The sequence below is a fragment of the Ammospiza caudacuta genome, chromosome 22 (assembly GCF_027887145.1).
Source record: "Ammospiza caudacuta isolate bAmmCau1 chromosome 22, bAmmCau1.pri, whole genome shotgun sequence".
Taxonomy (NCBI): Eukaryota; Metazoa; Chordata; class Aves; order Passeriformes; family Passerellidae; genus Ammospiza; species Ammospiza caudacuta.
In genome coordinates, this window is record NC_080614.1 from 2,028,437 (window position 1) to 2,100,009 (window position 71,573).

The 71,573-nt window shown below is 47.9% G+C and overlaps 1 protein-coding gene across 1 annotated transcript; it reads left to right on the top strand.

The window, feature by feature from the left end:
- The first annotated feature begins 18,956 nt into the window (after window positions 1-18,956).
- Window positions 18,957-25,210, top strand: LOC131567060 (thrombopoietin receptor-like). The gene is made up of 9 exons (XM_058818529.1): window positions 18,957-19,010; window positions 22,751-22,907; window positions 23,070-23,199; window positions 23,457-23,629; window positions 23,730-23,875; window positions 24,018-24,196; window positions 24,258-24,431; window positions 24,550-24,641; window positions 24,723-25,210. The coding sequence occupies exons 1-9, from the start codon at window positions 18,957-18,959 to the stop codon at window positions 25,208-25,210; spliced, it is 1,593 nt and encodes a 530-aa protein (XP_058674512.1).
- Window positions 25,211-71,573: the final 46,363 nt, after the last annotated feature.

The following is a 71,573-nucleotide window of genomic DNA, read 5'->3' on the forward strand; positions in this document are numbered from 1 at the left end:
CTCCATACATCTACTGGTTTGGGAACTGACTGGCAGGACCATGAAACATTCTTGAATGTTTCAGGCATTTTGGTTACTGGTATTATTCCCCAGGGAATTGGTTCACCTGCAGCCTGTGGTAAGGGCAGGCAAGCTGTTATTTTAGTCACATTCTGCATGATTCCAAAATCTCTGATTAATCCTACCACTAAGTTTTCCTGCTCAGCATTGCGTTCTATTGTATCATTAACCTCTCGTCTACTCCTTCTACCGTGTCTCTGTAAGGATAACATCATTCTGTCATGCCTCCACCATGCATTTCCTATTCTAGGATTAGTGACACTCGACCACCCACAACCTTTGCCTTCCTTCTCCCACCAACTGGTCCCGTCCTCTATTCTGTCCCAGGTCAGTTCCCTATTTTGCTTCTACCATTTGACCCAAAGGTTCCTTTGATATCTTGATCTTACTAGGAAGGAACAATTTATTCTGAGAGGTGGCCCATCTCACATGTCCACTGCCATTGATACTGGATTAATCTTTATGTTTTCAGCACGATCCCCTGTCCATGGCAAAACCCTCATACTCACTCTTTTGTAATCAAAACTATCCCGTATTTTGACCAAGCATGTATATTCTCCCGTATCGTTTGTGGTTACCTTGGTAAGATTCAGTACCGTGTTTCCTTGTTGTTTGTCCTGATCCCAACCGACTCCTATCTTGCCTCGGCTTCTTTCAGCCCCCCGTTGCCATATTGCAATAACTTCACCGGCCTCAACTTTCTGGCTGTCAAAGATAACACAAGTTAATTGAACATCCATCCCTTCCATGACTGTAACCTTTGTTTCTTCAACCTGTACTAGAGTAGACCCTTGAACGGGTAATAGTCTCATGATCACTAGCAGTAATATAATTAAGAAGGCGGCTTTGCGCGGAAGATCATCCGGGTTGGAGACACTATCTGGGTTTCCCACTGGAACGGTGCCTTCTTTACCCTGGTGTAATGGATCCAAGCATCCATCCCCTGGACCTTCACCGCCGTGTAGGTCGTCATCATCACCTGGTGGGGTCCGCTCCATGATTCCCGTAGCGGATCCCTGATCCACTTCTTGACGTACACCTGGTCCCCAGGCTGGATGTCGTGGACAGAATTCTCCAGCGTGAGCGGTCTATTTCACTGTAACGTATTTCTTAAAGAATTCTATTAAGTGACATAACATACTCTGCAATCGCCTGGTCCCCACTCACATGTACCTCCCCTTTTAATACAGTTGCATGATATGGTTTGCCATATAATATCTCATATGGACTTACGCCTACCTTTTCCCTTGGTTTAATTCGAATCCTGAGTAGGGCCAAAGGCAAAGCTTGAGGCCAGTGCAGTTTAGCTTCCTGGCAAATCTTTTTGATTTGTCCTTTCAGGGTTTGATTCATCCTTTCCACCTGCCCACTAGACTGAGGTCTCCAGGGGGTATGCAAATTCCAGGTTATATCTAACATTCGTGCTAATTCCTGCACTACCCCGGCTATAAAATGCGGACCCCTATCTGATGACAATCCTAAAGGTACTCCAAATCTTGGTATTATTTCTTTTAACAAGGTTTTTACCACCTCCTTAGCCTGATTAGTTCTACATGGAAAAGCTTCCGGCCACCCTGAGAATGTACATACGTACACTAACAAGTATCTGTATCCCTGTGCCCTAGGCAATTCAGAAAAATCAACTTGCCAGTAATCTCCTGGTTGTGGCCCGACTTGCAACTTTCCCATTTGTATTTGTCTCCTAACTACTGGATTATTTTTCAAACATACCGGGCACATTGCATTAACTCTTTTTGCCATTGTTAACATCTGATTAGAGATTATCTCATTCTTCAAAAATTTTACCAATACCTCTGCCCCCCAATGACATTTATTATGTTCTGATTCCAAAATAAATTTCATTATGCGGGTAGGTACCACTATTTGTCCCATTGGTGTAACGTACCACCCAAGTTGATTCTTCTGTGCCCCTAGCAAGTTTATTAGTTTTCCATCTTCTATTGAATATTTGGGCTCCTGATTCAGGTGTGGGGTAGCCGGATTTGTTCTTACCGGTACCAATGCCATTTGAGTCCATACTTCCCGTGCCACTTGCGTGCTGTAACATCAGCAAATCGATTTCCTCTGTAAACGTCTCCTTCCGCAGTCTGATGTCCTCTAACATGCATTATTGCAACTGCTTTGGGACTGTGTATCGCATCCAGTAGCTGTAGCACTTCTTCCCGGTGCTTGATGTTGGTTCCCTGTGAATTCAAAAGCCCCCTTTCCTTCCATAATGCCCCATGTACATGAACCACACCAAAGGCATATTTAGAATCTGTCCAGATATTAACCCTTTTGTCCTTGCTCAAATACAGGGCTCTGGTGAGTCCAATTACCTCTGCCTTCTGGGCCGAAGTTCCAGGTAACAAAGCCCTTGCCTCTATTACCTGATCCAATGTTACCACTGCATACCCGGCATAGCGAGTCCCATTCTCGACAAAACTGGATCCATCAGTGTATAGTTCCCATTCAGGTTCTTCCAATGGTTCATCCTTTAGGTCGGGTCTGCGAATCCAGTTGTTTAGAGAAGTATCCCACTGGCCTCTTCCAGGATCCCACCTTCTGGGTGAGGACCCCCAATGCCAGTTTTTGCCTCTCATTCACGTACAACTGGAATTCCTTGGTCAGGTCAGGGAGTCCTAGGGCTGGGGCCTCCTTTAGTGCCTGCTTCAATTCCTGGAAGGCCTTCTTTTGCTGTGTCGTCCACTCCAACCGATGCTGCTTCAAGGCCTCATATAGTGGCTTGGCTAGGAGACCGAAATTCATGATCCACAGTCGACACCATCCCACCATTCCTAGACAAGATCTCAATTCCTGATGGTTACGAGGCAAAGGAATAGCACATATTGCCTCTATTCGGTTTACTCCCAAATGTCTCTGCCCTTGTGTGATCTCACAACCGAGGTAAATAACGCTATTTTTGACCAATTGAGCTTTTTCCTTAGAAACCTGATACCCTGCTTGGCCAAGCATGTTGAGTAATTTAATTGTTAATTCCACGCACATTTCCCTTTCCTTAGTAGCCAGAAAAATGTCGTCCACGTACTGCAGGACTACATACAAGGATGGGGATATTGTTACCTGGGTTATCTTCCATTCCTCCAGCTCCTTGGCCAGTTGGTTTCCAAAAATAGTAGGGGAGCATTTAAATCCCTGTGGGAGTCTCGTCCACATAAGCTGCTTCTTTCTCCCAAAATCAGGACTCTCCCACTCAAAGGCAAAATATTTCCTACTCTCTACTGCCAGTGGGATGCAGAAGAAGGCATCTTTAAGGTCAATCACTGAGAACCATTTAAACTCCTCCGATACAGATGTTAACAAGGTATAAGGACTAGCAACAACTGGATGTATGTCTTTCACTATTTCATTAATAGCCCTTAAGTCCTGTACCAAACGGTACTTACCATTAGGTTTCTTTACTGGAAAAATTGGAGTATTATACTCCAATTCACATTCCTGTAATATTCCTTGAGCCAAAAATTGTTTAATTAACGGGGCTACTCCCCTCCTTGCCTCAAGCTTCAAGGGGTATTGCTTTATCCTCACTGGTCGGGCCCCTTCCTTTAGCTCCACCTTTACTGGCTGCGCAGCTTTAGATTTTCCGGGGACCCCTGACTCCCATACCCAGGGTACTACAGCCTGCTCAATTTCTTCTGGAATAGGAGAGGCATCCACTTCCTTGATTACAAAAATGCCTGCTATTTGTTCCTCAGGTATTTCCAATTTCACCCTTCCCCCTTCAAATATTATTTTCGCATTAAGTCGGGACAACAGGTCTCTGCCAAGAAGGGGTGTGGGGCAGTTTGGCATATACAAAAATTGGTGATCTAATTCCTTCCCCCCAAACCTAAGATTTAAAGGTTGTAAAAATGGTTGTTCCTCTAGCTTCCCTGTTGCCCCCACCACCTGTACCGTTGTGTCACTCAAAGGTCCCAATTGTCTATTGAGTACAGAATAAGTAGCTCCAGTGTCTACCATAAATTCTTGATCCTTTCCATCTATTTCTAAAACTACCCTTAAATCCTTTTCTAGTCAGCTTTGATTCTGATAGTTTCCCAAAACTAGTGCTTGAGCGACTTCTGCTGGTCCTCCTGTGAATCCTCCCACAGGAGCATTCCCCATTGGACCTGTCCTTAATCCCATGTTTCCCATGCCCATACCTCCTCTAACCGGGCATTCATTTTTCCAGTGTCCCAATTGTCGGCAAAACGCACACTGGTTTGGATCCAACCTCCCCATGTTAGGTGCAAACCCAAATCCTCCCCGACCTCTTGGCAACCCCCCTCTGTCCACGATTAGTTCCTCCCCGACCTCGACCCCTAATGGGTCTTCCTCCTGCCCCTGTCTGTTGCATTACAGCCAGAATACTAGCTTGTTGTCTTTTTGCAGTTTCTTTTTCCCTGTTGTTGTATACCTTCCACGCTACCTCCAGCATTTTATCCAAACTTCTAGTATCCTCTCCTTCCAGCTTTAGTAACTTTTTCCTAATATCCTCTTGTGATTGCCCCCATAAACAACAAGGCCAATTGAAGTTTTCCTGATTGATCCTCTACATCTAAATTAGTAAACTTCCGAGCCATGTCTTTTAATCGTTCTAAAAAGGCAGACGGAGACTCATTCTTGTCCTGCTTGACCGAATACAACTTAGACCAGTTCATAGTCTTAGGTATTCCTGTCCTAATTCCTTCCACCAACAATTCCTGATATCGTTTTACAGCCCTTATTCCTCCCGTAGAGTTTGGGTCCCACTTAGGTTCCTCACTTGGTACCAATTCATCAACTGTCTCATTTAGTTGTCTCAACCGAATCTCCTCACGAGCCTTTTCTCTAGTGGCTCTAATAACCATTTCCTTTTCCGTGGAATCCATTATAGTATCTAATAATACCTGTAAATCATTCCAGTCCGGATTCTGAGTCTTTATTACCATTTTAACCACCCTTGCCACCCTTTCAGGATCCTCCCGATAACTCCCCGCTGATTGCTTCCATATTACCAAATCCCCGGGGGAGAAAGGCACCTTTATAAGTATCCTTTCTCCCTGTGGTCCCACAGCTTCCCTTAATGGCGCAATTAACTGTGGCCCCTTCTGCCCCTTCCTTCCCTTGTGAGTCCGCCCTGCTAACGGAGTTCCTTTAACACTCTCATTCTTTTCTAAATCACCACCATCACTATCACTCTCACTAGATCCCGTTTTTATAGCTATATCCGCAGAGGGAGCAGGGGGCACATTAGGAGCAACCGGAACCCTCGGAGGTGCTATACAATAAGACAAATCTTCCTTGACTGAAGGATACAAATTACGCTCCTTTCTTTCTTTACATCCCACACACTCCCTTTCATCATTCACTTCTAAAACAAAAATACCGCATTCCTTTTGCCATTCCTCTTTCCGATATAAAACGAAAAACAAATCCAAATATGGTATTTCATCCCATTTCTCATTTCTCCTTAAAAATTGCATCAAAGATTCCATTATCCCCAATTCCAGTGTACCATTCACCGGCCATCCCACTTCCCCAATCTCATATTCAGGCCACCAATGATTACAATAATCTATCATTTTGCTTTTATCCAATTCTTGATAATACCCCTCACTTTTCCACCGTTTCAATATACAACCTAATGGTGTATTTCCAGGTATTTTACCATTGGCTTGCACTAAGGTTTTAAAAGTTTTAAAAGACATCATATGACAACCTTTAATTCCACTATTAATCCCAATAAACCAATATACCTTAAACCAATATACCTTCTCGCCGTCCTTCCCTAAAACAAACAGGAGGTGAGTTCCGGTCCTGCGTCCTTAGACGTCTTATGGCCGGAGCCTAGGCTTTTTTACCAACCACCAAATCCAAATCCAATTATCACCTTTTTCCAATATAAAGCACCTTCGGGCTCACCTTGGCAATTGTCCAACAGGCGCGGGGTGTCGGGTACGACCGATTACTCCCCGAGAAGTGCTCGGTGCCGGCTTGGAGTGGATCGGGACGCGAACCGCCCCAGCAGCCCTTGGAGTCCTGCCGCGGTCGCCAGAAAACTGTTGCCCGATTGATAGATGACACAAAACTCGGATAAGTTTTGTGGGTGCTTTATTAAGGGCCCGGGGAACTGGGGGACTCACGTCCCAAAATCCGAGCCCCCAAATTCACGTGTGGGTGCTTCCCTCTTATACATGCGGTTCATAACAAAGTCTCCAAGAAACAGTTTCCCCGTTCCCCTTGCCTGGTCACAGACCCCTTGTGATACATTCCTTGGTTCACAAACAAGATCATTAATCCTCTGCTTATCTTATTCTAAGAGCATTGTATGCTGCCTCCAGACACGTTAGCATTCTTACTTTCCGGCACTAGTTTAATTATTTATTAAATCCCTAAGACTACCTGCTAGGTTACACACACAAAACTCAACACACTTTTCAACGGCTACAAAACTACTTTTTAACAAACCAGTTCACACACAACTCACTATAATTAAATATTTTGCTAAATTTCATTTCTTTTCCAACATTTCCCCCCTTTTGAGCATCCTTCAGTCCTGCTGCAAGGATGCTCAATCAACAGTAACATCTTCATAACGAGGTGGGGAGTGTTCCTCATTCTGCCGCCCGCGGGTCATCGCCTTCAGCAACCGGAGAGATCGCCTCTTTTCCTTTTCGATCACACCTAAGAGGCATCTATATACAATCCACATAGTCACTAGAAATACTAAAAACATTAGTACATATTGTATAGCAGACGTAATCCAGCCAGACAGGTGAAGCCCCAAAGAATCAAATACTGCTCCTATCCAATTATGCTGTGCTTCCTTTTCAATTTCCTTGGTTTTTGTTTCCAGTTCTGCCAGTTGAGAAATATCTTTCTCAACTTCAAGTGTAACATTTGGAATGTGTACACAGCAATGATCTATTCTCCTACTCAGGTAACCACAAACTCCATGCTCTTTTAACAGTAGCAAATCCAATGCCATTCTGTTTTGTAGGGTCATTCTTGATGTAGCTTGCAATTGCAAATTTAGATCTTTAAATCCCTTCTTAGTAGCTGCTGCCAACCTTTCTGTCTGTCCTAACAAATTGTTGAGCATTTCCCTGTTTCGATATGTCGCTACCGGAGGGAATAATGACTCCAATATCCATCCAAATTGCACTCCTGAGCCAGGTTCATGCCACTGCTCCTCTAGGGATTCTTCCCTCTTTCTGAGTCCTTTCCTTTGGATCAATCTATTCTGTTTCCAGTATGGACACAATGTGGGAACCCCTAGGGTGATTTGTGTTACTGATCCATCTAGAGGTAAATGTGTGGTCCACTGTCCGTGTCCCAACACCCAGACTAAATTTCCAGGGCTATGCACAGTAGTAGATCTGCAATCTATAGGTCCATCCATGGACTCTCTGCTAACCGTGTGATCATACCCCCTACACTCGCATCCCCACTTTAATGCCATTTTCACCGGTACCAATCCAATTCGGTCTTCCGGTGTATCACATGTAAAAACCTCAGTACAATTCCAATCCTCTTTCTGCGGTCTGAACTCTGGGGAAGATGTAGACGTGAGAAGGGCCCTATAATGTGACTGATTCTTTACTCCTGACCATTGGATGCACCATTGTACTTCCCCAAGGTAATTATAGTGTTCCAAAACACTAGGTCCCCATAATGTCTTCCAACTATTCCAGGTGTCAAAATTCTGTGTGACATTCTGACAACTCATCTCATTTCGTTGGGATTTCATTCTTATTCGTGCCGTATTGCATGGCTCATCTATTGGGGTTGCAATTAAACACCTCCTGGTATTTTGAATCCAACCATAATGATTGGATTTCTTTTCACATTCCTCTCTAGTCATAGCCCGAATGGTCATACACAAATCTCTCCATACATCTACTGGTTTGGGAACTGACTGGCAGGACCATGAAACATTCTTGAATGTTTCAGGCATTTTGGTTACTGGTATTATTCCCCAGGGAATTGGTTCACCTGCAGCCTGTGGTAAGGGCAGGCAAGCTGTTATTTTAGTCACATTCTGCATGATCCCAAAATCTCTGATTAATCCTACCACTAAGTTTTCCTGCTCAGCATTGCGTTCTATTGTATCATTAACCTCTCGTCTACTCCTTCTACCGTGTCTCTGTAAGGATAACATCATTCTGTCATGCCTCCACCATGCATTTCCTATTCTAGGATTAGTGACACTCGACCACCCACAACCTTTGCCTTCCTTCTCCCACCAACTGGTCCCGTCCTCTATTCTGTCCCAGGTCAGTTCCCTATTTTGCTTCTACCATTTGACCCAAAGGTTCCTTTGATATCTTGATCTTACTAGGAAGGAACAATTTATTCTGAGAGGTGGCCCATCTCACATGTCCACTGCCATTGATACTGGATTAATCTTTATGTTTTCAGCACGATCCCCTGTCCATGGCAAAACCCTCATACTCACTCTTTTGTAATCAAAACTATCCCGTATTTTGACCAAGCATGTATATTCTCCCGTATCGTTTGTGGTTACCTTGGTAAGATTCAGTACCGTGTTTCCTTGTTGTTTGTCCTGATCCCAACCGACTCCTATCTTGCCTCGGCTTCTTTCAGCCCCCCGTTGCCATATTGCAATAACTTCACCGGCCTCAACTTTCTGGCTGTCAAAGATAACACAAGTTAATTGAACATCCATCCCTTCCATGACTGTAACCTTTGTTTCTTCAACCTGTACTAGAGTAGACCCTTGAACGGGTAATAGTCTCATGATCACTAGCAGTAATATAATTAAGAAGGCGGCTTTGCGCGGAAGATCATCCGGGTTGGAGACACTATCTGGGTTTCCCACTGGAACGGTGCCTTCTTTACCCTGGTGTAATGGATCCAAGCATCCATCCCCTGGACCTTCACCGCCGTGTAGGTCGTCATCATCACCTGGTGGGGTCCGCTCCATGATTCCCGTAGCGGATCCCTGATCCACTTCTTGACGTACACCTGGTCCCCAGGCTGGATGTCGTGGACAGAATTCTCCAGCGTGAGCGGTCTATTTCACTGTAACGTATTTCTTAAAGAATTCTATTAAGTGACATAACATACTCTGCAATCGCCTGGTCCCCACTCACATGTACCTCCCCTTTTAATACAGTTGCATGATATGGTTTGCCATATAATATCTCATATGGACTTACGCCTACCTTTTCCCTTGGTTTAATTCGAATCCTGAGTAGGGCCAAAGGCAAAGCTTGAGGCCAGTGCAGTTTAGCTTCCTGGCAAATCTTTTTGATTTGTCCTTTCAGGGTTTGATTCATCCTTTCCACCTGCCCACTAGACTGAGGTCTCCAGGGGGTATGCAAATTCCAGGTTATATCTAACATTCGTGCTAATTCCTGCACTACCCCGGCTATAAAATGCGGACCCCTATCTGATGACAATCCTAAAGGTACTCCAAATCTTGGTATTATTTCTTTTAACAAGGTTTTTACCACCTCCTTAGCCTGATTAGTTCTACATGGAAAAGCTTCCGGCCACCCTGAGAATGTACATACGTACACTAACAAGTATCTGTATCCCTGTGCCCTAGGCAATTCAGAAAAATCAACTTGCCAGTAATCTCCTGGTTGTGGCCCGACTTGCAACTTTCCCATTTGTATTTGTCTCCTAACTACTGGATTATTTTTCAAACATACCGGGCACATTGCATTAACTCTTTTTGCCATTGTTAACATCTGATTAGAGATTATCTCATTCTTCAAAAATTTTACCAATACCTCTGCCCCCCAATGACATTTATTATGTTCTGATTCCAAAATAAATTTCATTATGCGGGTAGGTACCACTATTTGTCCCATTGGTGTAACGTACCACCCAAGTTGATTCTTCTGTGCCCCTAGCAAGTTTATTAGTTTTCCATCTTCTATTGAATATTTGGGCTCCTGATTCAGGTGTGGGGTAGCCGGATTTGTTCTTACCGGTACCAATGCCATTTGAGTCCATACTTCCCGTGCCACTTGCGTGCTGTAACATCAGCAAATCGATTTCCTCTGTAAACGTCTCCTTCCGCAGTCTGATGTCCTCTAACATGCATTATTGCAACTGCTTTGGGACTGTGTATCGCATCCAGTAGCTGTAGCACTTCTTCCCGGTGCTTGATGTTGGTTCCCTGTGAATTCAAAAGCCCCCTTTCCTTCCATAATGCCCCATGTACATGAACCACACCAAAGGCATATTTAGAATCTGTCCAGATATTAACCCTTTTGTCCTTGCTCAAATACAGGGCTCTGGTGAGTCCAATTACCTCTGCCTTCTGGGCCGAAGTTCCAGGTAACAAAGCCCTTGCCTCTATTACCTGATCCAATGTTACCACTGCATACCCGGCATAGCGAGTCCCATTCTCGACAAAACTGGATCCATCAGTGTATAGTTCCCATTCAGGTTCTTCCAATGGTTCATCCTTTAGGTCGGGTCTGCGAATCCAGTTGTTTAGAGAAGTATCCCACTGGCCTCTTCCAGGATCCCACCTTCTGGGTGAGGACCCCCAATGCCAGTTTTTGCCTCTCATTCACGTACAACTGGAATTCCTTGGTCAGGTCAGGGAGTCCTAGGGCTGGGGCCTCCTTTAGTGCCTGCTTCAATTCCTGGAAGGCCTTCTTTTGCTGTGTCGTCCACTCCAACCGATGCTGCTTCAAGGCCTCATATAGTGGCTTGGCTAGGAGACCGAAATTCATGATCCACAGTCGACACCATCCCACCATTCCTAGACAAGATCTCAATTCCTGATGGTTACGAGGCAAAGGAATAGCACATATTGCCTCTATTCGGTTTACTCCCAAATGTCTCTGCCCTTGTGTGATCTCACAACCGAGGTAAATAACGCTATTTTTGACCAATTGAGCTTTTTCCTTAGAAACCTGATACCCTGCTTGGCCAAGCATGTTGAGTAATTTAATTGTTAATTCCACGCACATTTCCCTTTCCTTAGTAGCCAGAAAAATGTCGTCCACGTACTGCAGGACTACATACAAGGATGGGGATATTGTTACCTGGGTTATCTTCCATTCCTCCAGCTCCTTGGCCAGTTGGTTTCCAAAAATAGTAGGGGAGCATTTAAATCCCTGTGGGAGTCTCGTCCACATAAGCTGCTTCTTTCTCCCAAAATCAGGACTCTCCCACTCAAAGGCAAAATATTTCCTACTCTCTACTGCCAGTGGGATGCAGAAGAAGGCATCTTTAAGGTCAATCACTGAGAACCATTTAAACTCCTCCGATACAGATGTTAACAAGGTATAAGGACTAGCAACAACTGGATGTATGTCTTTCACTATTTCATTAATAGCCCTTAAGTCCTGTACCAAACGGTACTTACCATTAGGTTTCTTTACTGGAAAAATTGGAGTATTATACTCCAATTCACATTCCTGTAATATTCCTTGAGCCAAAAATTGTTTAATTAACGGGGCTACTCCCCTCCTTGCCTCAAGCTTCAAGGGGTATTGCTTTATCCTCACTGGTCGGGCCCCTTCCTTTAGCTCCACCTTTACTGGCTGCGCAGCTTTAGATTTTCCGGGGACCCCTGACTCCCATACCCAGGGTACTACAGCCTGCTCAATTTCTTCTGGAATAGGAGAGGCATCCACTTCCTTGATTACAAAAATGCCTGCTATTTGTTCCTCAGGTATTTCCAATTTCACCCTTCCCCCTTCAAATATTATTTTCGCATTAAGTCGGGACAACAGGTCTCTGCCAAGAAGGGGTGTGGGGCAGTTTGGCATATACAAAAATTGGTGATCTAATTCCTTCCCCCCAAACCTAAGATTTAAAGGTTGTAAAAATGGTTGTTCCTCTAGCTTCCCTGTTGCCCCCACCACCTGTACCGTTGTGTCACTCAAAGGTCCCAATTGTCTATTGAGTACAGAATAAGTAGCTCCAGTGTCTACCATAAATTCTTGATCCTTTCCATCTATTTCTAAAACTACCCTTAAATCCTTTTCTAGTCAGCTTTGATTCTGATAGTTTCCCAAAACTAGTGCTTGAGCGACTTCTGCTGGTCCTCCTGTGAATCCTCCCACAGGAGCATTCCCCATTGGACCTGTCCTTAATCCCATGTTTCCCATGCCCATACCTCCTCTAACCGGGCATTCATTTTTCCAGTGTCCCAATTGTCGGCAAAACGCACACTGGTTTGGATCCAACCTCCCCATGTTAGGTGCAAACCCAAATCCTCCCCGACCTCTTGGCAACCCCCCTCTGTCCACGATTAGTTCCTCCCCGACCTCGACCCCTAATGGGTCTTCCTCCTGCCCCTGTCTGTTGCATTACAGCCAGAATACTAGCTTGTTGTCTTTTTGCAGTTTCTTTTTCCCTGTTGTTGTATACCTTCCACGCTACCTCCAGCATTTTATCCAAACTTCTAGTATCCTCTCCTTCCAGCTTTAGTAACTTTTTCCTAATATCCTCTTGTGATTGCCCCCATAAACAACAAGGCCAATTGAAGTTTTCCTGATTGATCCTCTACATCTAAATTAGTAAACTTCCGAGCCATGTCTTTTAATCGTTCTAAAAAGGCAGACGGAGACTCATTCTTGTCCTGCTTGACCGAATACAACTTAGACCAGTTCATAGTCTTAGGTATTCCTGTCCTAATTCCTTCCACCAACAATTCCTGATATCGTTTTACAGCCCTTATTCCTCCCGTAGAGTTTGGGTCCCACTTAGGTTCCTCACTTGGTACCAATTCATCAACTGTCTCATTTAGTTGTCTCAACCGAATCTCCTCACGAGCCTTTTCTCTAGTGGCTCTAATAACCATTTCCTTTTCCGTGGAATCCATTATAGTATCTAATAATACCTGTAAATCATTCCAGTCCGGATTCTGAGTCTTTATTACCATTTTAACCACCCTTGCCACCCTTTCAGGATCCTCCCGATAACTCCCCGCTGATTGCTTCCATATTACCAAATCCCCGGGGGAGAAAGGCACCTTTATAAGTATCCTTTCTCCCTGTGGTCCCACAGCTTCCCTTAATGGCGCAATTAACTGTGGCCCCTTCTGCCCCTTCCTTCCCTTGTGAGTCCGCCCTGCTAACGGAGTTCCTTTAACACTCTCATTCTTTTCTAAATCACCACCATCACTATCACTCTCACTAGATCCCGTTTTTATAGCTATATCCGCAGAGGGAGCAGGGGGCACATTAGGAGCAACCGGAACCCTCGGAGGTGCTATACAATAAGACAAATCTTCCTTGACTGAAGGATACAAATTACGCTCCTTTCTTTCTTTACATCCCACACACTCCCTTTCATCATTCACTTCTAAAACAAAAATACCGCATTCCTTTTGCCATTCCTCTTTCCGATATAAAACGAAAAACAAATCCAAATATGGTATTTCATCCCATTTCTCATTTCTCCTTAAAAATTGCATCAAAGATTCCATTATCCCCAATTCCAGTGTACCATTCACCGGCCATCCCACTTCCCCAATCTCATATTCAGGCCACCAATGATTACAATAATCTATCATTTTGCTTTTATCCAATTCTTGATAATACCCCTCACTTTTCCACCGTTTCAATATACAACCTAATGGTGTATTTCCAGGTATTTTACCATTGGCTTGCACTAAGGTTTTAAAAGTTTTAAAAGACATCATATGACAACCTTTAATTCCACTATTAATCCCAATAAACCAATATACCTTAAACCAATATACCTTCTCGCCGTCCTTCCCTAAAACAAACAGGAGGTGAGTTCCGGTCCTGCGTCCTTAGACGTCTTATGGCCGGAGCCTAGGCTTTTTTACCAACCACCAAATCCAAATCCAATTATCACCTTTTTCCAATATAAAGCACCTTCGGGCTCACCTTGGCAATTGTCCAACAGGCGCGGGGTGTCGGGTACGACCGATTACTCCCCGAGAAGTGCTCGGTGCCGGCTTGGAGTGGATCGGGACGCGAACCGCCCCAGCAGCCCTTGGAGTCCTGCCGCGGTCGCCAGAAAACTGTTGCCCGATTGATAGATGACACAAAACTCGGATAAGTTTTGTGGGTGCTTTATTAAGGGCCCGGGGAACTGGGGGACTCACGTCCCAAAATCCGAGCCCCCAAATTCACGTGTGGGTGCTTCCCTCTTATACATGCGGTTCATAACAAAGTCTCCAAGAAACAGTTTCCCCGTTCCCCTTGCCTGGTCACAGACCCCTTGTGATACATTCCTTGGTTCACAAACAAGATCATTAATCCTCTGCTTATCTTATTCTAAGAGCATTGTATGCTGCCTCCAGACACGTTAGCATTCTTACTTTCCGGCACTAGTTTAATTATTTATTAAATCCCTAAGACTACCTGCTAGGTTACACACACAAAACTCAACACACTTTTCAACGGCTACAAAACTACTTTTTAACAAACCAGTTCACACACAACTCACTATAATTAAATATTTTGCTAAATTTCATTTCTTTTCCAACATTTCCCCCCTTTTGAGCATCCTTCAGTCCTGCTGCAAGGATGCTCAATCAACAGTAACATCTTCATAACGAGGTGGGGAGTGTTCCTCATTCTGCCGCCCGCGGGTCATCGCCTTCAGCAACCGGAGAGATCGCCTCTTTTCCTTTTCGATCACACCTAAGAGGCATCTATATACAATCCACATAGTCACTAGAAATACTAAAAACATTAGTACATATTGTATAGCAGACGTAATCCAGCCAGACAGGTGAAGCCCCAAAGAATCAAATACTGCTCCTATCCAATTATGCTGTGCTTCCTTTTCAATTTCCTTGGTTTTTGTTTCCAGTTCTGCCAGTTGAGAAATATCTTTCTCAACTTCAAGTGTAACATTTGGAATGTGTACACAGCAATGATCTATTCTCCTACTCAGGTAACCACAAACTCCATGCTCTTTTAACAGTAGCAAATCCAATGCCATTCTGTTTTGTAGGGTCATTCTTGATGTAGCTTGCAATTGCAAATTTAGATCTTTAAATCCCTTCTTAGTAGCTGCTGCCAACCTTTCTGTCTGTCCTAACAAATTGTTGAGCATTTCCCTGTTTCGATATGTCGCTACCGGAGGGAATAATGACTCCAATATCCATCCAAATTGCACTCCTGAGCCAGGTTCATGCCACTGCTCCTCTAGGGATTCTTCCCTCTTTCTGAGTCCTTTCCTTTGGATCAATCTATTCTGTTTCCAGTATGGACACAATGTGGGAACCCCTAGGGTGATTTGTGTTACTGATCCATCTAGAGGTAAATGTGTGGTCCACTGTCCGTGTCCCAACACCCAGACTAAATTTCCAGGGCTATGCACAGTAGTAGATCTGCAATCTATAGGTCCATCCATGGACTCTCTGCTAACCGTGTGATCATACCCCCTACACTCGCATCCCCACTTTAATGCCATTTTCACCGGTACCAATCCAATTCGGTCTTCCGGTGTATCACATGTAAAAACCTCAGTACAATTCCAATCCTCTTTCTGCGGTCTGAACTCTGGGGAAGATGTAGACGTGAGAAGGGCCCTATAATGTGACTGATTCTTTACTCCTGACCATTGGATGCACCATTGTACTTCCCCAAGGTAATTATAGTGTTCCAAAACACTAGGTCCCCATAATGTCTTCCAACTATTCCAGGTGTCAAAATTCTGTGTGACATTCTGACAACTCATCTCATTTCGTTGGGATTTCGTTCTTATTCGTGCCGTATTGCATGGCTCATCTATTGGGGTTGCAATTAAACACCTCCTGGTATTTTGAATCCAACCATAATGATTGGATTTCTTTTCACATTCCTCTCTAGTCATAGCCCGAATGGTCATACACAAATCTCTCCATACATCTACTGGTTTGGGAACTGACTGGCAGGACCATGAAACATTCTTGAATGTTTCAGGCATTTTGGTTACTGGTATTATTCCCCAGGGAATTGGTTCACCTGCAGCCTGTGGTAAGGGCAGGCAAGCTGTTATTTTAGTCACATTCTGCATGATCCCAAAATCTCTGATTAATCCTACCACTAAGTTTTCCTGCTCAGCATTGCGTTCTATTGTATCATTAACCTCTCGTCTACTCCTTCTACCGTGTCTCTGTAAGGATAACATCATTCTGTCATGCCTCCACCATGCATTTCCTATTCTAGGATTAGTGACACTCGACCACCCACAACCTTTGCCTTCCTTCTCCCACCAACTGGTCCCGTCCTCTATTCTGTCCCAGGTCAGTTCCCTATTTTGCTTCTACCATTTGACCCAAAGGTTCCTTTGATATCTTGATCTTACTAGGAAGGAACAATTTATTCTGAGAGGTGGCCCATCTCACATGTCCACTGCCATTGATACTGGATTAATCTTTATGTTTTCAGCACGATCCCCTGTCCATGGCAAAACCCTCATACTCACTCTTTTGTAATCAAAACTATCCCGTATTTTGACCAAGCATGTATATTCTCCCGTATCGTTTGTGGTTACCTTGGTAAGATTCAGTACCGTGTTTCCTTGTTGTTTGTCCTGATCCCAACCGACTCCTATCTTGCCTCGGCTTCTTTCAGCCCCCCGTTGCCATATTGCAATAACTTCACCGGCCTCAACTTTCTGGCTGTCAAAGATAACACAAGTTAATTGAACATCCATCCCTTCCATGACTGTAACCTTTGTTTCTTCAACCTGTACTAGAGTAGACCCTTGAACGGGTAATAGTCTCATGATCACTAGCAGTAATATAATTAAGAAGGCGGCTTTGCGCGGAAGATCATCCGGGTTGGAGACACTATCTGGGTTTCCCACTGGAACGGTGCCTTCTTTACCCTGGTGTAATGGATCCAAGCATCCATCCCCTGGACCTTCACCGCCGTGTAGGTCGTCATCATCACCTGGTGGGGTCCGCTCCATGATTCCCGTAGCGGATCCCTGATCCACTTCTTGACGTACACCTGGTCCCCAGGCTGGATGTCGTGGACAGAATTCTCCAGCGTGAGCGGTCTATTTCACTGTAACGTATTTCTTAAAGAATTCTATTAAGTGACATAACATACTCTGCAATCGCCTGGTCCCCACTCACATGTACCTCCCCTTTTAATACAGTTGCATGATATGGTTTGCCATATAATATCTCATATGGACTTACGCCTACCTTTTCCCTTGGTTTAATTCGAATCCTGAGTAGGGCCAAAGGCAAAGCTTGAGGCCAGTGCAGTTTAGCTTCCTGGCAAATCTTTTTGATTTGTCCTTTCAGGGTTTGATTCATCCTTTCCACCTGCCCACTAGACTGAGGTCTCCAGGGGGTATGCAAATTCCAGGTTATATCTAACATTCGTGCTAATTCCTGCACTACCCCGGCTATAAAATGCGGACCCCTATCTGATGACAATCCTAAAGGTACTCCAAATCTTGGTATTATTTCTTTTAACAAGGTTTTTACCACCTCCTTAGCCTGATTAGTTCTACATGGAAAAGCTTCCGGCCACCCTGAGAATGTACATACGTACACTAACAAGTATCTGTATCCCTGTGCCCTAGGCAATTCAGAAAAATCAACTTGCCAGTAATCTCCTGGTTGTGGCCCGACTTGCAACTTTCCCATTTGTATTTGTCTCCTAACTACTGGATTATTTTTCAAACATACCGGGCACATTGCATTAACTCTTTTTGCCATTGTTAACATCTGATTAGAGATTATCTCATTCTTCAAAAATTTTACCAATACCTCTGCCCCCCAATGACATTTATTATGTTCTGATTCCAAAATAAATTTCATTATGCGGGTAGGTACCACTATTTGTCCCATTGGTGTAACGTACCACCCAAGTTGATTCTTCTGTGCCCCTAGCAAGTTTATTAGTTTTCCATCTTCTATTGAATATTTGGGCTCCTGATTCAGGTGTGGGGTAGCCGGATTTGTTCTTACCGGTACCAATGCCATTTGAGTCCATACTTCCCGTGCCACTTGCGTGCTGTAACATCAGCAAATCGATTTCCTCTGTAAACGTCTCCTTCCGCAGTCTGATGTCCTCTAACATGCATTATTGCAACTGCTTTGGGACTGTGTATCGCATCCAGTAGCTGTAGCACTTCTTCCCGGTGCTTGATGTTGGTTCCCTGTGAATTCAAAAGCCCCCTTTCCTTCCATAATGCCCCATGTACATGAACCACACCAAAGGCATATTTAGAATCTGTCCAGATATTAACCCTTTTGTCCTTGCTCAAATACAGGGCTCTGGTGAGTCCAATTACCTCTGCCTTCTGGGCCGAAGTTCCAGGTAACAAAGCCCTTGCCTCTATTACCTGATCCAATGTTACCACTGCATACCCGGCATAGCGAGTCCCATTCTCGACAAAACTGGATCCATCAGTGTATAGTTCCCATTCAGGTTCTTCCAATGGTTCATCCTTTAGGTCGGGTCTGCGAATCCAGTTGTTTAGAGAAGTATCCCACTGGCCTCTTCCAGGATCCCACCTTCTGGGTGAGGACCCCCAATGCCAGTTTTTGCCTCTCATTCACGTACAACTGGAATTCCTTGGTCAGGTCAGGGAGTCCTAGGGCTGGGGCCTCCTTTAGTGCCTGCTTCAATTCCTGGAAGGCCTTCTTTTGCTGTGTCGTCCACTCCAACCGATGCTGCTTCAAGGCCTCATATAGTGGCTTGGCTAGGAGACCGAAATTCATGATCCACAGTCGACACCATCCCACCATTCCTAGACAAGATCTCAATTCCTGATGGTTACGAGGCAAAGGAATAGCACATATTGCCTCTATTCGGTTTACTCCCAAATGTCTCTGCCCTTGTGTGATCTCACAACCGAGGTAAATAACGCTATTTTTGACCAATTGAGCTTTTTCCTTAGAAACCTGATACCCTGCTTGGCCAAGCATGTTGAGTAATTTAATTGTTAATTCCACGCACATTTCCCTTTCCTTAGTAGCCAGAAAAATGTCGTCCACGTACTGCAGGACTACATACAAGGATGGGGATATTGTTACCTGGGTTATCTTCCATTCCTCCAGCTCCTTGGCCAGTTGGTTTCCAAAAATAGTAGGGGAGCATTTAAATCCCTGTGGGAGTCTCGTCCACATAAGCTGCTTCTTTCTCCCAAAATCAGGACTCTCCCACTCAAAGGCAAAATATTTCCTACTCTCTACTGCCAGTGGGATGCAGAAGAAGGCATCTTTAAGGTCAATCACTGAGAACCATTTAAACTCCTCCGATACAGATGTTAACAAGGTATAAGGACTAGCAACAACTGGATGTATGTCTTTCACTATTTCATTAATAGCCCTTAAGTCCTGTACCAAACGGTACTTACCATTAGGTTTCTTTACTGGAAAAATTGGAGTATTATACTCCGATTCACATTCCTGTAATATTCCTTGAGCCAAAAATTGTTTAATTAACGGGGCTACTCCCCTCCTTGCCTCAAGCTTCAAGGGGTATTGCTCTATCCTCACTGGTCGGGCCCCTTCCTTTAGCTCCACCTTTACTGGCTGCGCAGCTTTAGATTTTCCGGGGACCCCTGACTCCCATACCCAGGGTACTACAGCCTGCTCAATTTCTTCTGGAATAGGAGAGGCATCCACTTCCTTGATTACAAAAATGCCTGCTATTTGTTCCTCAGGTATTTCCAATTTCACCCTTCCCCCTTCAAATATTATTTTCGCATTAAGTCGGGACAACAGGTCTCTGCCAAGAAGGGGTGTGGGGCAGTTTGGCATATACAAAAATTGGTGATCTAATTCCTTCCCCCCAAACCTAAGATTTAAAGGTTGTAAAAATGGTTGTTCCTCTAGCTTCCCTGTTGCCCCCACCACCTGTACCGTTGTGTCACTCAAAGGTCCCAATTGTCTATTGAGTACAGAATAAGTAGCTCCAGTGTCTACCATAAATTCTTGATCCTTTCCATCTATTTCTAAAACTACCCTTAAATCCTTTTCTAGTCAGCTTTGATTCTGATAGTTTCCCAAAACTAGTGCTTGAGCGACTTCTGCTGGTCCTCCTGTGAATCCTCCCACAGGAGCATTCCCCATTGGACCTGTCCTTAATCCCATGTTTCCCATGCCCATACCTCCTCTAACCGGGCATTCATTTTTCCAGTGTCCCAATTGTCGGCAAAACGCACACTGGTTTGGATCCAACCTCCCCATGTTAGGTGCAAACCCAAATCCTCCCCGACCTCTTGGCAACCCCCCTCTGTCCACGATTAGTTCCTCCCCGACCTCGACCCCTAATGGGTCTTCCTCCTGCCCCTGTCTGTTGCATTACAGCCAGAATACTAGCTTGTTGTCTTTTTGCAGTTTCTTTTTCCCTGTTGTTGTATACCTTCCACGCTACCTCCAGCATTTTATCCAAACTTCTAGTATCCTCTCCTTCCAGCTTTAGTAACTTTTTCCTAATATCCTCTTGTGATTGCCCCCATAAACAACAAGGCCAATTGAAGTTTTCCTGATTGATCCTCTACATCTAAATTAGTAAACTTCCGAGCCATGTCTTTTAATCGTTCTAAAAAGGCAGACGGAGACTCATTCTTGTCCTGCTTGACCGAATACAACTTAGACCAGTTCATAGTCTTAGGTATTCCTGTCCTAATTCCTTCCACCAACAATTCCTGATATCGTTTTACAGCCCTTATTCCTCCCGTAGAGTTTGGGTCCCACTTAGGTTCCTCACTTGGTACCAATTCATCAACTGTCTCATTTAGTTGTCTCAACCGAATCTCCTCACGAGCCTTTTCTCTAGTGGCTCTAATAACCATTTCCTTTTCCGTGGAATCCATTATAGTATCTAATAATACCTGTAAATCATTCCAGTCCGGATTCTGAGTCTTTATTATCATTTTAACCACCCTTGCCACCCTTTCAGGATCCTCCCGATAACTCCCCGCTGATTGCTTCCATATTACCAAATCCCCGGGGGAGAAAGGCACCTTTATAAGTATCCTTTCTCCCTGTGGTCCCACAGCTTCCCTTAACGGCGCAATTAACTGTGGCCCCTTCTGCCCCTTCCTTCCCTTGTGAGTCCGCCCTGCTAACGGAGTTCCTTTAACACTCTCATTCTTTTCTAAATCACCACCATCACTATCACTCTCACTAGATCCCGTTTTTATAGCTATATCCGCAGAGGGAGCAGGGGGCACATTAGGAGCAACCGGAACCCTCGGAGGTGCTATACAATAAGACAAATCTTCCTTGACTGAAGGATACAAATTACGCTCCTTTCTTTCTTTACATCCCACACACTCCCTTTCATCATTCACTTCTAAAACAAAAATACCGCATTCCTTTTGCCATTCCTCTTTCCGATATAAAACGAAAAACAAATCCAAATATGGTATTTCATCCCATTTCTCATTTCTCCTTAAAAATTGCATCAAAGATTCCATTATCCCCAATTCCAGTGTACCATTCACCGGCCATCCCACTTCCCCAATCTCATATTCAGGCCACCAATGATTACAATAATCTATCATTTTGCTTTTATCCAATTCTTGATAATACCCCTCACTTTTCCACCGTTTCAATATACAACCTAATGGTGTATTTCCAGGTATTTTACCATTGGCTTGCACTAAGGTTTTAAAAGTTTTAAAAGACATCATATGACAACCTTTAATTCCACTATTAATCCCAATAAACCAATATACCTTAAACCAATATACCTTCTCGCCGTCCTTCCCTAAAACAAACAGGAGGTGAGTTCCGGCCCTGCGTCCTTAGACGTCTTATGGCCGGAGCCTAGGCTTTTTTACCAACCACCAAATCCAAATCCAATTATCACCTTTTTCCAATATAAAGCACCTTCGGGCTCACCTTGGCAATTGTCCAACAGGCGCGGGGTGTCGGGTACGACCGATTACTCCCCGAGAAGTGCTCGGTGCCGGCTTGGAGTGGATCGGGACGCGAACCGCCCCAGCAGCCCTTGGAGTCCTGCCGCGGTCGCCAGAAAACTGTTGCCCGATTGATAGATGACACAAAACTCGGATAAGTTTTGTGGGTGCTTTATTAAGGGCCCGGGGAACTGGGGGACTCACGTCCCAAAATCCGAGCCCCCAAATTCACGTGTGGGCGCTTCCCTCTTATACATGCGGTTCATAACAAAGTCTCCAAGAAACAGTTTCCCCGTTCCCCTTGCCTGGTCACAGACCCCTTGTGATACATTCCTTGGTTCACAAACAAGATCATTAATCCTCTGCTTATCTTATTCTAAGAGCATTGTATGCTGCCTCCAGACACGTTAGCATTCTTACTTTCCTGCACTAGTTTAATTATTTATTAAATCCCTAAGACTACCTGCTAGGTTACACACACAAAACTCAACACACTTTTCAACGGCTACAAAACTACTTTTTAACAAACCAGTTCACACACAACTCACTTTAATTAAATATTTTGCTAAATTTCATTTCTTTTCCAGCACAAGCACATACCTACTCTACACACCGTGTATGAAGTATAGGGGACAATTCAGAACAATGTTCTCACCTCGCTGGTAACTGCCAAGCAAACCTGACGGAGGCTTCAAAGCAGGACCTCTGAATGGGACCCAGCCAGGTGTTGGATGGTGAAGAGTCCCTTCTCGTTCAGCTCCCTGAAAGGCAGAAGATTGATTTTTCTCTCCACCAAGGCAGCACCCTCTGAAATGAGCAGCACTGGGACAGGTCCTTGGAGGTGTCAGGGATGGGCAGGGGCCTTTGGAGCCTGCAGTTGCTCCTCAGCTTGGCCCCTCTCCTGCAGAGGCTGGTCCAGGCCAACACTTGGGTGGTGCTCCGGGGCCTGGAGCCAGGGGTGAGGCACCACATCCAGCTGTGCAGCAAGCCCGACGGTACCTCCATGGACGGCGTCTGGGGGCCCTGGTCACAGGCTCTGGCTGCAGAGACCCCCCACTCCTCCGGTGAGCAGCCATCCCCTCTGCAGGGTGCTGGCAGCAACAGCAGGGAGGCACCCACGCCTGGGGCTGCTGGGGTGGGGGTCCTGTTGTAGCAAGGTGTAACTCCCAAGTTTTGGGGGGCCAAGGGGAAGCAGCCCCCTCCCTGTCCTGGCTCTCCCTGCCCAGGAGACATCGGGCTGTGCTGCAGAACCCCTTACCTGCGGCACGAGCGCTGCGAGTGGAGCTGGGACCCTGCAGAGCCCCACAGCTCCCACCAGCTCCTCTACCGGCCACCTCTGAGCGGGGCTGGCACAAGGTAAGGGGCATGGCAGGCAGGTGGCACCCATGCAGGCACATCCCAGAGACCACTGGTCCTGCTGTGTCCCAATATCCCACACTGGGCCCCTTGCCCATGCCCTGCTCTGTCCTGCCCTTCCACCACCAATCTCATACCCCCTCACCACATTGCACCTCCAACTACAAGCAGCAGTAGCTTTCCTGGGGAAGAGCAGGAGGAATGCTGGCTGTGGGTTTGCTTTGGTGAGACTGACTGGCTCCCCACTCCTCCCACAGGGAAGATGCATGGCAACAGTGCGAGGAGGTAAGCAGGGGGGCACAGGGCACCTATGCCTGCACTTTCCAGCCCAAGGCTGGCAGTGCCATCTCTGTCCTGGTGAATGTCACCAGGACCCACATGCTGCCCACACTCAGCTACTTCAAGGAGCCCTTTTGGCTGCACCAGGCTGGTGAGTCCCAGTGCCACCGCAGCCCCTGCTTGGCTCACAGGGGACACAGTGTCCCATGTCCCGTTTCACAGGAGCGACGAATGCCTATCCCCAACACCAGCAATGCTCACAGATGCCCCACAGCTTGTGCAGGCAACAGTGTCGCAGGGCCGGCTGAGCGTGCAGCGGCTGCCGCCCCTGGAGCTGCCTGCAGAGCAGCTGGACTACCAGGTCCGCTATGCCATGGAGAAAAGCCATGACTGGAAGGCAAGGCCTGCCCAGGGAAGCCCGAGCAGCGCTGCCCTCCTCCGCTGCTGACATACGGCAGGCGCGGGGTCGGGCCAAGCGGGACCCGCCCCTTGGTGCCAGCCCACAGCAGCCATGCCTCCGGCTCGGCTCTGCCCCGCAGGTCCTGCAGGTTCCGCGAGCAGCGAGGAAAGAGGTCCTGGACCTGCGGCCAGGCTCCCGCTACCCCGCGCAGGTGCGGGCCCAACCCAGCGGGCCGTGGTACCGGGGCAGCTGGAGCGCCGGGACCAAACCCGTTGTGGTTGATGCCGTGGCCGATGCGGGTAAGGGGCAGGGCTGGAGGCTGCGGCCGCAGAAGCCTCACGGCTGAGGGCAAGAGGCAGACAGTGCTGGAAATGGGGAGGGGGGCACGGGGCAGGGGGCTGCGAGGGGCTCAGAGATGGTGGCTCTGGGAAAGGCTACAGTTCCGGCATTCCTCCGCCGATGCAGGCTGGCTCAGCCCCAGTGTTACGGTGGTGCCGCTGCTCTTCTCAGCAGCGCTCCTGGGGCTGTGTTGCACCTTCCCCTCCCTCTACAGGTAAGGGCTGTGCCGGGGGCAGGCGGGGGGGACCAGCACCAAGCCTGGGCACCTTGCATGGGGCATTAGGGCACCTCAAGTCTGAGGGTAAATTCGATGCCCCTTCCTGCGTACCCAGCAACATGAAGCCGAAACTCCGGCCGCCCATTCCTGAGCTGCACCGTGCTCTGGGCAGCTTCCTCCAGGAAAGCAGCAAGCACGGCCAGGCCAGTGGGTGGGCAGGGCGACTCAGCTGCTCCCGGGGGCAGCTAAAATGGCAGCCCCTACCCCGTCCACTCCATGTCGCCCCAGGCCATGCCTTCGAAAAGCAGCCGCCAGAGGAGACCGTCCTGCCCTGCCTGCTGGAGGTGCTGCCCGGCCCGCCGCCGGAGCACTCTGGGGGCCGCCTGTCCAGCACCGACATGGCCAACCAGTCCTACCTGCTCATGGGCGGCTGGGAGCCGCTGGGAGCCGCGGGCAGCCACGACCGCCACCACCCCGCCATAAACTCCTGTTCCCCCCGAGCCCCCGCCTGGTCCCTCCTGTGGCGCCGCGCCCCCGGCGCGGATCGCCCCGCCTTAGCAAGAATGCCCCGCCCTGGTCCCGCCTCCGGGTACGCCCCCTCACTTCACGCGCGGAGCGCTCCGCCCCGTCCCGCGGCTCAGCCAATCGCGTTGCGTCGCGCGGCCGTCGCCGGGCAGTGCGCGGCCGTTGGGTGTGAAGCGGCCCAGCGGGGCCCCGTCCGCCCGCCGTTTGAAATGCTGCGGGGCGGGCGAGCGGCGGCGGCGCCGCGGAGGTGAGCGTGCCACAGGGCCGGAGAGGCGGCCTGCAGGCGCAGTCCCGAGCGGGGAGGCTGTGGTGAGGCGGGCAGGGGAAGGGAGAATGTCGCTTATCGGCGGGAGCCCCAAAGAGCGGCTGGAAGAGGTGCCGGCTGATCAAGGACCCCCGAGGAGCGGAGGGAGGGAGGGCGTATCGGCTGACGGAGTGTCCCGAGGAGCGGCTGGGGAGAGTGGGGGTGTGCGTTGGCGGGCAGGAGCGGCCGCAGCGCTTGCACGGTCCGGTGGGGGGAGGCCGGCGGGGCTGTCGGAGCAGGCTCAGCCCGGCCGCTGGGCACGGCTAACTCCGCCCGCCCGCAGGACCACGGCGCAGTTCCTGTTGGAGGCGGACCTGCACGGGCTGCTGAAGCTGGACACGCTGATCCCGACCGCGCCGCCTGCGCCATGGCAGCGCAAGGCCAAGGAGAGCGGCCCCGGGCCCAGCCCCGTCGGCGTGTGGCCCGTGAAGCCGGGCAATCGCTCCCACAGCTCCAGCAAGACGCCGTCCACGACAGCCGGTGAGCGCCGGCCACCGGCGGCAGAGGTTGAGTGCGGGAGCCTCGCCCAGGCTGCTTGTCCGTAGCCATGGGGCTCTGGGCTCCCTGCCACGCTGCCCTACCGGCTGCTGCTCAGGCAGGAGGAGGTGGGCTGTGCTCCTGACAGCCACCCACCTCCTTGCCAGCATGAGGGGCAGAGCTCTGAGCACTGGGGCTGGCGAGCTGCTGTTCGCCCAGCTGAGCCTTGCTGGCACAGCTGTATGCTAGGACGAGTGTGGGCAGGACTGTCAGCTGACAGCTTTACATCCTGTGAGCGCTTTTGTATCTTCCCCTTATCTCTGGACTCTGGCATTGTTGCACTAGACCCAAGGAGTTGCACCACACTGTCCCTAACCAACTTGGTGGCAGGGAGGAAAATATAAGTTAGTTGTGACTGTGTGGCGTGAGACCTCAGAGTCCTACTTGTCTGGTGGGTGTGATGTGGAAGAGTGTTGGGTTTGCTCCCGTGAAAGCTCTAATGCAGGCTTTTAAATAGCTGTAAGACAATCTTTTCATATGTGAATGCAGGTAAATCTGGAGCCAAAATTCAAAGCTACCCCACAAAGGCCGGGGGGGATCGCTACATTCCCAAACGCAGCACCATGCAGATGGAGATGGCAAATTTCCTCCTAAGCAAAGAGAATGACCCTGCTGAGGATTCCCCTACCAAGAAGGTGAGCATGTTGCTAAGTTACAATTGCTTCAACAACCGCTACTCCTTCCTGCCCCTTTACAGAGCAGTGAACAAGAGGTTCTATCAAGTGGGCAGACGGGACTGACAAGTCCCAGCCATCACTACTTGCAGCTCTGGGCTTCAGGAGCCTAGGATGAGACTGAAGCTGTAGAGACTGCCATGCACTCGAAGCCTATGCTGCTTCTGGTAGCAAAATTTGGCTTTTGACTAATGAGGCTTTAAAATGTAGCAGGCAACACAAACACAAAGCTGTGAGCCTATGCAAAGTGAAACTGCTGGTGGTAGCTATTCTAGGACAATGTCTCCACAGGGAACACTTCTGGAATGTTTTACACTGTCTTCTGAAATCTGTTTGTGAAGCATTTGGTCGCTTTGTGGCTGTGGCTTTTCCCACTGGCAATGACACTGAATTTGCCATTGTGTGAAAATGTGAGCAGGACGATGTATGACAGTCTGAGGAAAAAGTGCTTTGACCTGCCTCTGTGTGACTGACCCTTGCAGCACAGGCAAACATCTTCAGATTCTAAGAGAAGGGGACTTAGGTGTCTGTTTAAATTGCAGTGTGGGAATTGTTTTAAATGCATTGCACTGAGGGTGATTTGTCTCTGTAGGAGCAACAGAAAGCCTGGGCAGTGAATCTGAATGGTTTTGATGTAGAAGAGGCAAAAATCCTCCACCTCAGAGGAAAACCACAGAATGCTCCAGAAGGTGTGATACAGGCTCTGTGTGAGCTGAATCAGCAGGGGAGATCAGGTCTGGGGAACAGCAACACAGAGGCTCTGTGTGTGGTCACAGGAGAAATCAACTGGTTTCTGAGAGCTGTACAGGCTGGAGTCTCCTTTCTCAAGGTTCCTGAGGTCGAGGGAGGGCATACCAGTTACAGTGAATTTATTTAGGAGAGTTGCTATGACTGCCAGTTGGTCACCTGTTACAGGGCTTGCAAGGGTCTTCAGGGTGGCGAGAGAGACGAGAATCTTGACCTCATGTTCAGAAGGCTGGATTTATAATTTTATGATATATATTACATTATTACTATACTAAAAGAAATAGAAGGAAAGTTCTCAGAAGCTAGCTAAGCTAAGAATAGAGAAAGAATGAATAAACAAAGGGCTGTGTCTCAGCAGAGAGCGAGACCTAGCTCTGCCTTGAGTGGTCAGTAAATCCAAACATCCACCCGAGACCAATCACACATCCACCTGTTGCATTCCCCAGCAGCAGATAACCATTGTTTACCTTTTGTTGCTGAGGCCACAGCTTCTCAGAAGGGGAAAAATCCTAAAGAAAGGATTTTTATGAAAAGATGTCAGTGAACGTTCACCTATACTGCAGGTTCCAAACCTTCATGAAGTCTGTAAGAGCATCAAACCCTCTTCTGTGCACTTTCTAGCTTAAACTGCAACTAAATATATTGGGATTCAAAAACCCAAGTGTTTGTCAAATTTGTTTCCATGAATGAGGAAATTGTAGCTCACCCCTGTTCAGCAGTTCATACTGCCAGTGATTTTAGTGCACTGCAGGCTTGTGAGTGTTTCTCTTAGGACTTCATTTTCACTCCAAGGGATTCCTAGTTGGGTGAGCAGCTGGGAGGAAACTAACTCAGGTTAACAAATCTGTTCCCCTGCACACAGGCTGTCAGAATAAGCTGAAAGTGCTCTACAGTCAGAAAATGGCACCTGGATCCAGCAGGAAGAATAGCAGAAATATTCCCTCAAAGCCAGAACGGGTCTTGGATGCACCAGAGATGTTCAACGACTACTGTAAGTCGGCTACAGGGTTGAGTGCTGGGCATCCAGAACATTCTGCACTGGATTGCTGTTCCTAGGACAGTGTAACTGGGCTATCTGTATTATTTGGTGTACCCAGGCTAGCACAGACCCCTTCTGGAGTGTCCCTGTGTGGCCTTAGCGGGACAGTGGTCTAGGGCACAGTGTAGATGCCTTGGAGCAGGGTACCTGGCCCCAGCAGCTGGGCATAGTGACACTCAGAAGGCTGCCCCTCACCTGCACGTGTGTGTGTGCACATGTGCACCCACACCTGCTGCAGCAGCACGGGTGAAGGGCAGGGCTCTCTAGCCAAGCATGGTGTGACCTGCATTGCTCTTTCAAATTGTAGAACTGAATCTCATAGACTGGAGCTCCCAGAACTTCCTGGCAGTGGCTCTGGACAGCACTGCTACACAGCGCTCTCATACCAGGACCTCAGTGCTGCCTCACCTGAGGATTTAGAGCTGCCTCCCGGCCTTTCCAGGCTAAGTGCAGGTGCTCAGGACTCTGAGGTTTCCTAGCTTCCACTAGGGAGAAGGTGTTTGCTTCATCTGGACTTCTTGGGGTTTCACTGGAGGAGCCAGGCACAGGGAAATTTCATCTCCACTGTGAGCTCTTCATTCTGCTTGTTCCCATGAAGCTCAAATGCCAACCTGAGCTCATCATTCCTCTGGCTCCCGTAGACCATCACAGCCCTTCCATGGCCTCTCCAGACAGGAGCAGCTGCACATCTTCAGAGCAGCAGTTGCCAGCCCGCATCCCATCAGGGAGGGAAAGAGTTTCTACCCTTGCTTTCCAAGCAGGTTCTGGTTAATGACCCTTTAAAGTGTTTTCCTGCAATGCTCTATCATGGGTAGATCTCAAGTGAGAGTCAGGTAGAAAGGGTCAAGTCGCCTAGGAAGGGGGACCTTGAGAACAGAAAGATTCTCTGCCTGCTTTTCCTGGCCTTGCTGCAGATTTGGAGAGTGTTCTGGGCATTTTGCAGACAGCCTCTCTGTAGGGGTACAAGGGCAAGGTGGAAGATATTGCCTAACAAGTGGTCAGTGTTAGGTGCACTCTCCCCTTTCTTTGAATGAAGCCAAACTAGGACTCTGATAGGATATTGCAGATGTTTAAGACTGTCTGCCCTGCAAATCAAGCCGTGCCATTTGACGCTGGCAGGGGCTATGTAGAAATCCCGAGCGGGCCGGGGCTGCTGAGGAACGCGCCTCGAGCTGTTTGTTTTCCAGCATCACTCTCATTACGTGGTTATGACAATGGGAAGATGCCAGCAGCTCACATCCCAGGCAGCAGACCAGGAACTTAATGTTAAAACTTACTTTAAAAGTTTTTTGACCAATCACACAAAGCAAAAGCATATTGACAGTAGTTCTATCCAATCACTATAAGCACAGGTACCTTTGGTTAAAACAGTGCTTGTTTATTTTGAAGACAATACCTACCAGTAAGCCTTAAAACACAATGCAGTGAGCTGCATTATTAAGCTTCAACCTTCCCAATATCTTGCTAGATAAACTTTTCTGTAGCTTGGAGATTTATTCTAGACCAGCGTTAATACACAGACCATTGTTCTATTTGTCCTTGCTTTTCTGCAGTTTAAATAATTTTTCTGCTGACCTATCTGATGGCTGCTGCTTGGCTCTAATCACAGTTCTGCTGTATCTGAGACCTGCCTTTTGCAGCTTTCCCAAAACTCTCTAATTTTGTGGATTCCCTCAGAGGACTCAGTGTCAGAGCCTCTGGAGAAGCGTGGAGGGCAGGGCTCAGGCAGGCTGTGCCAGTGCAGGATTTGAACTCAAGGCACCAGGAAGCACCAAGGCTGCAGACAGGAACTCAAGCCTTCTCATCTCCCTCCCTGCCAGAGGCAGGCTCAGAGCAGCCATCTCACCCCTCTCTAAACCAGTGGGGGCTCTGTCCTTACCAGGCTCCTCGGGCTCCTGGGGATTGTTCCCACAGCTCTCGGTGCCAGGCAAAGCTCCCTCTGCTGCAGCTCTGTCCACAGGCTCCCCTCCTGAGGACTCAGGGGCAACATTAATATTCCCCTTGAAAGAGAAACAGAAAGGAAGAAACCCTTCTCACCACTTAGACAAAACACCTGGTCCAACAACTCCATGGCTCACACACTTAATCCCTTGTTCCTAACAAGAACTCTGGGCCCCAAAGCCCTTCAACAGTCAGAAAAAATTGACTTCTCAAACACAGTCCAAAAGCTGTCAAAGCTGACAGTGACAGTGTTGAACATGGGGGTGACACTGAACACATGGAATGGCTGCTAAGGAAATCAATTGCTGCTCTGTTCTGTAAGGTTGCATGTCTGACAGCACTAACATCAGTCCTCATGTCACTAATTGCAATGGAAGGAGCACTGTCTTCTTTCTTCAGCCAACACCCCAATCGGTGTCATGGTTTCAATGCCTCACCCAAGGCAAGTTGATGTAGAAATAAATTCAATCTACCTCATTTTGCAGGGCCTCAGGGTCTGAAATTGCTATTACAGTTTTCTTTATAATGATGGGCAAATCTTTTTTCTCTGTGTTTTCTCTTGATGGCTTTTTTAACGTTAGGTGCTATCACAGTGAGTTGTCTGATGCTACATGGGCCACCTTTAATTTTTGAGGGAATGTCCTGCCAGGCTCTGTCTCCACAAATGAGCCAATATTCTGTTGCTAATTGATGTGGGGACTCATCTAGGTCATCTACTCGTCAGCAGTTTCACCCTTAGGGGGCACTGGGGTACTGCAATTGCACCACAAACTGGAGTATCTGTCCTCAGGATGATGGGGAGTAACATTCAACTGTGGATCTCCCTGGTACTGAAACTCAGAACAAAATTCCATCACCAATGAACCAAGAATTCCAATTCTTGAGGTTCAGAAAGTGCTTTAAGAAGATCAGGGGCCCAGTGATGTCAGCTGGTTATGGGATTGGTCTCGTTGGCAGCCTCACACCAATATTTGTCACGATTGGGTATTGGCTGCTCCTTGGCTGGCACAGGCACACCAACCAGACGGGTTGCAAAGGATTTGTCTGGGCTGAAATGGGTCAAACACACGGTGTCTGAGCCTGCTGACTTGGCTAAAGCAAGGCAAACCTTCGTTTTTGGTTGATCTACAGGCATGTATGCATGCAAAAGCAAGCAAGCAAAACCAACAAGTGCCAGTATATCATTTGATCAAGCTCCATGTTCCTGTTCAGCTGTTTTTTGGCAAAAGCTTCCCCATCTATTTCAGTTCTCAAGCAAATCTTTTAGCGCTTGTTCAGGGACTGGCCAACTATAGGGCACTAAACTGTCCCTCTAACCTTCAATTTTTACAAATTTGGATATCTTAGAATTCTTTGGAACACAATGGACACCACGCTTTTGCTGAAAGAGCTCTATGATACAAACCATTTTCCCAGTCCAAAAATCAACATCAAACTCCAGAATTGTAGCTTTCACAGGTTGAACGGGGAACGTCTGGCATGCACCGTAGCTTCTCCGTGCGGCTCACGTCTGCGTGCTCATTTCCCTGCTGGTGGAATTGTCGGTGTGCTCTTGTGTATGAGACGGTTTCACATCCTTCACCAGGACCCACTTAGGTCCGGCACCTGTGCAAATACAAGCATACCCTTTGCCCCAAGTGATTAGTGGAAATGGTCCTTCAGTTTGTCCTAACTCAAGGTTTCTGATCAAAACTGAAGGATTTTCTTTCAATTTTTCCTGTGTGCTGTTTGAAAAGTGCCTAAAAATTGGAGGATTAGTTCCTGCAAATGAGCTATTAAAAACATAAAGACATAGAAAGCTTTGCTCAACCTCATCTGGGGTGTTGCTTGGGCCACTCCCCATTTTCTTGTTGTAGAATGGTTTTAGAGTGTGGTGCGTCCTTTCAACAATTGCCTGACCTGTGTAGGAATAGGGAATTCCAAAATGTGGCGAACACTCAAGTCCATCAAAAATGTGGCCAATTTTTGAGCTGTGTATATGGGACCATTTGTCAGTTTTCATCTGGTGGGGGATCAGTTTGGCGAGCTCTGGGCCCAGTGACACTGACAAGGACAAAAGCAAAAGACGAGAGGCGCTCTCTCTTCCCGGGACCAAAGTCCCACAGCTTTAATGGAGAACAGCTCCAGGAGAGAAAGGGAGTGTCCAGGAAAGGAAAGAGGATGTCCAGGGGAGGCAAGAGAGTGTCCTCCTCGTGGCAGGAGACTGTAAATGCTCGGAGAGGGGGGCAGTAGAAAGGAACTGCCATAGTTCAGCATAATAAATCACCACACTGTAGTTTTCTGCATAAATTGCTGCACTTGTTGAAAACAAAATCCTGAAATCTCCCCAAACACAACCGTGCAGTCCCAAATGACCACAGTGTGGGAGAAAAACCACTCAACCCCCCTGTATACCCAAGCACCAGGTGTCACAGGGAGTACCAATCCCTGCAACTAGAAAGTCCACACACACAGGCTCACCGGGAAGGGAATATCTCTTTATGAGGGGACAGAGAGCTCACTCTTCTCAACACAACACACACCATACACCACATCGGCATCCACCCACATCATCTTCCTCAAACATTCACACACTGAAAATACAACCACAACTACAACACAAAGGAAAAACAGCAGCAATAAAACAGGATTTGCTCAATTCACCCCCAGAATTCCTAGCAGGTCCTTATTGACACAGCAAATCCTTTCTGCCATCAGCCAGACCCAAGCCCAAACTGCACAGGCGTACGTCATGCACAGGACATCTCTGTGTGACTTGTGAACAGCCCTTCCCCTGCATACGCCTTACGGGTTACTTTATACAGAGTTAAAGGTTCCTTTCTCCACAGTGCCAGCAGTCTTGTCTGTCCCCCTCGAGGAGCAGCCGAGAGCGGAGGTGCCTCCAGGAAAGGAATGTCCTGGCAGCGCCCAGAGACGTCCAGAGCCCGGATGTTCTTGCTGGAGCAGGGAAGCGTTCCTGCCGCGGTCAGCAAATGAGGTGTGGAATAGAACTCCCCACAGTTAAAGGTAGGAGGTGGTGTGTTAATTACAGCCAGGCACACGAGGAGTTGTCTCCTAAAGACATGCGTGAAGAACCACTGGCTCTCTCTCTCATCTCTACTCATCTAAAATATCTTACACATTCATATAAATCCCAAAAAACCTAACACATATTCATTAGATAACACTGCCTACCCTCCTTTGAATTAAAATGTATTATAAATTGAGTCCAAAGTTCCTTCACATTTCTGCAGTCTTTCACTTCAAATGGGTTGGTGGGTTTTAAAGTAGGGAATGGTCTCCTTCTGATGAAGGCCAAGACGTCTTCCTCAATTTGACCTCTTTCCTTATGATGTGTTGGCAGGCTTTCACACCCCTTGGCTATAGTTGTAGTTTCGGGGCCCAGGTGCAGGCTACGGTCCTCTTCTTTGTCACAAAGAAATCCGCATCCCATCCCGCTTCTTTAAACATAGTAAAGACAGGCAAGTGACATATTACCCTAGCCTTAACTACCTTATCTGATAAAAATTAATTATCCCTTCTTATTTCTACTCTTCTTGCTATACTCTTTCCCCCTAACTAAATCTTGCTAAAATTTTAAATCTTCCAGTTCTTTTAAATCCTGGATTCATGGCCTCATCTCACACACCAGCCATGTGTGAGCCGATGCTGTAACTGGGAAATTCCACTCCTGAGCAGGAGATCCCAGGCCTGGTTCTGAGCTGGAAGGGTGAGAAGGATGAGATGCACGTGGTTTTGCTCCAGGGGATGTCCTGAAAGTGCACTGCCCACCTGCCCCTGCTGCCGAGCACCACGCTCCACCTCCTTCTCCTGCTCAGCAGATTTTTAGGAATGCAGGGCTTGGTATGTATTATTTGCTACTGCAACAAATAGAAAGAATTTGCTTTGCAAGCCCAGTTTTGTCCTGGCTTATTTTCTGCATGGGTCTCCTCCTGAACCTGGGGCAATGACCAGTAGGGACCTACAGGACACTCCTGTTCTCTTGTCAGTAAATTCGGAGAAGTGATTTAAGTATCAAGAAGTCAATAAGTATCAATCAATAAATGAAATCATTTGGGGGAATATTTAGCCTGTGAGTTTCAGCAAAGTATTGAATATGTCTTAGATCCATGGATACAAACTAGTAAGTGAGATTGCTGGGTGTGCACGTGTTAGGGAAGTGATTCCCCACACACCCAGTGCTGAGATCAAGGATTGCCTCTCTTCTAACCCTGAGCTGGCAGCAGGAATTGGGCCTTGCTTGGTAACGTTCATTTTGAAGACTTCTGTTGAGCAGGTAAGAATGGTGAAAATGTAATCTTTTCCAGTTGTTTTCCTTTGGTTTACCTGTTTGAGGGTTAAAATTGTGTGCTGCAGGTGTGCTGGGTGTGTGCAGAGCAGTGCAGCCCCAGAAACCCCTTGGCTTGCCCACAGGTTGTCATGCCTTGTTGCCAGGTGTGCCCAGCTGTGGCAGGAGAAGGAGCCCGCAGCGCAGTGGGCACCGTGCCCTGCCCAGCCGGGGCTCTCTGGCACAGAGCAGCAGCAGCGCCAGCACCGTTCAGCCCGCTCCTGCCTTGGCTTCCCCTGGCACACAGAAGCCTCTGGAAATCAGCGCCGCCAGTGGCGTTCCCAGCTGGGAGCAGCTGCTGCTGGCGGGCAGATGCTGCCAGTTCCACTGCTGCCAAAGGGGAAGAGAGGCAGAGATGTACACGCACCGGAGCCCTGGGCATGTCCAATAAAGGTGCAAATATGTGGGGAGATTTGTTAGGAAGCATTTCAGCTGTGATGCCAACAGTGGCTTCTCTCCTGGTTCTGTGTGTTCTGGACAAGTAATGCAATGGTTGGCTCTGACAATTAAGAAGCAGATGTTATGTGGATGTTCACATGAGTAGTGATTATATTGTAATATATCCTCCCATAGTCCTCTTTCCCGTCCCCCTTGTAACAGCCTGGGTAGTCAGGGCATTTGGGGAGGGCTGGCTTGTGACCAGCAGGCAGGGTGTAACAACGCCTGACCTCCAGTCGGGATGCAGGAAAGTAATCTCCACCCATGGGCAGCAGAGAAAGAGTTGACTGACAAAACTTTTGGAGGGGCTGAGGGTATAAAAGGCAGAGCATCCTTTTTGCAGATGAGCACATGGCTGCTAGTCACAGAGACTCCCAATGATGCGACTTTTCCTTATTCAGTCCTTTGTTAAGGTTTACTAAACCTTTAAAATTTTAAAAGTGAGAGTCATTTCTCACACGTGCAAAGCTGTGGGCCATTATCTTGGTCTGGTTTCCTTTGCTTGTGTCCCATCTGAGTGCTCAGTTGGGGTACAGGCTGTAGGTGCTTGGGGCACTCCTGGAGTTCCTCTTGGATCCCCTGAACAACAGGGTTTGGCCCATGAGGGGAATTTTCGGTGCTTTGTGACAGATGAGAATTTCCCAGGCTCTTTTGTGTTTTCTGTAGGGAAGGTTGGTTATTGCTTTGCATAAAGACCAACACAGAGCTGTCCCTTTGTGATGTCAGGGCATGGTTGTGCCGTCGTCATAGTGGCATCAGAAGGTTGCCTTGGTGCACGGAAGGCCTGAGTGTCAGAGCAGCCCTAGGCCTTGCTCAGATCAGGAGAACCTTCCTGGTCAAAGCATCTGTCAGTAGGCAGCTGCCCACTGACAAGAGGCTTGTATTTTTAGCGTTTAGAAAAATTGCAGATATGCCAATAATTAACCATCTGGCCACTGCAGCTTTTGCTGCATATGGCATTACTTATTCCATTTATTATTTCACATATTTTGCACGTAAGTAGAGGCTTCCCTTCTGCTTAGCTTAGGGTGTATCCTAACCTGGCTTTTGTATGTCTTCCTGCTCTTTCTTGGGGGCTGAGTTTCTGATTTTGAAACAGAAAGAGCATTAGGATGCCTCTGCTTTGGTAAAGCTCCTGTCAAGAGGTTCAGCTAAAAAGGGGGTGTCTGTAGCCACAGGGGCAGCATTTGCAGGGGAACCTGCAGGGCTTGCGTTCCCTGCACGGGAGAGTCTGTGGCAGCAGAGTCTGTCATTTCCTCAGGTTGCTGGGAGAAGCAAGACACCTTTGAAAATGTAGACTGGCAGACCTTCTTTAAGGCTTTCCAAAAACTCTGCAGTTGTTCCCAGAATTCCGAGAAAGCTTCTTTCTTTTTAAATTTTGTCATGAAAGGATTTGACTAACTTGACCTTTTACTAAATGCTAAAATAGTTGTTCCCTTTGAAAGGAAGTGCTGCTGTGCTTTTCCACAATAGAACTGCGCCACCTCTGGGGGATTTTGGGGAAGCTTTTCTGGGCAACGGTTTCCTGCAAGTTAATCAGAATCAGTGCATGACACTGAGTGAAAAAAAAAGAGTACCTGAAGGAGAAGATTTCAGAAGCTGTCTTATGTGTTTGGTAGAACAGGAGCATTGAGTGCTAAAAACACTTTGCATTTGCTTGATCATATTTGTATTCATTTCCTGGCTAAACTGGCTGCAGTGTAGGCACAACCAAGAATATTGTCCTGGTCTCTTGCTGGCTGGTGTGAATGAGATGTGTCTCCTGGAGGGATGTTGTGAAATGGGAAATCATCTCTGTTTGGGCTGACTTGTTCTGTGGGATTCAGCAGCCCAGGCAGTTTTCTGACAGCATCTGGTTCATTTTCCCTTCCCACTACAGGACACCTGAAGCGTGTATTCAGCAGCGCTGAAGATCCTGAGGTGAGTGAGAAAGGAACATTTCATGTTCCTGGTGTTTAAGACTTGTAGAGCAAGCTGAGAGCTTGGCCAGTAGCAGTAGACTGTAGAGGGCCAGCTAGGAAGGCCGAAAGAAAAACCATATTCATGCCTGAAACAAAAGTAACAAAGGCAGAGATCGATATTTTTAAATTTCCTTCTCAGAGTTTGAAGAACTAAAAACCTAGTTTTGAAAAGAGAATGATGCTTGCAGACAGCAGATAGGATAATTTTAATTAAGAGCAATTTCCTGTACAGTTGAATTAGATCATTTTAATGTAAAGAGAGGGACTTAGAATGCTATTCCTATCAAACTTGATGATATCTACTTGGAACATGAGGTGGTAGAACAGGAAGGCCATCTTGCAACGGTGCCTGCTGTATCTGAAGTGCAATGGGCACCTTTGTGGCTGGGGAGCTGCGTGGGCCCAAAGGACGCAGGGCTGGCGGCTGTGAGCAGCTGGAGATGAGGCAGCGTGGGGCCAGGGGGCCCAGAAGGCCAAGGGCACGGTGGCTGTGCCAGCAGCAGTGGGGCAGCAGGAGCAGGGCAGGGAGCGTGGCCCTGTGCTGGGCAGCGCTGCGGCCACAGCTGGAGTGCTGTGTGCAGCTGTGGGCCCTGGGAAGCAGAAAGTCATGGAGGGGCTGCAGCGTGGGCACAGAGGGACAGGGGAGCTGGGCAAGGGGTGCAGCACAAGGCCAGGGAGGAGGTGCTGAGGGAGCTTTAGCCTGGACAATGGGGGCTCATGAGGGACCTTCAGGCAGACTGCCATTGATCCCTGCCTTGGATCCATAGAGCCAATGCTCAGCACGAGGGCTGTTTGCCTGCCAAACATCCCTTCACTGCATCCAAGTGCTTTAGACACTGGTGTGGGTAACGCTTTCATATTTTGTTGATTTGTTTGTTTGCTAGAAGGAGAAGCCTTGTGCAATTTCTCCTTCTCCAGGGAGCAAGGGAGCTTTTTTCTCAGTCTTTCCTACCCTTTTACAGCACTGGCAGAAATTCTGCTAGAATTTCAGTTTTCAAGGGGGCAGTTCTGGACAATGCAGTATTTTTGCACAAGAACACATCGTTTGGGGCAGGGATGTTGGTGCAGAACGAGCTGTTCTGGTGCCAGACCAGCCAGTAGGGCTTGCCCATCCTTTTCACGTAAACGGCTCCCGTGTCTTTTGGCTGCCCAGGGAATCAGTGTGTGTTGTGTTTGGGAACTGAGTAGGAAATCAATGCCCTTGCATTCCAGCTGGTGCTCAGAGATTAGAGGAGCTGAGAGGGGCTGGGCTGCATTTCTGATTCCAGCCACTTCAGCACCATCAGTGTGGGCGAGTCCAAGCAAAGAACTTGCCCGAGCACAGATGCACAAAGAGAGCCGTTCCCAGTGCAATGCTCTGGGTCTGATTGCATTCCATAAGGACCGACATGCTCCAGATTCCCCAAGAGTGTGGGTTACTGAAGCAACAGGAGAGCAAGTTCAGGATGGCTGCTGGTTGGGGCACTGCTGCCGAGTGCTGATGTGTGTAGCGACAGAAAGGACAGGATTGATTCAGGGTGACCCCCACGTGGCGAAAAATGTGCTTTCACTCTATGATTTAGAAGTTTAAACAAATGCTTTATTAAGCTATGTTATATTACACTAGTACTATATTAAAACTATACTAAAGAGATATTATACTGAAAACATACGAAAGAAAAACTCGTGACTGTCTCCACACAGCCTTTTATCTAATTATCTAATCAGTCTAAACAACTATCTCTAAAATCCAATTAACAAATCACTTTCTGTAAACAATCACTATAACACATTCTTCATGTACTCAAAAACAAGAACAGCAAGTAGGGATAATAATTGTTTTCTCTCCTTCTATGAGTTTCTCACTACCTTCCCTTAGAAAAAACCTAGGAGAGAGAATTATATCTCTCTCCATTCAAAGAATGTAAATACTACAGCACAGTAAAGAGAGATGATAAAAGTGAGATCTGTCTATCTATCTATTTTAATCTTCCTGGCTCTGCTCCAAAGCAGTGGAAGATGCAAAGGCATCTATTTAGGAGAGAATTAGAGACAAGTTCCATTGACTGATCCTGAGCAGGCAGAGATGTTTCCCCCTCCAGAGATGGTTGTTTTTTCCCCTCATGTTTTCCTACTCCAGCCTTTTCTCACCTGAAGCCTTCATTTGTCCTTTAAATTTTTGCATGTCTTAAGGGAATGGAACTATCCCATGCTGTAGCTGGGGTCTGGTGACACTGCTCATACATGCCATGCCATACATGGCACATGGTTTCCTTCACTGGCATCCCCAGGGCTGTGTAAGTGCATTCGTTAATGGGGCCTTATGAGAAACTCTGTTACTGCTGGTCAGAATTCTCCGTTGACAAAAGAGGGAGAAGAAACACCTTGGTCCTCCTCCATATACTGAGGTGGCCATAGAGGTTCTCTGACTTCCATCAGAGACCTTTGCATGCATCCTTATCTCCTGAATGACCCGGTTTTCTAACAAGAGTGTGGATGTCAGGAAGGAGGAATGCTGGTGCAGGCCTGAAGAGAAGGTGAACTCCAGAAGTGTCTCTCACAAGGAGTGAGCTCACCCAGGAAGTCCCTGCAGAGCCAGGATGGAGCTGTGGCACAGGGCAGGGAGTCAGTCACTACTGAAAGACAAACAGGACACGGCGGAAGCAGAGGGAGGCCCTCACCAGACCCTTGAGAAATGCCACCCCTTCCCTGTCAGCTGCCTGAGAGGCTGCTGGAGCTTGTCCCAGATGGCCCCTGATTGTAGGGCCAGGGTCACTTTGGAATCTGTGCCTCCCCTCGGGCAGAGAACGACCCAGGAGAGCAGCAGCACAGTGCTTTGGGAACGTGTGAGCCCAGCAGTCTGTGAGTCTTGGCCCACAAAGGGCGTATGGGAAGTTGAAACCCATCTTCTCTTGCTTTCTGTGCAGGTGCTTCTAGAGAAAGAGCAGGAGCACACTGCCTCATCTGAGCTGCCATGCCAGACTCAGGGAGAGCTGTTCCCAGCCCGAGGGCAGGAAGAGCAGCTCAGGCAGCAGGTGGAAGAGCCACAGGAGAATGGCCAGGTAAGCCTGACTGGCCAGGCCACAGAGGGAAGGGCAGGGAGAGGGGCATAAACCAGAGCTCTTGAGACTGAGGAGGCCAGGAGTCCCACAGGCAATGGAGGCACAGAGCCTTGCAATCTGCAGAGATCATCCCTGGGACAGGAGGTTTGTAATGGAGGCAGATGTGGAGAGGGAAGCAGAAAGAAGGGGCTGAATAAATGTGATTTTGAGGCTGCAAGAGGAAAAAAGCTGAGCCTGATGGCAGCTCTCAGTCCCTTGCTCTGCTTTTGTGTGTACAGAACATCAAGGCAGAGCCACAAGCAGAGCTGCCCGAAGCTCAGAGTGACATCATGGCAGTGAAGAGAAAGAACAAGGAAGACATGGGAAGAATTCAAGAGGAGAATCTCCATCAGCAGAGGGGCGATCATCAAAACCAGGTGAGTGAAAGAGTGGCAGCCACTCCACTCATGAAATGTCCTCTCTTTTGTTTATTAGAGAACATGAAGGAACAGCTGGATGCAGAGCTTCAGACAGCTCACAGTATGATCAAGGCAAGGCATAGGCAGCTGGAGGAAGAAATGAAAATCATCAGAGAGAAACTTAATCACTTCCGTCAGTCTCTGCAAAACCAAGTGAGTGAAAGAGGGATGCAGCCACTGCAGTCACCAGTCTGGTGGTTTCTGCCCTTCTTGCCTTTCCAGTGCAGAGCAGCAGGGAGTGGGGCCATGCCTCTGAGTGCCATGCTGCTGTAGTGTGTGTATCACAGTCACTCTGAAGGACATTTCCCGGTGTGCTGAATCTCAACATCTGCCCTGGACAGTGAAACTTGTCCTTTGGCCTTTTGGTCAGCAGTCATCCAAATTGATTCCTGCTGGCCTGTTCCTGCTCTCCTTTTTTCTTGAGGTGTTTTTACAGTGGAACTTGGTGACCCAGATGGAGGATTGAAACAAGCTGTTGTATCCCCTGTCAGTCTGTTCTTTGCCTTTCCTCACAGTCGATGACTCCTGGCTGACAGGGACAAGCTGTAGTGTCTGACTGCTTTGTTCTGTTTGACTTGAGGTGCAAGTGTTGACATCTCACCGGGCAGCCTGCGAAGACTTGCAGGGAATGTGTGGCAATGAAGAACCCCAAGTTAGGAGTGAGGCACAGGAACAGTGCCCACCAGAAATGCTCCAGGTCCAGCACATCATGGGCTCTGAACCTGCTGCTGCAGCAGCATCACCTCGAGGAAGCCCTTCTGTGAAACCTGGGAACTCAGGCTGGGGCACATCCTGGGAACAGGAGATTGAGGAGGAGTACCTGGAGCTGCTGGGTACGTCTGGGGTGTTTCTTATCTGAGGGACAGTGTGTTGTGTGCAGGTGTCAGCAGGGCTGTACCAAATGCTCCTCCTGAGCTCGGTGTCACAGGGCCATTTAGGACTCCCCAGAGGCAGTGCTGTGCTCCGAGGCAGCGAGAGAGCTCTGGGTGTTCCTGCTGCCTCTGAGGGCACCTGGGACTGGCTTGGGTTTGCCTGAGCTTCCCTCTCTGCTAAAGGCTGAAGCAGGGATTGTTCTTGGATCAGCAGAAGGCTGTGACCTAGCAAATGATCTAGGCAAGTCCTGTGTGCTAGTGGCCAAACTGAACAGAATTTTTAGCTTCCTAAATTCTCCTTAGACTCCTGACTTCCAATCAGTCATCACAGCAAAAAAACTTCACAGAAATGGACTGACTTTGGAGTTTTGTCTTTTTGGTTGGGCATTTTTTTGGGGGGTGGGGGGGTGGGGTGGGATTGCTTTTCTGTTGTTCATTTTTGGTGGGGCTTTTTTGTTGTGTTTTTCTCCATCCCGAAGGAGGCCTTCTACCCCACGTTTTAATGATGTCATTTTATGACTGTTACTGTTACCACTACTACACCTGCAGTTTATTTTCATGAGAATGCTATCTTTTTGTCAATAAGAACTACTTTGAAAGAACATCAGGTTACAGGACAAATAGAGAGCACAAGGTATTTTCCATGTGCCGCCATAGAAAAAACAGAGACTTTGATAACAAACTTTATTTAATCTTCTAGTTTTATGCTTATCAAGATGTGTCCAGGAGACACATCCAAGTGGCGTGACCAGATAAACTGTACTGCAGGCATTTCTCAGGAGAGAGCCTCCAGCCCAGCCATGGTATATCCCTCAGATGCATGGCACTTTTCCATACCTGATTCCCACTCTTTCCCATGACTGTTAGAATCCTACCCATTGGCCCAGGCCCTGCTCAGATCAGTCTCTAGGAAAACACATCAAGCCCTTTGTGATTCTGCAGCACAACCCAATGAATCTGCTTCTTGCCCGTAACAGCTGCCAGTGCTGTGCTCTCAGATAAGAGACCTGGTGGGGCTGAGACCAGAGCCCAGTGGATTCTGTGTCTGCCATCACCTGTTGGGACAAAAAGGGCACTGATGTGTGCCTCGGTGTGGCTGATCTCAAAGCCCATCCTGTTGTGTCCTGAATGGGGGCAACAGCTTGTCTGGGGCTCAGGCTCACTCTGGCTTCTTCCCATCAGTGCCTGTCAGTGCTCATGCTGGGGCTTTGCCAGCCTTGTTGTGGTCGCTGCCCTGTCCCTGAGGGCTGGAGGGACTGCAGAGGCTGGAGCCTTCCTTAGCTGGGAGAGGGGCATCTTTGAGCTCAGCCTGCTCACAAACAGGTCAGGGTCCTGATGCTGAAAGCCCCGTCAGGATCAGTTACAGCTGGAGCTGCTCTGGTTTACAAATGGGAAGGCATTCCTTTGGCAAACTGCTGAAAGGTGGGGTAGATGTCCTCCTCTCCTGGGATTGTATGTCCCTGTGCTTTGTTTCCTGTCAAGAGAACTCTTCAAAAGACTGTACAAATCAGTCTCTGTGCTGGCCACCTGTGCTGCAGGGCTGTCTGCCTGGTTGTGGTTGTTGTTACCCAGCCGACCACAAAGGGCTCAGAGCTCCAGGCGCTGGGGCTGCCTTTTGTATCTCCTGGAAGCTGGGATCTCTGCTTTAAAGTCAGCATCTTGCATTTTGTTTCCCTCAGGGAGAATGGTGAACACCACTGAAAATCCCCTGATGAAATACACACATCTGAATTATATTGGCAGCGGGTGAGTCCAACAGCAGTTACTCCTGCACAACCGTGGGCCAGGTGTGTTTGGGGTGGAATGTCTATCCAGCGTGAAGTCAGGACAGCTGCAAAGATGATCACACACTGGGGATAGATCGTCCCGTCTCTCAATGCTGCTCAGAATTTGTGAGTGGGCTCAGAAGGCATTGTCAGAGATGCCTTGCTACCGAGGTCTTGCCTGCATCAAGCAACAGGACCTGGAAGGTCTCCTTGTCTCTCAAGTGTGGGACAGCTCTGTGTTAATTTCTTTAGCATTTTTTGTGTGTCTCAAAATCATACTGGCACACTAATGAAAAGAGAAGTAACTTGCTTGCCTGAAAAAGCAACTTATGCCCTATCAAAGCTGTGAGATAACAGTTCCCACAGTTCCCAGGAACAATTCTTTCCCCTGGTTTGAAGAGGGAAACACTCTGTGGTCAGGATAGGAACCACACTGTTTAGACAGTGAAACCCAAGAGGAAAGACTAAACTCCCTTTAGAAATTGGACCCCAGTGCTTCAGGAACAGGCCCAGTGCCCATGCACTTGAGAGGAAAATGCATCATCTCCCTTCTGGCAGAGCCCTCCTGCATCCTGCAGGTTTTGACACTTGCAGCAGAGATCTCCTGTGTGGGCTGGCTTTCACTGCAAGATCTAAACAGCTTCTCCTTTCTCTGCTTCTGTTTTTTTTCTAGGACTTTTGGGCATGTTTACAGAGCACTCGACAGTGCCACAGGAGGAGAGGTAAATGTCAACAGCCCCTGCAGGCTCTGCTGCACTCGAGGGCTTTCCCCTCTGGTGTGAGCTGTGGCTGGAGCTTTGGGCAGAGCTGTGCTGAAAAGGCACAAGAAGCACAGACTGGTGCCAGCCCACAGAACACATTTGGGACTCTGTCCTCCTCAGCTGCCGGAAGGAAGGCACGGAGGGCAGCGGTTCCTTTCAGAGAAGGACGCGCTCACTCGCTCTCCATTGCTAAAACAAAGGTGGTGCCTGCGAGCACCTCACTGCTCTTTGGGGCTACAGCTTCAGAGTCCTGAATTCTCATTTCTGGCTGCCAGCAAATCCATCTGAAAGTTCCTGGCGGTTCCTTAGCCACCTGCAGTGCTGCACTAGGGAACTGCACGTAGGGAGAGATCTGCAAGGCGTCCTTGAAAGCCCTAAGCCCTGCCCATATCCCAAGATGTATCCACAGAGTATTAAGGCATGGATTCCTTCTTCTGAGTCCCAAACAAAGCAGCAGAGAGTGCGGTCAGAGGTTTGTGGGTGATAACTGAGACACCGTTGTTACCAAGTGGTCAAGGCAAAATGTCAGTGGCCCCACGTGTCCTGTAACTGGCTCCCAAGGGAGCAGAGAAATGGGCTGTTGGAATGTCAGTTCCTGATTACTGCAGTGCCTAATCACAAGGCAGTTTGGCACAGCTCAGCTGTGTCATTGCAAAATCACTCGCTCCACGTGCCTTGTGGTCTCGTGCCACCAACCCCTCAAGTTCCTGATTTTCAATGTCATTTTAGGTGGCAATAAAAAAAATAAATCTTCAAGGAGTGAGGAGGAAGGAGCTAACCTTTAATGAAATAACGATCATGAAGACGTATAGGAGTCCCAATGTTGTGAATTATTTAGACAGGTGAGAGGTCATGGTCTTATCCCATGGATGTGTGTTTACATAAAGCAAACATGAGAGGTTAAAAACCCACTTTGGTCAGTGGCAGCAAGTAAAGCTGTTAATTTTTCTTTATTCATATTTCTCTACTCATCTCCAATGGATGAGAAGAGAGTGCATCTTGTCTGCATGAGTCTTCCCTGGCACACCTAGTTTGATAATTACTCCAAAATTATTCAAAACCTGGATCAGCTGTATCTTCCTAACTCAATAGCCTCAAAGTTCACTGCCTCCACATTTATTTGGGATTGATTTTTTAAAGTTTCTTAAGTGCAGATGAACCATCCTAAAGTGGATTTCCCTTGGATTGTTGCCCCTCTTTGCCATTGCTATGCATGCCAGGAAGACTAGGTGCTTATTTCCAGAAACACCATGCCTGGCATGTTTTATATCTGGGCTGTATCTAAACTGCACTTTTCATTTGCTGCCCATCTAGGACATCTCCTTTTTCACAGATGTGTCTTTCTCTATGAGACTGCACAGATTGCAAATAATGCACAGCCAAGAGGGAATGTCTATTCCTTTGATTCTGTCCTTGTCACAAAGGCATCTGGAAATAAGAAACCTGGAAGCAAAAAATCAACGTAGCCATGCATGTTCATCTCTACCCCCTTGTTTCCTTCTTTCAGCTACCTTCTGGGCGAGGAACTCTTGCTGGTTATAGAGTACATGGATGGAGGTGTCCTGAGCGACATCGTCAGCCAGACCTGCCTGTCTGAAGATGAGATGGCAGCCATCAGTCGGGAGGTCAGCAATGCCATCTGTGTTTCCAAGGGCTTGGGCAGGATTGTCTGGGAAACAGGGGCTCAGAACAGGAGAGGTTTCCTGTGCCGAGCTTTGTTTCTGTGTTGCTGCTATGCTATGGGCAAGTAAAAGCATCTCAAGTGAAAGGCCTGCCAGTGCCCCTGCACTCCCTGTACTCAGTGCCAGTACTCTTATCTCCTGCTGTTGTATTCTCGCTCTGTCTCTTGTATTTGTAGTTGCTGTTCTCCTCCTTGCCTCTCTAAATGTTTGCCTGGAGTCTGTCTTCACTGCATTCCTTGCCTGTAAAAGCAAAGGTGCTGGTGGCAGGATTTGAAACAAAGAGCAAAGAAAGAAGAGAGAGACTCGTTTCTCTCAGTGCTCAGCTAAAAAGGATAGGAGTGCAGCCAGAATGCTCTTTGCTTCTGAGCACATGCGCTGCAGCAGGAGTCATCCTGGCTGGTTGGCAGGGGACAGCCTACAACAGCAGGTGCTGTTGCTCTTTCAAAAGCTGACGTGCCTTTCCTCAGAAAGGTCCTGCTCTGCAAGTGTTGGAGCAGCAAGCTCTTCCTCTCAGTGGCCATGACTGTTGTGCCATTACTCCCCATTCCCCTGGAGAGGGAATCTTTTAGATTCTTTGTTTCCTTTCTTGTGTGATGAAATCACACCACTCATTTTTGCCCTTCTGTTTCTGTTTTCTCGCTCAGTGCCTGCAAGGACTGGATTTTCTTCATGCAAACGATGTGATCCATCGAGACGTGAAGAGTGACAACATCCTTCTCAGAACGGACGGTTCTGTCAAACTGGGTCAGTATATTCTTGGTCAGGTGCAGCGTTCCAGGGATGTGGCTGTGGGGCTGCTTGGCGTGACTGCCAGCTCCCCAAAAATGGTGCTGGTGGCAGTGCAGGGACCCCTGCTGCGAGCTGAGGGCACAGTTGCAACGTGCACAGAGGTAGAAGGAGCCACAAGCAGTCAAGAGTGGCCTTGCTCTGTGTGGGTCCCTTCCAGAGGGAGGGAGTTATGAGTCTAAAGTTTCCAAAGAACAAAAGCCACTGCTAGAGACAGTGTAAAACATGGGGGGATTTTTAAAGTCGCCAATGCCAGGAGATTCAACAGAGCAATTTCAAGCTTCTACTGGGGAATTCTTTTGCTTGCTTTCCTAATTGCACAGAATTCAGATAAAACCAGTATTTTGTTTTCTCCTCAGCTGATTTTGGCCTCGCTACTCAGCTCAGCCCTGAGCAGAGCAGACGGTGCTCGGTAACCGGGACTCCTTGGTGGATGGCGCCTGAAGTGGTGACAGGTCAACCATATGGCCCCAAAGTGGACATATGGTCTTTTGGAATTGTGGGAATTGAAATGATAGAACAAGAACCTCCTTACATGGGCGAAAGTTCTGGCACGGTAAGGAGCAAATACTCACTGATCCCACTGTCTTTCTCACCTGTCCCATGTCCTGTGTGCCACTGGACAAAATCCCATTGCCATCTGCTGCAACTACTTCCACCAAGGTCCCCTCCTACAAATGTCCCTGCAACACATCAGCATCTGCTGTACTTTTGCTTGCATCAGTGGGGGAACTCAAGCCTTACCACCTGCAAACAAACTCCAAACAAACTCCATTCTCACTCAACACTTTCCTTTGGGTTAGTGGTTCCAGTTCTTTTGTCTGTGTAGATGGCCTTAATAACAGGGGAAAAGCATCTTAAAAGTGTTGTTATCTTTCCAGAAATGAAGGAAGGAAACCCAAACCCAACAAAGTTTCTAAAACCGTGGTCTTTAGAGAGGAACCTAACCCTGTGTGCAGTTTCTTCTCACTGGAAAACATGGGCATGAGGGTGTAATGCACAGAGTCTCTTCTGCTTCTTGTGCAGTGCTGCTGAAACACTCAGTGACCGTGTTTCTCTCCTAGCCCAAGCAACATTCTGCACGTCACCAAGCCAGAGCCTGGTGATGTGGAGAGCCTGCCAAAACCTCCTGTTTGTTTCCTGGCACTTTCTGGCATGGGCCTACCATTAATGCATTGACTTGAGCAGCCAAATGACTAGAGGGTGTCCATAGGGATGGAACCTCTCCTTCTTCTGACCTAGACAATTTTTCTTTGGCTGCAAAAATGGGAAGCTGAAATTTTCAGACTGCTGAGAGACGGAGCTGCAAGTGGCTCCTGTGTGCCCAAGCAGGCATTTTCATCCCAATACATTTGTGCAGGCATCTTAATGTGTCTGTGTTGAAGAGGAGATTGTAAATGTTTGTTTCCCTACCTGGGTATTAACTGATGGATTTCCTTTCTTTTCTTCCAATTCCCATTGTTTTCAAGAACAGCACAAAAAGCTTGATGAGTTTTGTTCTAGGGCACGTGCGCTTAAAGGACCAACAAGCACTGCAGAGATGCCTTTCATGTACTAACCCTTGAAATTAGTTAGTGTAGCAAAGTCCCTCTTCCAAAAACCATCTCAAGCTGGCATGAATCCTCAGAGAAGCAAATGTCCTTTTGCTGATGTAGTTCCCACTAACTAGGTCAGGCAATGAAATCAGCTGCCAAGGCAAGATCTGCAGGATGGTGGAAAAGCTGTGGCTGCATCGGGGTTTGGGTTTTTGGTTGGTAAAGGAAAGTCATCTCTGGGTCTGTGCCAGGGCAGAAACTGCCACTGAAGAACAGAGGTTAAACAAAGGGATCTGGGAGAGCCTTAGAGATGTGAAAGCAGGAGGTGGAGCCTGGTGTCTCCTTTCTCTCCAGGCTACATACCTGATAGCCACAGTAGGGACTCCACAGCTGCGGCAGCCCAAGCTCCTCTCGGCTTTGCTGCGTGACTTCCTGAGCTGCTGCCTGCAGACAGACGAGGAGCAGCGCTGGTCTGCCAAGGAGCTCCTGCAGGTAAAATGTGAAGGGGCTGCAGGTGAAACAGGCTCTGAGGGATGGGCTCCTCCTCCACTCAAGCCCAAGGCAGCAGATGAGCCCCCTTCCTCCTCACCTCCACTCTTGCTGCTCTTCAAATGAAAATGGTGAGGAATCCTAGACTGGGCTGGGCTGGCAGGGCCCTGTAAATGTCCTCTGGTGCAAGTGTCCTGCAATGAGCAGGGACATCTTTAAAGAGATCAGGTTGCTCAGAGCCCGTTGCCACCGGAGCCGGAATGGTTGCAGGGATGGGGCACCTACAAGCTCTTGGGGCAAGCTGTGCCAGTGTGGCACCATGCTCTGAGTACACAAGTTCTTCCTTAGACCTACTCTCATTAGATGCCCTTAGTGTTTAAAAAGATTTGTCCATATCCTATTGTAACTGGCCCTGTTAAAAAAGATGTCCCCCACTTTCTTCAAAGCCACTGTGAAGTTTTGGAAAGTGGCAATAAAGTCTCCCTGGGGCCTGTTCTTCACAAAACTGAATAACTCCAGCTCCCTCTGCATTTCCTGTGAGGAGAGGTGCTCTGTCCTCTGACTGTGTCTGTTGCCCTCTTTTGTGATTTTGTGGAGTGTTCTGCTTTATCTAAGGGCAAAATAATTGAAGTAGAGCAATGCAGCGTACAGAGACATGAAATGGTAGTGGAGGAACCCAAGGAAGCCAGTCCCAGCCTAGGGGTCAGAGATTTGGCTGTGGGCAGGAGGGGCTGTGGGGGGCTCCCTGTGAGCCTCTGAGGGGCCCTGGTTGGTGCCCCCCAGCCCACCCTCAGAGGTTTCTGCCATGCAAACAGGGACAGCTGGGAGGGTCTTGTCCCAGCCCCATCTGCTGCCTGGCGCGCTCAAGCAGACGGGAACTGTGCCAGGGTTACTGGCAGGTTGTGTGGCAGAGAGGGAACTGCAGGGCCCAGTGCCACTGGGCTGGCCCTGCTGGGAAGGAAGGTGCCATCCAGCACACGAGGGGCAGGGCATGGAAAGGCAGACACTGCTTTCTGTCCCTGTGGGAATCAGCACAGTGCCTGTCTTTCAAAGGCACGGACCTATGTGAGTCATTGGAGTTTCCTGAAAGGAAGAAAACCCAGGGACAGAAAGCGCCATTTCTAGAGCGCTGGCAGGGCAAAAATCCCAGCATGATGAAGACATCACAATAAACAGATGAGTGGGATTCTGGGCCAGGTTTGCCTGTGATGGCAAGGTCTTGCACATTGGGGATGGCTGGGGAGCAGATGGTCCCATTGCTCCTCTTTCTGGGTCTTTCCAGGAACTTGATGTATCCTGATTGAGTCCCTGAAGTAATGAGCTTGGAAAGTAATGGTACACTGTTCTTTGTTTTGTTTTTTTTTTTTTTTTTTTTTTTTTTTTTCCGGTGGACAGCATCCATTTGTAACTTCAGCCAAGCCACCATTCATCCTGGCACAAGTCATCAACTCAGTGAAGAAGACGAATAACCCAAACCCTAAACTCTAAACCTAAAACCTAACCCTAACCTTAAATGCTAACCCAAACCCTAACCCTATCCCTATCTCTATCCCTTACCCTTTCCCTTACCCTTTCCCTATCCCCAAACCTAAGCCTAAGCCAAAGCCTAAACCTAAACCCAAACCTGATCCTAAGTCTAAGCCTAAGCCTAAGCCTAGGCCTAAACCTAAGACTAAGCCTAAGGCTAAGCCTAAACCTAACCCTAACACTAGGAGACGAGAACATAGGAATCATGTCAAGATGTTATCTCTGTTACCAATTTAGAGTAGGATTGTAGAGTAAGGTTGCTAAAGAGATTTGTAGTATAGAATTATAGATTAGAGTTGTAATTAATAAAGTTTCTGAAACATCAACTCACTTGGAAGATTCTCCTCCTTCTGACCCCTTCAGAATATTCAACATTTTTTTCTGAATTACCAATTGTTTTTTATTGGTACTAAGTCACACATATGGCTCTTTTTGTATGGTTTCATAAGTGAGGAGGGCTCTTCTTCATTCATCCTCTCCAGACCGCACTGCCTTTGGAATATGACCCACTGGCTGGTTATGGCACAGCTGTGGTATTTCTAGTTGAGGCAGAAAGGGCAATGGCATTTGAAGGCAAAACCAAAGGAAGAATGAGGCAGCCCAAACATCTTGTGCAGATGCAGGCCTTCAGCTGTGACTGGAGAGCAATGGGGTTCCTGCCACTTGGATTTGTATCCCTAAATGCAATAATCTCTTTGGCTGGAGGAGAGCCTTGCTCAAGTGAGAAAGCAGAAAGATCAGAGAGGGTGCTCGGGAAGGTCTCCTGTGGCGCAGAGCTGTCAGCGCCTGTGAGGTGAGAGCGGGCCCGGCCTTGCCCGGGCTGGAGCCCCAGCAGAGCCCCGGCAGAGGCCGGAGCAGCCTGAGCCCCGGCAGAGGCAGGCTGGAAGGAGGCCCTTGGAGCTGCAAGAGGCAGCAGCCGGGCCCTGGGTGCCTCTTGCTGGGAGCGGGCGAATCCTCCGCTCTCAGAGCCCAGGTGGCAGCTGGCTGCTGCCGAGGGGAAGCGCAGCCGTGCTGGGCACAGCCCGGCCTGGGGGCCATGGCCGTCTGGAGCGTGCCCAGGAGCAGAGAAAGGCCAAGGGCAGCCGCGGGCCGCTGGGCTGCCTGAGGATTCCTCGTCTTCCGCCGGCTGCCCTGCGACTCCTGGCAAAGGCCAGCAGTGTGTGCAGCACTCTGGGCACCGGGGCAGGGAGCCGGGCTGCTCGGCAGGCTGGAGCACAGGGCAGCTCCTTCAGGCCCGGCACTTGTGCCAGGGAAGCGAGGCCAGCGTGAGGCAGGGACAGCTTGGCAGGGCCCATCTGCAGGAGCCAGCGCCTCACGCAGCTCTGGGAGGAAGCGCCTGCAACCCTGCAGTTCTGCACTGAGCCAGAGCAAAGGTGTGAGATGCAGAGTGTTTGGCAGAAATATTCAGGCCCAGCAGGCCAGCCTGCTTTGTGCTCTGTGGTGCACAGCAAGCGCTGTGCAATGCAGCTCTGAGCTGCTGGGAGAGAGGCAGTCGGGGATGTGCCTGAGGTGAGTCAAGGGCTTAGCTGAAAATGTAATGAGGAAAATTGAAAAGTGCAGATGGGTCGAGGGCCCAGCTGGGAAGAGAATTGGGATAGTAGAAGATTGCATATTTTAGTTAAGATTTTAAAATGAGGTAAGAAGCTAAGTTAGTAATACAGGTAGCAGAAATCATGTGCCTTAGTTAAAGAGTACCAAATATATTAGGAACATAAAGCTAGGAGTGACAGGGATAGAGGAAGCAATTGTGAAGAAGCTGAGACCATAGAAAGACCTTGCCTTAAGAATAATTGAACAGTTAGGAGAGGCTTGGACCATGAGCAGCAGGTCAAAAGGTCTTGCCAACTGGCCATGGGAGGAGAGTTCACCATGAGGAAGACTGCTTTCTTCCTCCCATACAACCACTCCCTCATTTCAAAATCCCACCAATCCACTTAAGGGAATACAATTGCACAGCTGTAATAGATATTCAGCTGATAAAAATGCGAAGCAGGCAGGTAATAATTATGTATTTTGGATGTATTTTGGGTCCTTAGAAACCTAATGTAAATCCTTTTCTGTAGAAATAGAGAGCAGGAGTCTGCAACTCCTTGCACATGTCTCTGGAAACTAGTTCACATGTGACCAGGGCTGCAATAAATACCCTTCTTTTCTACTATAATTAGTTGAAGGGTCATCTGTCCGTGCTTCAAGGGTTATGCTGGAGTAGTGAACTGATTTGGATGGGAGCAGAAGAGTTTCAGCAGGCAATTTTTGGAAGAGATGGAAGGCTCTTTTGACTGGGAAAGAGGGTAAAGCCATTTGGAATGGAGAAATGATCCCAAAGTCCATCCAATTGTATCTTTGTGTCTGAATTGAAATCAGAATGATTATCGATAGCTTCATGTAATTTGTCTACAAATTTATCAAAGTCTTCATTCTTTCTTTGACAAATCTGTGTAAAAGACATAGTGTGTAACTTATCTGGAAGTGCAAGAAATGCATTACATGCTAGTTGTTGGCTCATCTGTAAGACTTGATCAATGCTCCTAGCCTGGGCAGTGGCAGTAGCCCCGGGCCCTTTGCCAAGTAACTCTTGTGCTGTTAAACCATACAGAGGATCACCCTGCACTCTAGCTCTTGCAGCTTCTTGAGCACACTTTTCCTCCCAGCTTTTATGAAACATCACCTGCTGATAGGGTGGCATTCTAAGTCTTATTAGGGTATGCACATCAGCTGGAATTAATGCGTTAGATGGAAAAATATACTGCAGAAGTGACTGTGCAAGTTGGCATTTTCAACCAAATTGTGAAAATGCAGCTCTCATCTTTTCTAAAATCTTCCAATCAAAAGGTTCTCAAACTCTACTTGCAGCATTAGTTACTACAAGAAAAGCTTCTACATCATTGGAGAGAAGAGTCCCTTCTACAATAGCTTCTGCAATAACTTTTTTCTACTTTTGTTTCTCTTTGGTGGAGATAAAACTTGGCCTGCAATTCCTCAGTAAGGATTAGGAGGACCATGCTAATTTGGGAAATTGACACTGCCCCTAGCATTCAACAGATGCTAGACATCAGGCACAAATTCCAACGTCCAAAATGTAGTGAGCATCTATTAGGCTCAGACTGCAAGGATAATGTAGAATTGTGGAATTGGCCTTCGGTTATCCTGGCATCACTTTTTACACCAGGATTAGCTTCATCACAGGCCCTTACATCATTCAAACGATTGGCTTGTTGGACAGGAAAACAAATTAACATTACATCTGCAATCCGGAACGAGCTTACCACTGATGTAGGTAGCATACACCACGCTGTGTTACAGGATAGGACTGCTATAAATTTTTTGTTGCTAGCACAAGGAGATGAGCGTGAAGATTTTGAAGGGATGTGTTGCATGAATCTCTCTGACCACTCTGGATCTACTGACGAGAAATTGTCATTGCTTAAGGAGAACATGAAAAAGCTCACAGTGGTTGAGAATTCTTTTGATGAGTGGCTAAAATCCTGGGGAATAACAGGCTGGCTCAAGGATTTAGTACCCTTTGGCATAATGATACTTTGTCTTCTTTTTTCAATTCTGCCTGTAGTGCCTTGCTGTGAAGAAAATAATTGAGCGTGCTTTTAAATCAGTCTGGCTTGTGCAAAAACAAAACCGGGGAACTGTTGAGAGTTTTTTGCAGATTGAGGAGTTCTTGCTAGACAAGGGCCATATTCAGCCGATGCACAATCCAACCTGCTTGTACTAATGGACAACGGACACATTCACAAACAATGGATAATGGACATATTCAGAAATGGGGTTGGTATATCCTTGAGAAAAATACAAGAAGAGTCATCAGGACTCAGCAAGTTTGACAGCAAGCTTGGGAAAGAAGGAAAACATTGAACCATGAGTGGGCCAGAAAACAACAGCAAGATGCGTGAAAAATTAGGTGATCCAATCAGCATTCTCTTTTAGATGTGTAAACAACTAGGATTAACCAATCATGTATTAGCTAGAGACACGTGGACAGTAGAGATTTATTATAAATATAGTCTTTTTAGGGATAATAAATTTGGCCTCACTGGATCATATTGGTTGTGGTGTGATATCCCTGAACCTCCGCACCCCGCACAAGGGCAGCTGGGGAGGCCCAGCCCGGGCAGCAGCAGAAAGGAATTTCCCTGGCAGGGCAGGGCTGTGGTGCAGCACGTCCCCAGCAGGAGCCTGGAGCAGCCCAAGGCTCTGTGTGGGCAGGCAGGGGCAGGCAGGAGGCAGAGCTGTCAGCAAAGGAAGGGCCCGGCCAGGTGGGGCAGCCGGGGGATGCCGACAGCCTGCAGGGACAGAGGCGCAGGGCAGGGACACCGTGGGACAGCCGGGGCTGCACAGGGCACAGGGATGGGCAGCAGCTGCGAGACAGCCCTGCCAGAGCCAACATGGGCAGCACTTTGGCCATGGCTGCTGGGCCTGGGCCTGAGGCCACGATGGGACAAGTGACCCTTGCAGGCCTGGGGCCTCATTGCCTCCTCGTCCCTGCTCAGACGCCTGGCAGGGGCCGACATGACAAAACTAAGCTCACAGATGTTGCAAAAGCAGGGGAAAAAGTCAAGAAGGAAGACAAAACTTAGGGGGCAAGATATGAGGAACATGGCATGGACACTTCAGAAAACAACCAAAAACAGAAAAAAATCTTTCCCACAGTCAAAGCCATCAAAAGGCATGGCATGCCATCAAGGGCAGGGACATGCACCAAAGATTCCTCTATTAGTCCCCATTGAAATCGTAAGATTCCTTTTCCCTTCTCGATTGGAAATTTCATTTCCTTTCAGGAAGGGAAAAAGAATCTTGCGAATCCCAAATGAAAGGCTTTCAAACACACTGAAAGGCGATAGGTTAAAATGAAATGCAATTGAAAAAAGCAGAAAATCGGGAATTTTAGTGACTTCAAAAAGTAGGCTGTGAGGAAATCCGCTGCATTGCACAGGACCAAAAAATGCCAAAACTAAGCTCACAGATGTTGCATAGGCAGGGGAAAAAGTCAAGGAGGAAGACCCAACTTAGGGGGCAAGATATGAGGGACATGGCATGAATACTTAAAGCAAAAAGAAAAACAAGAAAAAATCTTTCCCAAAGTCAAAGCCATTAAAATGCAGGCAGGCCACACGCCAGCAAGTGCAGGCACATGCAGCAAAGCTTGCCAAAATTGATCCCCACTGAAGGCCAAAACAGAAAAGAAGGACTTACAAACACGCTAGAATAGAGACACCATCAAAGGATTTGCAATTGGAGGAGAAAAAAAGAAAATTTGGGAAATTAGGTGACTCTAAGAAAATGGTCCGGGATGATATCAGGTGCAGTGCAAAGGTCCAAAACATGCCAAAACTAAGCTCACAGATGTTGCAAAAGCAGGGGAAAAAGTCAAGGAGGAAGAAAAACTTGGAGGGGAAGATATTAGGGACATGGCATGAATGCTTAAAAAAAAAAAAAAAACCAAAAAAAAAGTGTTCCAAAAGTCAAACCCTCCCAAATGCAGGCAGGCCATACGCCAGCAAGTGCAGGAACATGCAGCAAAGCTTGCCAAAATTGATCCCCACTGCAAAGAAGGACTTACAAACACGCTGGAATGGAGACACCATCAAAGGATTTGCAATTGGAGGAGAAAAAAAGAAAAATTGGGAAATTAAGTGACTCTAAGAAAATGGCCCGGGATTATATCAGGTGTAGTGCAAAGGACCAAAACATGCTAAAAGAGGGAACACAGATGTTGCATAGGCAGGGGAAAAAGTCAAGGAGGAAGACCCAACTTAGGGGGCAAGATATGAGGGACATGGTATGGACACTTAAGAAAACAACGAAGAAAAAGAAAAAAATCGTTGCCAAAGTCAAAGCCATCAAATGGAATGGCATGCCATCAAGGGCAGGGACATGCACCAAAGATTTCCTCTATTGGTCCCCATTGAAATCGCAAGATTCCTTTCCCCTTCCCAAAAGGAAATGAAATTTCCTTTCGGGAAGGGAAAAGGAATCTTGCGAATCCCAAAAGAAAGGCTTACAAACACTCCGGAAAGGAGATAGGTTCAAATGAAATGCAATTGAAAAAAGCAGAAACACGGGAATTTTAGTGTCTTCAAAAAATAAGCTGTGAGGAAATCAGCTGCATTGCAAAGGAATTGCAATTGGAGTAGAAAAGAAGAAAATTTGGGAAATTTAGTGACTCTAAGAAAATGGCCCAGGATTATATCAGGTGCAGTGCAAAGGACCAAAACATGCCAAAACTAAGCTCACAGATGTTGCAAAAGCAGGGGAAAAAGTCAAGGACGAAGACCCAGCTTAGGAGGCAAGATATGAGGGACATGGCATGGACACTTCATAAAACAACCAAAAAAAGAAAAAATCTTTCCCAAAGTCAAAGCCATCAAAATGCAGGCAGGGATATGCCAGCAAGTGCAGGCACATGTAGCAAAGCTTGCCAAAATTGATCCCCACTGAAGGCCAAAACAGAAAAGAAGGAGCTAAAAACACGCTGGAATGGAGACACCATCAAAGGAATTGCAAGTGGAGGAGAAAAAAAGAAAACTTGGGAAATTTAGTGACTCTAAGAAAATGGCCCAGGATTACATCAGGTGCAGTGCAAAGGACCAAAACATGCCAAAACTAAGCTCACAGATTTTGCAAAAGCACGGGGAAACGTCAAGGAGAAAGACCCAACTTAGGGGGCAAGATATGAGGGACATGGCATGGACACTTCAGAAAACAACCAAAAAAAGAAAAAATCTTTCCCAATGTCAAAGCCATCAATGGAATGGCATGCCATCAAGGGCAGGGACATGCACCAAAGATTTCCTCTCTTGGTTCCCATCGAAATCGCAAGATTCCTTTTCCATTCCCGTAAGGAAATTTCATTTCCGTGTGTCCTCCACGGGCCCCGGGAGGAGCCGGGGCCAGGGCCGGGGCCGGGCTCAGACCAGGCGGAGGCAAAGGGCGGCGATGCTGCCCTGGCCCAAGGCACTGATGCTTGCCCGGCAACGCCACCGCCAGCACGGTCAGAGCCGGGTGGAGGCGAGACCATGGCGGGACGGCCGGGGCCGGGCACGGGGCAGCCCCGCCCGGGGCCGGGGGCGGGCCGGGGGCATGGCCCGGCCCGGAAGGGGAGAGGGAGGCGGGGAGAGGAGAGGGACGCCGGGCAAGGGACCCCGAGAGAAGGGTGCCCGACAGCGGGAAAGGGAGAGTAAAAAAGAGAAAAAGAGGAAGAAAAAGAGAAAGAGCATTCTAAATTATCTGTTTTGTCGCTGCTTCTGCCACTGCTACCGCCGCTGCTGCCGCCGCTACTGCTGCCGCCGCTGCTGCTGCCACCGCTGCTGCTGCCACCGCTGCAACTGAAGCACCGGGGCCGTTCGTCCCCGTGTCCGTTCCCCACTCGCCCCACGAGCCCCACGTTCGAGCCCCGCACGCCCCGGGGACAGCCCCTCTGTCTATCCAAACACGGGAACTTTGCGGCCTTGAGCCCACATGCAGAGCCCCGACTCCTGCACGCTGGCACAGCGATCCCCTCGCTCGCTGCTGTGCATTGTCCTTGCCGAGGGTCAAACACTGTCGGGACACTTCCCTTGGGGTAGGATTCCTACCTGACCCCAGCACTGCACTTACACCTCCAGTGTTGCCTTCCAGTAAAAACAGGGGAAGGAAAACTGTGTGTGGCTCATGCTATTTTAGAGTGTCTAAAAATCACTAAGTCACTGATCTTAGAGGTGCTGTGCATCTGGAATTACTGGGATGGAGAAGTAGTGTAACATGGAAAAGGGGAGCATAGAAATAAATAGAGGAAAACATCTTGGATTGTTTCTTTCATTTCCATTTCACATCTGGAAAGCTGTTTCAGTTTTCCAGGAATCTTCTCCTGTCTGCTCTTCCCAAGAATCTCTCATGGAGAACAAGGTCAAGCTTCTGTCACAAGATTTACCACCAGGAAATTACGCCACTGGTACAATTTTCATGATGACTGTTTGTGCTGGCTGAGGGCAAATTTTGGGAGGAAACCTCCAAAAGGGGTCCGCCTAGAAAGCAAGTTCAAGCGGCCTCTCCCCCTACTAGTTCAGGAAAAGACTTCCCTTGAGAAAAGTGAAAAAAACCCAGTCTATTTAACAAGTAAAGTATTCACAAGCATGAAAAATGAATATTAAATAAATATTAAATAAAACCTCTGACAGTGCTGAAGAGATGGCAAATTCAGGAAGTCCTTTTTGTGGGTTGTAGTTGGCTCCCTCAGTCTCTTCTAAGTCCCTCTGGTGCTGGAATGCAGCGTCCCAGAGCTCGGTGTGCCACAGGTGTGAGCTGCCGGTGTATGTCTGGGTTTTCAGTCCAGAGCAGGTTTAAACAGTTCCAAGAAAAAGGAAAGTCACAGTCTGAGGAACTTCTCTTCCTAGGCTAGCTAACACCACATTGCTAGACCTGGGCTGTGAAGGCATCAGGAAATTTCCAAATCTGGGCACTGGCAGTCCCAGCAAACACCAGATCTGGGTGGAGTCATTGCCAGCAACAGAAATCTGCCAGATTTGGGCTCTGCTGGCACTGAGAAATTTCCAAATCTGGGTTCTGGTTTCATGAAACACAAGATGTGGGGGTGGTGGCAGACCCAGTAGCAGGAAGCTGCCTCGGTATTACTGGCACCTGAGTGGGTCGCTGAGGGTGAGAGATGGACGGTGAATCTTGTTTCTTGATCAGAAGGCTGGATTTATTGATATATGATATATAATACATTATGACTATACTAAATAGAATAAAGAGAGAGAAGTTTCAGATGCTGCTAAGCTAAGAATAGAAAGAAAGGTTCTATAAAAAAGTTGTGTCCAGGGACTCTGTCCCTAGCTTGTTCCTGTGATTGGCCTTTAATTATAAACATGGGAACATGAACCAATGACAGGTCAAAATAGGTGCATCCTATTGCATTTCACAGCAGCTGATAACAATTGTTTACATTCTCTTCTGAGGCCTCTGCCTTCCAGAAGAGGCAGAAATCTGAAAGAAAGGATTTCTGTGAAAAAATGTCTGCGACACCTCGGCTTTTGGATTTCTGTGCCAGCAAATTGCTGCACTTGGGCTGTGCCAGAATAGGGAAATTTCCAGATCTGGGCACTGGCAGTGCCAGCAAACAGCCCATTTCAGGCTCCAGGCTCCAGGAATGACTGGATCTGGATGCCTTCCTCTTTTCTTTCCTTCTTTCCTTCCTTCTTTCTTGGGATCCTGCTGCCAACAAACTCCAGATTGGGCAGTGCTGGCAAGGGGAAATTGCCAGGTTTTAGCTTTCTTTGCCAGTAAATTCTGGATATGGGTGGTGCCAGAAGAGGAAAATTTCCAGATGTGGGCACTGGCAGTGCACACCAGATCTGAGTGGGGAATGTGCCAGCACTGGGAAATTGCCAGATGGTAATTTTCTGTGCCAACAAATTGCTGGAATTGTGCTGTAGGCCCAGGTGGCCAAGAAGGCCAATGGCTCCTGGCCTGGATCAGGAATGGTGTGGCCAGCAGGAGCAGGGCAGGGATTCTTCCCCTGTGCTCAGCACTCCTTGGGCAGCACCTTGAGTGCTGTTTGCAGTTCTGGGGCCCCAATTTAGGAAGGACATGGAGGGGCTGGAGTGTGTCCAGAGAAGGGCAATAAGGTTGATGAGGGATCTGGAACACAAGAGCTGTGAGGAGCGGCTGAGGGAGCTGCTGGGGTTGTTTATCCTGGAGGAGAGGAGGCCCAGGGCAGACAAGGTGGTGTCAGGGCACGGATTGGACTTGATGATCTCCATAGCCTCTTCCACCCTTGCTGATTCTGGGATTCTCTGAAAGAATACTTGGAGCACTTTCACGATGAGCCCTGGGCCTCCTGTTCAGAAGCTCCAGCAGCCCAGGTCCCTCAGCTTCTCCTGCCCGCCCCAAAGCCCATCCTGTCAGTCCTGCAGAGCCTCTGCAGCTCCTCCTCACTGCCCAGAACAGGGAGCCCCGGAGCCAGACACAGCAGCCCAGATGTGCCCCCCTGGCCGGGGGTGCCGCTGGCAAGGGAGCAGCACCAGGCACTGCAGGAGCCTGCAGACAATTGATCTGAAGGCCAAACCTCCTTAGCTCCTTGTGAAAGAGCAGGAACAGTTCCTCATTCCAGAGTGATGGAATGCCAGGCACCGCAGCTCCGGGTGAGGACTGGACACAAGTTTGCTCCCACTGAGTGCTGTGATGGGTTCTGCAGGAGCTCTGGGCTCCTGGGCTTGCCAGGCACAATGAGGAGAGAAGGAGCCAAGTGCACTGATGTGGGAAATGGATATGTAGAAAGTTTTTAGGACCTAATAGAAGGCCCACACAGTATGAATCTGTATATAAATCTTGAGACAAGAAACGCTAACTTAAAAATTTCCATGAAATAGGACAGATATTGTTGAGAGAGAAATGGAGCTGGAAAAGTTTCAAAAGATGGCCTTGCAAATAAGATTTTAGAAAAACAGAGCTATGAAAGATGCATTGTAGTGGGACCCACAAAGAGTATTTTTAAAGAATTGGCTACAAGGCATCTACAACATGGCATGGCAAAAGGCTGATAGACCAAGAAACGCTTATAATGTATTATAATTAGGAAGTAACTGGCTTCTGATGGTGACGGCGTGAATTATAACATCTGTATTGTCTCACCATTCTCATGAGACTGAAAATAGAATAAAAGTTTTTAAAACACCTCTCAGTTGCCCCATCTCTAGGTCAAGAAAAGAGTATTATCCAACACACTGACACACCTTTGCCTCAAGCATAGCCCAGCCTGGACCAAACACACTGAAAGGTTTCCCCTTTGGCCCATGTCTCGAAACATCAGGTCTGCTGTTTGACAACTCAGCTTGGGTTGGTGTCAAGGAGTTCCCTCAGAAATACTGGGTTTGTCTTCCTCTGTGCCTTCCCCTCAGCAGCCTTGGGGATGCTCCTGTGTGAAGCCATCTGTCTCACACAGTTTGAGACAACTTCAAACAGGATATTGTGCAATAAGTTGTCTCCTCTAAAGTGTGCCAACAATCCCTTTCCAGCAATAGGAAATTATTACTAATGGATGGAAGTGGAAAACCCCCAACAGTTTATTATCAAGCAGAATCCCCCCATGACACGCGTTCCAAGAAGGCGCTGGGGTCTCTCTCGGAAGAACAGGAGCTGTCACGGAGCAGTTCCAGCAGCTGATGGAAGCTCGGGGACTCGTCCGGTGTCGGCTTTCTCCCACGGCAGAGCTCCATGGGGCGGGCAGGGCAGTGAAGCAGCTGGGCTGGAGCCCCTCGCTGCCTTGTCTCCCCGGCGTGGCTCAGCCCACAGACTCTCGGGCTGGGAGCGGGGCCGCTCCGCTCCTGCCGGCACCGTGTCCCTGGGCTTGGACAAACAGTTTCCTGCCAGGAGAGCCCTGCACACTGCTCCACAGATCTTTCATAAAGGCCCAAACCAACTCCAAACACTCTGTCTGCAGCAGCTTTTCACAAAGGGCTGCAGCAATCCAGGACAGCTGCAAGTGAGTGTCGGAAGGCTCTTGTCTTGTTCCTGACAGCAGAATTCTTGATGATCTGATGCAGTTTTATTCAGATGTAACATGAGAGCTGAGGTTTTTTTGTTAAAATATTTCATGATGAGTAACAAGCCTTGGGTGCATGAGGTACAGGACTGACATGCCAAAGCATGAGCATATCCTCCAAAGTGGCCAGTTTAATTGTCCATTTTATTACTCTTGTATTTACTCCACACTAATAAGGAAAACCAAGCTCTGCTTGGAGGCAAAACAGGCATGGGATACACTACAGTCCCTCGCAGGCTCAGCAGGGCTGGCAGTGACAAAGCAGGCCGTCTGCTTCATTGTGAACCACTACAGAGCTGCATCCCAATCTGGTTTAGGTAGCGTGGTATTATTAAGAGGTCCTTTTCTGCATGAGACCCTAAAAGGAGATCCCAAATGATCTTCATGCAAGCATGCAGTAAAGAACGGCTCCTGCTATCTTAACGAAGCGTTTGCTTTGGCCATTACACTCTTCCCATTCATCTTTTGATGCAGACACTTCAGGTTTTCTCTCACACCCCTGCAAGGCTGGCAGTTGCTGTTTCCCATTTCCTGTTCTTCCCTAGAGATGGTGCAGTGGCTGCTTTGAAACAAAAAGCCCTGAGATCTGGATAGTTTGAAGGAGCATGAAATGCTAATTAAGTGCTCATATTGGTAATACCCAGGTCTGCACTGCCCAGTGCTCTGAAGCAGCAGCAGCAGGACCATGCATCATTCCTGTTGGTGGATGTTCATGTTTCTGGTGTGCAAGAGCAATGACTTTGAGGAGGGACAAAAATGCCCCTCTTCAAACACTGGCTGTGCAAGGAGATGTGAAGTTTCACAGCCTTTTCTAGGATATTTTAGAAAGATCTAAGTGAATATTGTAGCATGGAGTAGGTCCCTAAATTTGTCTCCAGAGAAATCCCCAAAGGGCACATTGACTCTGCTGCTGATGGCAACCCCAGAAGCTCATGGACCAATTTTCCCTGCAATGTGCCTCCCTGCCTGGGCTTTACTAGGCCAGGACTAGACCCAGAGCTAAGCAAACACATGCAGCCAGGTGACATTGTGTAACATCAGAAGCTGGCAACTGTGGAGAGTCTGGTTCTAGCATGGCATAAAGAAAGAGGCCATGAAGGTATACAGTTGAGGGAAAAGTAAAAGGTAGTTGTAAAGCATTTCCCAGGCTTGATCCTATAAATGATTAGGCTCTCTCAAGCACCACTTGTTAAACAATAAGGTTCTCAGACAGTCTTCCCATAACAGGCAAACATTCTGTCCTTGGGCTCTCTGAGAACACTGATCCTATTTTCAATAGACAAACCACAGGTATTTTAAACAAAAGGAGGGGTTAGAGTTTTCTCTGTAACTTATCGTGAGCTTGGATTTTGCAATATGCATGAAGTTAATTAACACTGTTATATAAAGTGGCTGATTGATCAATAAATCGAAGTCAATGCTGATCAACGACAAGGTGGGTTGGCTTCCTTCGCTTTCAACAGGCAACCATGAGGACTTTGCTGCCAAAAGGTTACAGTTTGCACTGGGCCCAAAAGTGTTTTTCCCTAAGGCAAAGCAAACTGAAATGTGAAGTTTAAAAGGTTCAAATGACTATGAAAGGAAACTGCAGAATAATTTCTGGAAGTGCAGCATTGTCAATGATCATGCAGCCCACCAAGAGCTGGAGCTGAATCCAGAATTGCTTCTTCCAGCTGTGCAGGAATTCATTCCACTGGCAAGCACTGGTCCACGGGAACAAATGATCCCCTAGCTCTGGGCTGAATGGCACCCAGGCTGCAGTGCAGATTTGAGGAGCCCTTGTCACTTGTTATTGGCCTCCCAGGGCACTCATCCTTCTGCAAACAAGGTGCAAACAACACAGCTGCACTGCTGTCCCAGATAAATATACATGTGCCAAAGCAGTGCATCATTTCCCAGTGAAATACATGACTTCTTCTTACCTATGGAATTGTGACTGAAGACACCTGTGAGCCAGATCTGTGGGAAATTGCAAAGGAGCGAAGCTTTGGGCACACTTCTCTTGGTTTCTTTGCTCAGGCCTTTGGTGAGCACAGAACACACCTAGGTAGAAAACCTTTGACTAGATAGGATCTTTTGGATCCATTGTCCCCCAAACATGTCAAAGTGTGGCCCCGTTGTAATGCCAAGTAACAACGAGCAGCACAGATGACACAAAGAAAGCATGGCCAAAGAGGAAGAGGAGAGGCCCAATGAGGAAAGGATGTGGTGAGACACTGGCACACCGAGTGAGCTGCACTCCCATAATCTCTAGGCTAGCAGGTGCTGGTCTCACATTCTCCTCTTGGTTTATTTAAATTTCATTTATTTACTTACTTTTTTTCATCGTCAAAATAAAATATATACAATTAAAAATATGTCATCAAATTTTAAAGATATAATCAAAACACATTCATTCAGAACTGTATCTAAAGATCAGAACATATGTACAGCAGTAACTATGAAGCCTAACACATCAATCCCAATCTGCAAACACTCTTCATACAGGCGGCAGCTTCTTCCTGAGCTTGGCGGAAAGAGAGCTCTTCTGGAGGGGAGGCAAGGACTTTGTGGGTGAGGGAACATCTGAAGTGTCCAGAGAAAACTTCTCAGTAAGACTGTAACCAGTCAGATCTGCAAAATGGAGACACAAAGTTTAACAGAGAGGCAAAGTTTAGCAGAGGCCACCATGCAAACCTAAAGCATCTGAAGCTCTGCATTTCATGGGACACATTTCCTGGAGATGTGTAAACAGCTGCACAGGGAAACATGCTCCTGCTGGCAGACACTGAGGCAGGCCAGGGCAAACCCTGAGCCACTTGCCCAGAGCTGGCACAGGCACAGCCTGGCCTCTGGGCTGCCCCGGGACAGCAGGGAGCCCAGAGCCCTGTGCTCTCCAGGAATGGCTCAGCTGCACACGCACCCTCCTGCTCCTCTGCCTGCCCCACAGCTCAGCAGCCCCACAGCTCCAGGGGCACTGGCAGCAGCACAGCTCATTGCAGGGGCACATGCAGGGCACAGCTGTTCCCTGGCAATGTGCACAGCCTCTCTGGGCTGCCACAAGGCCCTTCCTCCCAGCAGAGATTGGCCCAGCTCCCCCCTCACCTCTGCGTGCGGCTGAGCCATGATTGCCTTCACCTTGTCATTAATCTGGAGTTGCTCCAGGCCCCCATGCCATGACTAGGAAGGGCAATGGAGTGAGCGGGGCAGATGCACACCCTTCCTTAGGATTTTGTCATTTTTGGCACAGCTCAAAAGGCAAATCCAGAGGTATGCAACTCAGCGCTTCCTCAGCTTTCTGGAGAACATCTCGCCTTCACCAGCCCAGCATTTTGGAGAGGTTTTCCCGCACATGTGGAGGCTTGCTGGCAGCACATTTCTTCAGCTGGGTGCCCATCACCTTGCAGAGGGCAGAGGCCAGCTTGGTGGCCACGGTGCGGACGTTGGCGCTCCGCACAGGCAGCGCCTTGTTCTCCAGGCAGGGCCAGAGCACGGGCAGGGCGTCGCGCTGGGCGACTTCAGGGCTCCTGGCATGAACCCCTTGCACAAGCCCTGCCGGGACAGAGACACAGCTCCTTACCCACCAGCCTCACTGCAAACAGGGATCCACCTCTGCTTCTGCTTCTTGCCAGCCTCTCTGGCCAAGAGCAGCAAAACAGCACCCAGAGCCCCTTGGCCCAGAAACGGGCAAAGCAGCTGAGCATCCTGGAAACAGAACCACCCACCCCTCAGCACTAACTGCTGCAACCAGAGCCCTGTCCCTGTGGCAGACTTCCTACCTTTACTAAATTATTTCACAATCTCTGCATGAACAATGAATGAAATGTCCAATTGCCTTTGATTTCCATTAAGAAGTTGTCTAAACCCACACTGAAGATTTGGAAATGCACCATAGAGAGGAAATGGAGAGATTTCTAATAAAACGGTTGATTCCATTTTTGTAACTTTGATGCCAAGTGCCAAATGTCTAATCTGGCTCTTCCCTGCGCTCAGCAGCACACAGCAAAGGGCAGGATTAGAACACACCTCAAAACTCCAGCCCACCAGAGATGGCTGCTGCCTGACAGCTGGATGAGAAACATCAGTGGCCAGCTGGGGTCTTTGGCAGAATGCTTTTGGGGCTTCCAACAAAGAGCTGTTTCAAACCTCAGGGTGTCTTACAGAATTACCCAGACCCCATTGCCTTGGCATTTGGGCATCTCCACATTTTAATGCCATTTCCCCTCTCAATCTTAATGGCATTTTTTTCCTATAATGTCCACTCAAATAGGGGCATAGAGAAGGAAAAATGCTACACAGGGGACTGAAAGGTAACCAAAACACGAGTGTTTTCTCACATTGTCTCTGAAATCTCTCTGCCCATTTTCCTAACTGAACTGTATCAAACATAGACAAAAGCTTACTACCAACAGGCTCCTTGCAACAGGCAGATTTGGCTAAGATATGAAAACCTGAAATGCTCTGGAGACCATTCTTATTTTCTGATCAGACAAAATGTTATCTAGCAGCCACTTAATATTCTGTGGTGGAAGAGACTTCCTTTTCTCTATGCTGTTAATCCACCAGCAGACATCAACATTGAAAGAGCTCCTGCAAGTACCCAAAACCAATTCTGCTAAGCAAGAAAGGGTTATGGTACCCGTTTTAAAATGGGAATTCATTTCAGTTTAAATGCAATTAAAGACATCGGTGACTACTGAATGTGAGGAACAGCTAAATCCGGTCCTGCTAAATCTCAGAGAGAACATCTGCTCTTTCTAAAGTAGTCCTAATTTCTGGTTAATTTCTTTATTTGAAAAAGAGATCAAAAGAAGTGCTAAACTAAATTCCCTATTGCTGGAGATCTACTTTATTCAAATGCTCTTTAAAGGGCCTTTGACATTCCCAATCACTGAACATGCCCTTTTGAGATTCCTAATGAAGACACAAAGTGTATTAAACCTTACATTCAAAGAAATTGGCATAATTAGTGGATTTAGCCCCAGTTGAAGCAAGGCTATCAATCATCTTCTCTGCTATATATTGAGATTATCCTTTTTCCATTCCTTGGCCCTTGCTGACACAGCAAGCTCCTCTGAGGAGTCAATTATCAGCTGCATGTGTATCATTTTGGACAGCGCTGACACAGGCAGACACTGTTTGCACACCCTGAAAGGCTCAGTCCAAGGCCCCTCTGACAGCACAGGCAGGGAGCCTCAGCACTCTGCTTCTGTCCCTGTGCCCCAGAGGCTGCCTTGCACTAAACCCGTGCCTCTGGTACCTCTGTTGAGTTCTGGCCTAAGCTGTGACCCCCAGGCCCTGCACGGTTCAGCCTCAAAACTTTCCAAGAGACAAACAAGAATTCTGTGAGGACAAAAGAAACGGATGCCCTGAAACAGCATTTGCCACCATTTCCCCTCAAAGATCACAGATGTCCCTGAGCTCCCCAGAGAGGAGCCAGCTGGGGCATTTTTAGCCCTCCCTTTGCTGGAGGTGGTTCTGAGATGCCCCAGTGAGAGCTCAGCCCCAGGCCGAGCACTGCCCCCATCTCAGGTGCTGCCCAGCTCTGCAGCAGCCAGGGAAAACCTGCCAAACCCACCTGCCTTGGCCATGGGGCAGCAGGGACAAGCTCAGCACCTCCTGGTTTGGAGGAGCTGCTCTGCTGTCTGCTCACAGGCATTCCCTGTAAATGCTCCCTGGGAAGAGCTCTGGGCTCAGAAGGGGAGGCCAAACCTGTGATACGCTCGGTGACATCCAGCAGGGCTTGGCCACTCAGGTGATTCCATTGGTAGGTGAACTCTTGCAGCAGGGACACTTTATCTACAAGGGAAACACACGTTTCTGCTCACTTTTCTTAGGTCATAGGAGAAAGGGCAGGCCAACCCCATTTTAAAAAATAAAGTACATTTCTGCTGGTTTTTGAATCCTTTTCTTCTTTCCTTCCAGCCTGCTTGGCAGGGTTTTAAGTTCCAAAAGAAAAGCTCTCCTTTCACATTTGTAAATCCAAAGTTGTCTGCTGTAGCAGGAGCTGTGTTAAAACATTTCACATCAGGGACCTCAGGAGTTCAGTCACATGGAAGCAGTGAAAAGGTTTTGCATCCCAGAGCACAAAGGAAGAGCCCCATACTTGGGTCACAGAAAGGCACTGAGTCAGGCAGTTCCTGAGTTCACAAAGCAGCTGGGGGGGAGAAAGTGGAAGCTCCCCTTGAAGACCTGCCTCTTCAACACTCCTTTTTTCAGGCATATTTCCCCAGTGCAGCATTCTCAGAGCTGACATAAATCTGTGTGGCAAAGGAATTTAGAGCAGCCCTTGCCTATGTAGTTAATTGCTGTGGCCATCTTGCCCCACGCAAAACAACACGTGGAACAAGGCATCATTGACAGCTGGGTTTATACCTGTTTGATATAAAGAAATTAACTTGGTGAATCACAAGTTCCCCTTTGAACATAGAAGACAAAGAAGAAAAGTGGAAAATAGGCAGTAATGCCTCTAATGTAGAGCCTTGCAGGTGGCTGACCTGCAGAAGCTCTGATGGGTGAGTGTCCCTTCATGCCAACAGCAAAGCTGTTCACTTGGGAAGTCAGACGGGGCCCAAGCAAACTCCAAACCCCCTTTGCCCCTGAACTGTAGCAGAGCTGTAGCCCAGGACTTGCTCTTCAGACAAGCAGCACAGAGCCAAGGGCTCCTGGGACTGTTGGGAAATGCTGATCCCATTCCAGCCTGTTGGGGATGGTGCATAAGGACTGCACCTGCACAGCCTCTGGTGGGTGTCAGCTGGAGGGTTCCACAGACAAGAGCAGCTGTCAAGGCACTCAGCGCTCTCTTGTGCAGGAGAGACAGAGACGAAGCTGAGGAGAGTCCCTGCCAGGGCTCAGCCTTACCCAAATGAGCAATGGATTCTCCCAGTGCTTTCACAGCTGCCCCACGAACCCTGGGATCCTTTGAGTTCAGGCTCTTTGTTATTCCTTCCACCAAACCAATGATCAGTGGGTTCAAGGCATCTCTCAGGGCTCCTGTGATTTCAGCCAGCACGTCCAGCACCCTCTGCTTCACTTTCTTGTGGCTGTCAGATATTCTCAGGACAAAATAATCAAAAATCTGTGAAGAGAACAAGCAAGGTGAAAGCTGGATTCAAATGCCCCTGTTTGATGAGTGGCTGTAGCAGTCAGCAATGTCAAAGATGAAAGTGATCCTTTCTGTCAGGTCAGCACTCGCTTGCACAATTTCACTGTTTTCCTGTGGGCCACTCACTGGAATGGTGGCACAACCTCATGCTGGTTGAAAGATTTTCTTCTGTTTTTAGGAAGTTTGGCTGGGGACTGAATGGTTCCTATGGCATTTCTCTCCATCTATAAATCATTAAATCAATTCCATTTTTTAATGCTAAAAGAGTACCTTTGCTTTGAATGGAAGCAGATGTTTACAATGCCTGGTTTTCTATACAGTTGCCTCAAGTACTGAGGGCAATGATGATTTTGCCAAAACTATGGCTGGAGAAGATCTAAGTTTTCTTATGTTTGTTTCTGAGCCAGTGTCTGGAGAAGTGCAGGGCCCTGATCAACTCTTCCAGGATCCAGACAATTTCTCTAAGTAACAGGTGGACTTCTGAAATGTCATGTGCTGTACAGCTCTCATTAGAGCAGGTTCAGTCCTTTGACAGCCACATTATCAGGCACCTTTTCCTGGAAAAAGGGAAAAAGCAGCTACTGGGAGGAGAAGGCGGAGATGAGTCCGTAGCTGTTTTCCTCCTTTTCCAAAGAGAAAAAAAGACCCCCCAAAAGGGGTGAGCACTGTCTTTACCAAGAGGAATAGGAACAAGGATGGAAATGAGTAGCCAGAGCTGTGCCTGTGTCAGACAAGATGGAGTGTATAGAAGTGTTCTTAAATAAAACAACTGGGTTTAAACCAACCCAGCCTGATACTTCTCTTCCCTGTGCAAACCCATTTTTGGTCTAGAGAACAATTGCCATGCTTTCAGGGGCTGGATTCCCTTCACTTCACCCAGCTGCGAGTAGGAGAGAGCAGCAGTTACACCAGAAGAAAATTCTGCCATCATCTGATGAACAGCATCAATAGGCACCTGCCAGACAAATACAGCTGGACTGAAATGACTTGTCCTGAAGCCTGGACCTGAGATACATTTGTCTGGGTGAGAGGGACCAGCATGTCCCAAACAGCCAGGACAGAGTGCCAAGACACACTGAATTAACTTTGCTGCTACAGGCTGAGGAAAGGAGCTAAAGGAAAGGAGCAGTGAAGATACCCTACATACTTGGGCAATGTTAGTGGAGATGAGCTGGGGGCTGGTTTTGCACAGGTCTAGGAGGAGTTCCACTCCTTCCATCCGTGCCTGAAACCCCTTGGCTTCCAGGAGATGGTGAAGCTTCTGGAGCAGCTCCGTTTCTTCCACAGCTGGAGGTGACGTGACCTGGGCTTTTGCACGGGGTAGGAGGTGTCCATCAGAGGGAGATTTCACCCTGGAAAATAAAACCAAATGAGGATGTGGTGGTGATAATTATCATAGCATGGCATCCCCATAGTGGAAATAATTAGCATTGACTCCATGATTCCAGAAGGCTGATCAATCACTCTATTATACTATACTATACTACACTCTACTATACTATACTATACTGAAACTCATTGCCCTCACAGACAGTCTGATACAGACAGACCAGATTGGTCAATTGAATCCAAAACACCATCACCAGTGCCCAATTAAGAAATTACCCTTTGGTAAAGAAATCTCCATAACACATTCCACATGTTCACAACAACAAGTGCAGCAAGTGAAGATAAGAATTGTTTCTCATTCTTTTCTCTGATCTTCTCACAGCCTTCCCCAGGACAATGCCTGGCAAAGTTGTGCCTGCTGCTCTCTATGGAGAGAGCTGCAGCCACAGACAATACCTGCAGTTAATTGTGAGCAAAACATCTTGAGCAGCTTTCCTAATTATGTCATTTCAAGCTGGAAAATCATGAGGATCTGAAGAACAATGTGGACCTCATGATAATCAGTATGGCTGACAATCTGCAAGTGACATTCTCACCACTGCTCACTCAGGAAAGCCAAGGATGAGATGCATCTGATCTATCTTCAGATGGCTGCCAGGGCACACAGGTCACTTTGCTTTGTGGAGAAAGAGAGACACTACTGCCAAGTTTAAATGCCTCCTCATATGGGACATGTGTGTCTTAGAATAAGGAAACTCATCACTCTGGAGAAGTGTCTCTATAACCAGGCATGACAATCTGGAAAAGTAGCTCAGATGCATTCTGAACAGATAAACAGGGCCATATTTGAAGGATTCAGAAAATCAGTAACAGATAAAAACAGAAGCCAGACATCCCAGAACTATGCTCACATTTCATTTGCTTCCCTGGAGATCAGATGCACAGCTTAACAACCCCACTGGGAACAATTCTCCTGATCAACCTGTCTCTTCCATGAGCACAGGAAGATGCCAGCTGTGCTGCTGGGACATGTGGTCACTTTCCTGCCCCTGCTGAGCAGGACAGAGCTAAATAAATCTCCTCTGCTATCAGAGGAGAACAGGTACAAGCAGCTCTGCAGCTGCCATGAAGAGACAGCAAGGAGCAAATTCCTGTCTTAAATGCTGATTGCAGCACAGGGGGAGATAAACCAAACATGCTGTCCATCAAGCAAATTACTTGAAGGACAGGAATATCAAGGCAAAAAGTCCACATTCAGACACCTGTTGACTGAAGTTGTTCAGGAATTGCCTTGCTCCTTACTACTCAAACTTGGTACTGTTTCAGGGAAAGAAAATCATGATTCAGCCAGGCCAAACCTCACAGATGAGAACTGCATCTTTGTGGAATGGCATCTTGCTTCCAGACTGAGATTTCTCATCAAAACACCCATCTGAAAAAGACTCCATTCAGGTGAAAAAAAAGCCCTGTTTTATAGGGGCCTGAGTAAATACATATATTTACTCAGGCCCCTATAAAACAGGGCTTTTTTAAAACTGGGCTTTTTTTTTTAAAACAGGGCAATAAAAGATCTCTGTATTGTATAAGTGACCCTGCCCTGATTCTAGTTATTGTAAATGGGCTGCAGCTGTGATGTCCTTAATTGGGCAGCAGCTTTGGCCCGTGGAGGTAGCTGGGATAAAAGGGGGTGAGGCATTCAGGGAGGGCTGCAGAGGAGCCCTGGCTGAGAAGCAACAATGACACTGCTGTGAAGAGCTGCTGTGAGAAAACCACCAAGCAGGTA

What these genes read in the sequence shown, in the direction of transcription:
- LOC131567060 (XM_058818529.1), top strand. Translation starts at nt 18,957, where the DNA reads ATGTCGTCCACGTACTGCAGGACTACATACAAGGATGGGGATATTGTT. An exon ending in ATGGGGATATTGTTACCTGG is followed by an intron (nt 19,011 to 22,750) that starts GTTATCTTCCAT and finishes CCTCTCCTGCAG; the next exon opens with AGGCTGGTCCAGGCCAACAC. An exon ending in GGTAAGGGGCAGGGCTGGAG is followed by an intron (nt 24,197 to 24,257) that starts GCTGCGGCCGCA and finishes GGAAATGGGGAG; the next exon opens with GGGGGCACGGGGCAGGGGGC.